Raw genomic sequence first — 72089 nt, forward strand, 5'->3', positions numbered from 1 at the left:
GAGTAGAGGGTAATATCGACAGCAGCAGAAAAAGGTATATCGGGAGTATGATTTGTTATGAATAGGAATGTAGTGCAGAGACTGTGTTACTGTGAACATTTCAGTCATAGAGTTGTTCTCGTAAGAATCAACATCAAACCAACACCAACAACGGTAGTTCAAGTATGCATGTCGAAGTCACAAGCTGAAGATAAAAAGATAGAGAAAGAATATGACATGGAACGGGTAATTCTGTACGTAAAGGGAGATGAAAATTTAACTGCTATGGGGTACTGGAATTATGTTAATAACTCATGGTTGCAAAACACTAACACTAATTCTTTACAGAAGAATGGAAAGCTTGAAGCTTGTAGAAGCCGATCTCGGAAAAGATCATTTTGGGTTCGGGGAAATGTAGAAACATGTGAGACAATGCAGACTCAATGACTTCTCTTAGGAGATAGGTTAAGGAAAGGGAAATCTGTGTTCATAGAATTTGTAGATTTGGAGAAAGCTTCCGAAAATCTTGACTCGAATACTCTCTTTCAAATTCTAATGGTAGTAGAGGTAAAATATAGGGTGCTAAACGCTATTTACAACTTGTATAGAAACAGATGGAGTCAAGGGGGATGAAAGGGAAGCAATGGTTGCGAAAGGAGTAAGGCAGTATTGTAGCCTATCCCCGATGTTATTCAGTCTATGAGCATGTAGTAAAATAAACCAACGAAAACTTTGGAGTAGAAATTAAATTTCAGAGAGAAGAAATATAAATCTTGAGTTTTGCCGATGACATGGTAATTCTGTGACAGACAGCAAAGGACTTGGATAAGTAGTTCAAGGGAATGGACAGTTTCTTGAAAGGAGGATGTAGGGTGAATATCAAAAAAAGGAAAACAAGGATAATTGAATAGAGTCGAATTATATCAGGTGATACTGAGGGGAAAAAATTGTTCAAATGGCTCTAAGCACTTAACATCTGAGGTCATCAGTTCCCTAGACTTAGAACTACTTAAACCTAACTAACCTAAGGACATCACGCACGCCCATGCCCGAGGCAGGATTCGAATCTGCGACCGTAGCAGCAGCGCGGTTCTGGACTGAAGCACCTAGAACCTCTCGGCCACAAGTGGCCGGCATACTGAGGGAGTTAAATCACGAAACGAGATAGTAAAAGTAGATAGATGCGTTTTGCTGTTTGGGCAGTAAAATACTGATGATGGGTGAAGTAGAGACGATGTAAAATGTAGACTGACAATGGGAAGAACAAAAATTTGCTGACATCATATACAGATTTAATTGTTAGGAAGCCTTTCGAAATTATTTTCTGGAATTCAGCAATTTATGAAAGTGAAATATAGACGGTAAGCAGTTCAGACTAGAAGAGAATAGAGGCATTTTTAATGTGATGCTACAGAAGAGTGCTGAAGATTAGGCGGGTAGATCGCTTAAGTAATGAGGAGGTACTGAATAAAATTAAGGAGACAAGAAATTTGTGGTACAGCTTGGATAAAAGCTCGGTTGATAAAACATATTCTGAGACATCAGCGGATCATCAGTCTAGTCTTGGAGGGAAGTTGGTGGGGGGAGGGTGAATGTGGGTTAAAGATGAATGCTGTAAGCAAATTCAGAAGGATATAGGTCGCAATAGTTAGTAGGTGATGAAGAGGCTTGCACAGGATACAGTAACATGAAGAGCTGCATTAAACCAGTCTTCGGACTGAGGACGACAACAACAACAACCACAATTATTTGCCGTGCAGCGCTAGCGCAGCCATCGGAAGTATACATCCCAATTTATTTTACTCATTTTACCCATGAGGGCCGTTTTTATGAGGAAGCAATATGGAATGTATGTGGCAAATAAACCGTGGGCTTTGCAGAATGTAATGTTTTCCTCACCTAAACAGAATTCTGTGTGGCAGAAAAGTTGAGTGTAGCGCAAAGAGGATTATTGCAAGTGACAAACGTATTTGTCTGTGGTGCTACGGTGTCAAAAATTATTATTATGTATTTATGCTGTTTTCTACGTTCTTTGGCGACGTATGTGTTTACGGATAAAATAGACGACAAATTATCTGAAGCAGTAACGAGTGCCTTCCCCGACGCGCGTTATTATTACTGATAAATGGTGGAATCATCACGAATCCGGTCACGAGGCAACAAGCAGCCGCACAGTAAATGGGAAGCAATGAACTCTTAGAGGCATTAACAGTATGTAAAACAGGTATTTTGTAGATAACGGATAAATGTGTGCATTTCATATTTTGACAACCTACAGACAATAACAAATACTTCTCATTTGAGATAGATCTAAACTTCGCCAGTAAAAATTTGAAACGTTGCGTAAAACTATTTTTGTGGTAAAATCGCAGCGCTGTCCTGTCCAGTGCTACTGTTATTAAAAACGATCTTCTCGTCCAATCTCTGCAGATCCAAAGAACGTCAACCGGCTGCCGTGTCATCCTCAGCCTTACGGTGTCATGCAGATGTGGTATGGAGGGGCGTTTTAGCGACTTCCCTTTCCGTGGAGACGCTACTTCTCCTTCTAGTAGCTCCGCGGTTGACATCACGAGGCTGAGTGCACCCCATACCAGTCCTCCTTTGCTATACCCGGAGGCTCCACATGGCAGCCATTAGACGGACGATTCATCTACGGAAGCGGACTACACTACTACTATAGCTTATCTACATACTTAAAAAATTCGTTGTATGACCTCCTGCAAGTTCCAAATCTCTTTGTAATGCAATCGATTCAACCAGACATGGGTGGGGGGGGGGGTTTCAATTAGTAATGCAACAATTTTTTTCCCCCCAAAGCAGGTTGGTTTATTGAAGATTTCAATACACCATATTATTCCCCACCACTCGTATTTTGGTTATAAAACACTATTTTTAAACATAATCTCCGTTCAATGCTACGATCTAAGGTCACCTTACTGGGAGGTTCTGTATGCCAACATGGTACCACTCTAATGGCCGACGCTGGAGCCAACAACTTGCTGCGTCAGTAATCTCGTGGAGTGCATCCTCCATGGGGCCACATGGATGGAAGTCGGAAGTGTGAGATATGGGATTTGAGATGGATGAGGAATAACAGTCTAATAAGTTTTGTGAGCTACTCTCTAGTGCACACACCTGTGTGAGGCCTTGACCTGTCATGGAGAAGGAGAAATTCGTTTGCACTTTTGTGGCCACGAATAAGTCGATATCCCTTCTTGGGTTTCCCGAGGGCACACAATCAACTTCCAAGTTTATGGTTGCTTCATGAGGGAGAACATCAAACGTAATAATCCCTTCAGAGCCCAGGAGATCGACGGCATGACTTTATCAGCTGAGGGTGCGGCTTTCAACTTTTTCTTTACGGGGGAAAGGTGTTTCATCACCTGACGGTGTTCGACAAAGAATTGTCACGATCAGCCTCCTAACGCGCAAGAAACTCCCCTCAGATGGTCCGTTGCTCTTCATGGTTCTCTGTTAGGAAACGATGAACCGAGCGGGTGCTCACCTTTGAGTACTCCAGCTGGTGGATGAGTGTGTCAGCACTACCAACAGAGACGTACATTTCAGCAGAGAGGTGTCTGATTGTGATCCGTCCATCACCTCGAATGAAATGTTCGTGCGTTGCAACACCGCAGAAGTCACAGCTGTGTGCTGAAGGCCGGCACGAGGGAGATCGGACAGCTTTGTGCAACGTTGTTGCGATATTGTTGACAGGGGCCTCGCGCAACGACTCACCGTGCTTTTTTTCAATGGCAGGTCTCCGCTAACATTCTACAAGCTCCTATGAACATCTGCGACGCTCTGGTTTGCCGTCGAAAGAAAGTCAGTGACAGCTCTCTGCTTGGAACACACCTCCGTTACAGACGCCATTTTGAAGGCTACGTATAGAGCCGCCACCTATCGGAACTCTAGGGCCTGAAGCAATTATATAATGCGTTGTTCGACAAAACATTACTTATTGAACTCTCCTAGTACATACGTCACTTACTACCCGGAAAGAAGCACTGTGGGGCTACGTACCACCTACCTCCCGCAAGGGTGCGGTTCAAAACGGGGTGGCACAGAAGCACAACTCCGAAAGATCTGGAAAAATTTCAACAAAATTTCGTCTATGAATTACTCATTACATGTAGGACAATACTTTGCTGTCCTACAGCTGGCGCGAGAAGACTAACACATAAAAATATTCGATAACAAGTGATGTTACTATCGAACCCATAGTTTCCGGTATCACTAGCCATATTGACGACCAAATTTTAACCTGCCGCTGTGGCCGAGCGGTTCTAGACGCTTCAGTCCGGAACCGTGCTGCTGCTACGGCCGCAGGTACGAGTCCTGCCTCGGGCATGGATGCGTGTGAGGTCCTTAGGTTATTACCTCAGATGTTAAGTCTCATAGTGCTTAGAGCCATTTGAACCATTTGAACAAAATTTTAGAATGAAACTTCCTGGCAGATTAAAACTGTGTGCCGGACGGAGACTCGAACTCGGAACCTTCGCCTTTCGCGGGCAAGTCCTCTAGCAACTGAGCTACCCAAGCACGACTCACGCCCCGTCCTCACAGCTTTACTTCTGCCAGTACCTCGTCTCCTACCTTTGGAAGGACAATGAATGCCATGCACCAAGAATCTATGCAGTCTAAATCTCCAGAATAAAAAGAAAAAAAAAGTTTGCCAAAATAATTACAAAAGCTTTTTTCATCCATAGTCTAAGCATTCACTTTTACTGCAGATGCTCCACAAGAATTATGTACAACCAGAAGCCATTTACCAAATGTTCTTCGACCAATTACTCAATCCTACTGCAGCAGCCACTTGCCTGTGAGATTTCCAACCTTCTTCCTTGCTGCTATAAGCTGCGGAGGATCATTTGGGGCACTGGGGTACATATTTGCACCTTTGGAAGGTAGGAGACGAGGTACTGGCAGAAGTAAAGCTGTGAGTACCGGGCGTGAGTCGTGCTTCGGTAGCTCAGTTGGTAGAGCACTTGCCCGCGAAAGGCAAAGGTCCCGAGTTCGAGTCTCGGTCCGGCACACAGTTTTAATCTGCCAGGAAGTTTCATATCAGCGCACACTCCGCTGCAGAATGAAAATCTCATTCTGGAAACATCTCCCAGGCTGTGGCTAAGCCATGTCTCCGCAATATCCTTTCTTTCAGGAGTGCTAGTTCTGCAAGGTTCGCAGGAGAGCTTCTGTTAAGTTTGGAAGGTAGGAGACGAGGTACTGGCAGAAGTAAAGCTGTGAGGACGCGGCGTGAGTCGCGCTTGGGTAGCTCAGTTGGTAGAGCACTTTCCCGCGAAAGGCAAAGGTCCCGAGTTCGAGTCTCGGTCCGGCACACAGGTTTAATCTGCCAGGAAGTTTCATATCAGCGCACACTCCGCTGCAGAGTGAAAATCTTATTCTGGAAAATTTTGGAATGCTTTCTATAAGTGGTGCACAGCGATCGGTATTAAATGCTAAAAGTAAAAAACAGATCGCGATTTCAGGTTTTTTGTTTGTTAGCAAACGATTTCGGCCCATTCCTCAGATCATCTTCAGACTTTTCACCGCCATTGTGGCTGCCGGTGGCGGCACACGGAGCAAGATCCTTAGAAGAAAGGTTGTCATAAATTTAGTTCTAAGGATTTCGTTTCGCCTGCCACCACCAGCAGCACCAATGGCGGTGAAAAGCCTGAAGATGGTCTGCGGAATGGGCCGAAGCCGGTTGCTAAGAAATAGAATATCGGCAAACGCGATCGAGACTCTTTTTATTTGATTTTTAACATTGGTGACAGTTTACATGACGCTTTGTCCCTAGGGGTGACGGGGGACAGGGAGGTGGGGGGGGGGGGGGGGGGCGGGAGGGTGCAGAGACAGTGAAGGCCGTCACATATCACTTCATCTCTGTAGCGCCGAAAACAATATCTACGAAACTTGCCACATGTATCACTTATTATCTGGAAAAGATTAAGATTATTCCGACAGCAAGACATTCCTACGATATCTATGGCCGCGGGAGCGGATAAAAGGAGTCACAGAACACCATAACTCAGGAACACATGGAACAATTTTAACCAAATTTGGTATATACACGGATGATTTTTTGAGGAAAAATACTCTGACAGTAAAATATTACTACTGCCTCTTGGGGTTTTCGTGGAGATGAGAAGGGGTGGCAAATAAAATGTGATAAAAAGATCTGTTGGTGTTTCTTTTCTGTATTTAGTTGTTTTGTAATACTTTCAAGACTTGAAGCAGATGGTGTCTCGTATTCTTATTGTTTTACGTGTTACGAGAATGACCACTGCAACGAGCCAATAATTTTGTGAGCGAGTTTCGTAGTCAAAGATCGTGCCACGCATACATTTAACGTACCGTATGGAGTCGCGTCGTGAAAAACAGTGGAAATTCATATTGTTATCAGCGACAGTCCTTTCTCTCGAACCGAAAATCAGTTACTATTGTCAGCATGCCTCAGATGAAACGGAAGTCGGTCAGATTCAATGCACATGGAAAAAAGGTGAAGATATAGAACAGATTATTAAAGCCATCGTCGATTTTATGTTATGGGGAACGTGCCACCACAATTAGGGTTGGTGAATCTGAAGACCAATTTGAACGTCACATACAAAGAAACACGTCATATACATATAAGTGAGAAACATATGTGTAAACAACATGTGATAATGCACACGCGGGCAAGAAGCTAGTTATTACTAAATGACAAGCTTGCCTTCAAATCCTGAGTTCACATGGCTGTTGCACCGCAGTTCAGAAGTCAATATCTACCTGTATGCTACTGAAGTATCGTCCAATAAATTGAACAGACTGCACTATATGCCAATTAAGAAACCCAATACGGGAGGTGTGTAAAATCAGATTGTCGGTGCTATCTTCATACATCTCATGGTGTTTTAATATTTTACTTGTGTTGCGAAGTTTCTTTTGGTCACCAGATCTCCGCATTTTCTACGTTACTTTACAACTGCTTGACTCCGTCGCCCAGAGTTTGCTTGACGATTGATTTCCGATGTAGGCGTAATTGTACGATCTTCTGAGGATGGCAGATTAATTTCTCGAAACTACTCAAGAAGTTAATAACAATTTGTTCAGCTGACGACTGTTTATTTCTATTCTTGAAACGTGCTTCGCGGCTGCTAATAGACAGCCATGAATAAAATTTTAAATTTATTCTACATTTTGAAGGCATCTTTAATACTTATTGGAAAAGATATTATGCTACGAAATAAGAGACAATGTTTCCACAGCATGATGATATATGCTCAGCCGAAAGGCATCTTTCAATTTGAACGTAATTTTAAATTTAATGTACTGCATAACTTGACTGAGCGTCGACGTCGTATAAACCATTCATGTTCACCATCCTCGTCTATCCTTTGACAACCAATATTGCCTAAATACACTTTTTTTTTGGTCATCAGTCTACTGACTCGTTTCATGCGGCCCGCCACGAATTCCGTTCCTGTGCTAACCTCTTCATCTCAGAATAGCACTTGCAACCTACGTCCTCAATTATTTGCTTGACGTATTCCAATCTCTGTCTTCCTCTACAGTTTTTGCCCTCTACAGCTCCCTCTAGTACCATGGAAGTCATTCCCTCATGTCTTAGCAGATGTCCTATCATCCTGTCCCTTCTCCTTATCAGTGTTTTCCACATATTCCTTTCCTCTCCGATTCTGCATAGAACCTCCTCATTCCTTACCTTATCAGTCCACCTAATTTTCAACATTCGTCTATAGCACCACATCTCAAATGCTTCGATTCTCTTCTGTTCCACTACCATACAATGCTGTACTCCAGACGTACATCCTCAGAAATTTCTTCCTCACATTAAGGCCGGTATTTTATATTAGTAGACTTCTCTTGGCCAGAAATGCCTTTTTTGGCATAGCGAGTCTGCTTTTGATGTCCTCCTTGCTCCGTCCGTCATTGGTTATTTTACTACCTAGGTAGCAGAATTCCTTAACTTCATTGACTTCGTGACCATCAATCCCGATGTTAAGTTTCTCGCTGTTCTCATTTCTACTACTTCTCATTACCTTCGTCTTTCTCCGATTTACTCTCAAATCATACTGTGTACTCATTAGACTGTTCATTCCGTTCAGCAGATCATTTAATTCTTCTTCACTTTCACTCAGGATAGCAATGTCATCAGCGAATCGTATCATTGATATCCTTTCACCTTGTATTTTATTTCCACTCCTGAACCTTTCTTTTGTTTCCATCATTGCTTCCTCGATGTACAGATTGAAGAGTAGGGGCGAAAGGCTACAGCCTTGTCTTACACCCTTCTTAATACGAGCACTTCGTTCTTGATCGTCCACTCTTATTATTCCCTCTTGGTTGTTGTACATATTGTATATGACCCGTCTCTCCCTATAGCTTACCCCTACTTTTTTCAGAATCTCGAACAGCTTGCACCATTTTATATTGTCGAACGCTTTTTCCAGGTCGACAAATCCTATGAAAGTGTCTTGATTTTTCTTTAGCCTTGCGTCCATTATTAGCCGTAACGTCAGAATTGCCTCTCTTCCCTTTACTTTTCCTAAAGCCAAACTGATCGTCACCTAGCGCATTCTCAATTTTCTTTTCCATTCTTCTGTATATTATTCTTGTAAGCAGCTTCGATGCATGAGCTATTAAGCTGATTGTGCGATAATTCTCGCACTTGTCAGCTCTTGCCTTCTTCGGAATTGTGTGGATGATGCTTTTCCGCAAGTCAGATGGTATGTCGTCAGACTCATATATTCTACACATCAACGTGAATAGTCGTTTTGTTGCCACTTCCCCCAATGATTTTAGAAATTCTGATGGAATGTTATCTATCCCTTCTGCCTTATTTGACCGTAAGTCCTCCAAAGATCTTTTAAATTCCGATTCTAATACTGGATCCCCTATCTCTTCTAAATCGACTCCTGTTTCTTCTTCTATCACACCAGACAAATTTTCACCCTCATAGAGGCTTTCAATGTATTCTTTACACCTATCTGCTCTCTCCTCTGCATTTAACAGTGGAATTCCCGTTGCACTCTTAATGTTACCACCGTTGCATTTAATGTCACCAAAGGTTGTTTTGACTTTCCTGTATGCTGAGTCTGTCCTTCCTACAATCATATCTTTTTCGATGTGTTCACATTTTTCCTGCAGCCATTTCGTCTTAGCTTCCCTGCACTTCCTATTTATTTCATTCCTCAGCGACTTGTATTTCTGTATTCCTGATTTTCCCGGAACCTGTTTGTACTTCCTCCTTTCATCAATCAACTGAAGTATTTCTTCTGTTACCCATGGTTTCTTCGCAGCTGCCTTCTTTGTACCTATGTTTTCCTTCCCAACTTCTGTGATGGCCCTTTTTAGAGATGTCCATTCCTCTTCAACTGTACTGCCTACTGCCCTATTCCTTATTGCTGTATCTATAGCGTTAGAGAACTTCAAATACACTACTGGACATTAAAATTGTTACACCGCGAATATGACGTGCTAGAGACGCGAAATTTAACCGACATGAGGAAGATGCTGTGATATGCAAAAGGTTAGCTTTTCAGAGCCTTCACACAAGGTTGGTGCCGGTGGCGACACCTACAACGTGCTGACATGAGGGAAGTTTCCAACCGATTCCTCATACACAAACAGGGGTTGACAGGCGTTGCCTGGTGAAACGTTGTTGTGATGCCTCGTGTAAATGCGTACCATCACGTTTCCGACTTTGATTAAGGTCGGATTGTAGCCTATCGCGATTGCGGTTTATCGTATCACGACATTGGTGCTCGCATTGGTCGAGATCCAATGACTGTTAGCAGAATATGGAATAGGTGGGTTCAGGAGGATAATACGAAACGCCGTGCTAGATTCCAACGGCCTCGCATTACTAGCAGTCGAGATGACAGGCATCTTATCGGAAAGGCTGTAACCAATAGTGCAGCCACGTCTCGATCCTTGAGTCAACAGATGGGGACGTTTGCAACACAACAACCATCTGCACCAACAGTTCCACGACGTTTGCAGCAGCATGGACTATCAGCTCGGAGACCATGGCTGCGGTTACCCTTGACGCTGCATCACAGACAGGAGCGCCTGCGATGGTGTACTCAACGACGAAGCGGGTGCACGAATGGCAAAACGGCATTTTTTCGGATGAATCCAGATTCCGTTTACAGCATCATGATGGTCGCATCCGTGTTTGGCGACATCGCGTTGAACACACATTGGAAGCGTATGTTCGTCATCACCATACTGGCAACACCCGGCTTGATGGTATGGGGTGCCATTGGTCACACGTCTCGGTCATCTCTTGTTCGCATTGACTGCACTGAACAGTGGACATCACATTTCAGATGCGTTACGACCCGTGGCTCTACCCTTCATTCGATCCCTGCGAAACCCTACATTTCAGCAGCATAATGCACGACCGCGAGTTACAGGTCCTGTCGGGCCTTTCTGGATACAGAAAATGTTCGACTGCTGCCCTGGCCGGCACATTCTCCAGATCTCTCACCAATTGAAAACGTCTAGTCAATGGTGGTCGAGCAACTGGCTCGTCACAATACGCCAGTCACTACACTTGGTGAACTGTGGTATCGTGTTGAAGCTGCACGGGCAGCTGTACCTGTACACGCCATCCAAGCTCTGTTTGACTCAATGCCCAGGCGTATCAAGGCCGTTATTACGGCCAGAGGTGGTTGTTCTGCGTACTGATTTCTCAGGATCTATGCATCCAAATTGCGTGAAAATGTAATCACATGTCAGTTCTAGTATAATATATTTGTCCAATGAATACCCGTTTATCATCTGCATTTCTTCTTGGTGTTGCAATTTTAATGGCCAGTAGTATATATGTGACAGCAAGGGCAGATAAGTGCGAGAACAATGGTGTAACTTGCTTGTAGCTCAGTAAGCGAAGCTGTTCACAAGGACAATATACAGAAAAATCGAAAGGAAAATTAAGATTAGTTTGGCTTTCGGAAAGGTAAAGGTGCTAATGACACAGTCCTCATGTTGCACTTAATAATGAAAGCACCACTGAAGAAAAATCAGGACACGTTCATAGGACTTGTCGAGCTAGAAGTGTTCTACAGTGTAAAACGTGCAGGATGTCAGAAATTCTGAGGAAGATAAGAGCTATAGAAAAAGACATATTTAACGAACCCATAGGGAACCGTAAGAATGGAAGATCAAGAGCCAAGTGCTAGGATTAGAAAAGGGTCTAAAACAGGGATAAAACATTTCGGCTCTAATGTTCAATCAATATATCGAAGAAGCAATGAGGAAAAAAATAAATATTCATGAGTGGGATTAAAATTCAGGGTGAAAGGGTATGAATGATTAGATTCGCTGCAGACTTTTTTGGGGTGCAGACTGAACAGTAGGAGGTAAAGACTGCATACCTTTCTAACAGCCTTTTTAATCCGAGCTCTCCACTAGGTCTTTCATTCTTATTGTTCCCTCTTGGGTCATATGTTATAAATGTGGGAGCGTGCAAGGGATAAGTCCCTGCAGACGCACTATCCTCTGTGCCCGCGGTGGCTCAGATGGATAGAGCGTCTGCCATGCAAGCAGGAGATCCCGGGTTCGAGTCCCGGTCGGGGCACACATATTCAACATGTCCCCAATGAAGTACATCAACGCCTGTTTGCAGCTAGGGTGTACATTTAATTATCATTTCATTTCTAGCAAAGCTGCATGGTCATCCACGGTAACTGTTCTTTCGGGAACAGATACTACCGTCATATATAACGGCATACCGACACTGGCTCGCAGTGGTGCTTCTCGGACCGCTGTTTCATCGCAGCACGGAGGCAGCCCCCGTAGGAGCGCCTTGCTCGTGTTCATTCTTCCGAGGAAAGAAGTCTTCTCACTCACCGGTGGCGCGTCGACGGTATGGGTGGCCACAGCGCTCTTCATCGTTCTCTGGTCGACCACGTTCGCTGCCAAAACGCAGATCAGCGAGTCCGAATAGACAGACTCGTAGACCACCTCGTTCTTGTTGCAGCTCGTCATTAACTCGAACAGGACTTTTTTTTTTAAATGTAAAAATCAGCCAACTGTTTGCATAGATTTTCTATATACCTTGACCAGGTTTCGTCACCTCTAAGGGTGACTTCATCAGCAGGTAAGGTAATTACCTAAAATGAATAAGTCAGATTAAATATCTTATCTAATAAAAGTTTACATTCATGTAAACGAGTGTAAAACAAATAGTACTTACATGAAGAACATATCGTCAAAGTTGACGAGATAAGACATTTAATCTGACATATTCATTTTAGGTAATTACCTTACCTTCTGATGAAGTTACCCTCAGAGGTGGCGAAACCTGGTCAAGGTATATAGAAAATCTATGCGACCAGTTGGCTGATTATTACATATTTTTCAAATTTGTGTATACGGCTGCTGCAAACGTCAGCCATGTTCAAAGTCGAACAGGACTGTCCACCCGACTCTGCATTTGACGTACAAAGGGAAGATAGGCTGCTACTCCTCTTCTCGATTCTTCTTTGCCTGGTCGGCAGACTCAGTGAGTCGTGCGATCGATGGCCCCCTCGTGGCAGCAGGCTTCTTCTACGCAGTCTTCTCTCCCATGCTGTAGTTCGGAGAACAGGACAATCTGCTTGCGTTGTGAGAACAACTCACAACACTTTGCTCCACGCCGCGGCCACAGCACAGAACTACAATGAAGCGCTAAGGAACTGTTGTAGGCATGCGTATTCAAATATGGAGATATATAAAAAGGCAGAATACGGTGCTGCGGTCGGCAACGCCTGTATAAGACAACAAGTGTCTGGCGCAGTTGTTAGATCGGCTACTGCGGCTACAATGGGAAGTTGTCAAGATTTAAGTGAGTCTGAACGTAGTGTTATAGTCGGTGACCGAGCGATGGGACACAGCATCACAGAGGTAGCAATTCAGTGGGGATTTTCTCATACGGCCATTTCACGAACGTACCAGGAATATTAGGAATCCAGTAAGACATCAAATCTTCAACATCGCCACGGCCGGAAAAAGATTCTGCAAGAACGGCACCAACGACGACTGAAGAGATCAGCGTGACAGAAGTGCCACCCTTCCGCAAATTGCTCGAGATTTCAAAGGTGGACCATCAACAGGTGTCAGCATACGAACCATTCAGCGAAACATGACCAATAGGAGCTTTCGGAGCCGAAGGCCCAATCGAGTACCTTCGATGACTGCATGACACAAAGCTTTACACATCGCCTGGGCCCGTCAGCACCGACATTGGACTATTGATGACTTTAAATATGTTGTTTGGTCGGACGAGTATCGTTTCAAATCGTGTCGACCAGATGGACGTGTACAGGTATGGAATCTCATGAATCCTGATGTCAGCTGGGGACTGTTCAAGCCGGTCGAGGTTCTGTAATGGTGTGGGGCGTGTGCAGTTGGAGTTACATGGGACCCCTGATACATCTAGATACAACTCTGACTGGTGACACGTACGTAAGTATCCTGCCTGATCAACTGCATCCATTCATGCCAATTGTGCATTCCGAGGGACTTGGGCAATTCCAGCAGGACAATGCGGCATACCACACGTGCAGAATTACTACAGAGTAGCTCCAGGAACACTCTTCCGACTTTAAAGACTTCAACTAGCCACCAAACTTCACATACATTAACATTATTGAGCTTATCTTGGATGCCTTGCAACGTGTTGTTCAAAAGAGATCGCCACCTCCTCGTACTCCTACGGATATATGGACAGCCCTGCAGGATTCACGGTGTCAGTTCCCTCCAGCTCGACAGATCAACTTCAGACATTAGTCGAGACCATGCCACGTCGCATTGAGGCCCTTCTACCTGCACGTGGGGGCCCTACACGATATTAGGCAAGTGTACCAGTTTCTTTGGCTCTTCAGTGTACTTCGCACGCTGCCTTCGGCCCAGCAAGCGTAGCGCGCAGCGGCAGCCATGCGCACGCCTCGCTGACTCGGCCGAATCTCTGTTTATTTAAAGGACTGATTGAAATTTGGGGTACCATGTACCCCATTTTGCCTTTCTCAGCGACTTTAAAAGTTTTGACATGGGAACAGATTCGCGGTTTTTTATGCTGAGAGAGAAGAACACAGTGGCAGTAGTAGATAGATAGGCAGTAGTAGATAGATAGAAAATTAATGAGTAGTGGAAAATAGTAGACGTTGGTTGTTTTTAGAAAGAGTGTAGTAGACAATGGCAGGATGAGAGAACTAGGGGTTACAGTTGCAGTGCAACATGTTTGACAGTGACAGAACAGTAGTAGAAGAAGAGTGAATGGGACAGTGCCAGGGCAGGGCTATAAACAGGACTTCTGACTGTAGCGCCTAGAACCGCTGGGCCACTCCGGAAGGCGCACCTGCACCGCAACGAAATACTATACTGGTTTATCGGCAGTGACAGACAGGCTGAGTTCACCATACAACCGTTGCCAGAAAAAGATGAAGACGGAGACCATAGGTATTGCCACCATCCTTCCCTTACAATAACCTCGCGACTGACTTTTCCCCGAGTCGCGTGGTAGGCGGCAGCGACTAACTGATCGTAGTTCGTTCTCTAACGCACCGTGTGAAAGATGTCCACAATCGCCCATCTTCCAACATCCTGCTTTCACATAGCTACGTCTCGCAAACTATCTGTGTTGTTTATACACTGATCAGCCAGAACATTATGACAACCGAGCTACTATCGATATAAACCGATCGAGGCAATAGCAACGTCACCTGGTGAGGAATGACTGTTAGTCAGACACAAACTCGGCGCATACAGTATCAGTGAGTACTGTCCATGTGAAGAATGGGAAGGGCGCGCGATCTGACTGTGTTAGACCGAGGGCAGATTGTCATGGTCCGGAGGCTCGGCACGAGCATTTCGGAAACTGTGCGACTTATCGCGTGCTCGGGGAGTACTTTACTGACTGTCTTCAACAAGTGGCGAAACCAAGTTGAAACCACGTCCTGGAGTTGGAAGGCCACCCCTCGCTACAGATGTCGGTCGTGGTAGGCTAGGCAGACTTGTAAAACAGGACAGGCGGAGAACTGTGACGGAACTAATATCAAACTCTAATGGTGGGCAGGGTGCAGGTACACCGAACACTCTTAACGATGGGCTTCGACAGCCGACCCCCCATGCATGTGCCAATGATAACACCACGACATTGGCTGTTACGACTGAAATGAGGACGTAACCATTGGCACAGGACGTCGGCTCAGTGACAGAGCGTTGATGATCGGGTGAATCCAGATACCTTCTTCATCTCGCAATGGCAGGGCGCGAAATCGTCTTCATCCACGGGAACAGCTTCTTAACATTTGTACTGAGGGACGGAGACAAGCTGATGGTGGCTCCTATATGCTCTGGGAAATATCCTCGTGGGCATCGATGGGTCCAGTAGCGGTCGTGACGGCCAAGGGTATTGTACACTGGTTGTAGACCATATACACAATTTAATTTCTATCATGTTTCGCGACTGCATTGGCATTTTTCAACAATATAATGCGCCGTGTCACAAGGCATGGAGTGTGATGGAGTTCGAGGAACACTGTGGAGAGTTCCAGTTGATGTGTTGACCCCAACACGCCAGTTCTGAAACAGACATAACACATCTCGGACGTAACTGAAAGTGGCGTCAGAGATCATCTCCCCCCCTCCCCGGAATTTACGGGAATTAGGTGACTTGTGTTCGCAGATGTGGTACGAACTCCCTCCAGCGACCCATCGAGGCCTGGTTGCTTGCATGCCACGCAGTAGTCGTTGTTATAGAAGCCAACGGTGGACATACCGGCTATTAGGTGTGTGGTCATAATGTTCTGGCTGTGTATCTGTCACACATTATTCGACTCCCATATATTTTCAGCTACTCCCCCTCCTCTGCCTGTGGTCCTTGAGGCTAGTGTGGTTTTCGCCAACACACCGTGAGGGTGTGCTTATCACACATAACTTGCCGGTTTGGAGGAAAACTAAAGCATTCTTCCTCTGTCTATTCCGTTTGAGTAGCTCTGGAGTGAAGGTGTGTGACATGGTGTGCTAACGAACGTTGTTGCATTAACATACCGAGTATACCGACAGAAAGAGGAGATGTCGTGCAGGAAAGCAGCAGAAGAGTTGTACTGAAGTGATTATCATGAGCAAGTACAGGACCTCTCTAGGTGCAATTCTGTAACACATGGTAATGTTTTTCTTTAATTACTACCTGGCGAGATATCTAGAACAGCGTGGTTGCTTAGAGGGCAGAGCGATAGCCGCAGTTGCGATAAATGCGAAGCAAGAAGAGATTCAACAAAAGTTTATACGTTCTTTTATCCAGTATGTCTTTGTATGGTTGTACTGACAGCACAATGTGAGCCACGTAACATTTAATCTCGCTGTTCTGCGCTTTTGGGCATCAAATAATCATCCTGAAATTAAGAGGAAATCTCATGTTTTTGTTATCATCTAGTTCCGTCGTCTTTTTAATCAAGTGGAGCATTAGTTTTGCGAGGTTTTAACACTGAATAGTCACCAGGCTTTATGCAGAGATAATTACGGAAATAGTGTCGCGCTTTAATTGGATCGATGTCCGCCCCCGGTAGCTGAGTGGTCAACGCGACAGAATGTCAATCCTAAGGGCCCGGGTTCTATTCCCCGCTGGGTCGGAGATTTTCTCCGCTCAGGAACTGGGTGTTGCGTTGTCCTCACCATCGTCATTGCATCCCCATCGACGCTCAAGTCACCGAAGTGGCGTCTACTAGAAAGACTTGCACCCGGCGAACGGTCTACCCGATGGGGAGCCCTAGTCACACGACATTATTTTTTATTGGATCGATAGTTCAATTTGGGGCTACTTCTGTTATGAGCAATTTATACAGATATCAAGTACTTCTTAGCAGCAATTTCGTCGTATTGTTATTATGTTCTGTGACAACGTTGCATTACGAGGTCACCATAAACAACAGTAGATTAAAATGAGGTGATAAAATTGATGGAATAGCGATATCCACATATAGAAATGGCGGTAGTATGGCGTACATACGGTATAAAAGGGCCGTGCATCGGCGGCGCTGTCATTTGCACTCAGGTGATTCAATCGAAGCCGTTTCCGACATGATTATGGTCTTACGACGGGAATTAACAGACTTTGAACGCCGAATGGCAGTAAGAGCTAGAAGCATGCGACATTCCATTTCGGAAATCTAGGAAATTCAACGTCAATAGTGTGCCGACAATATCAAATTTCAGGCATTACCTCTCACCACTGACAACGTAGTGGCCGACGGTGTTCACTTAACGATCGAGAGCACCGGCTTCTCCGAAAAGTTGTCACATTGATTTCTGAATCAATGCGAAGCGTACGACGAACGGATTCGTTAGATCAGTGCTTCGAAATTTGGCTTTAGTGGGCTATGGTAGCAGACGACCTATGCGATTGCCTTTTCTAACAGCACGACATCGCCTGCAGCGCCTCTCCTGGGCTCGTCAACATATCGGTTGGACCATATATGACTGGAAAACCGTGGCTTGATCAGGTTCGAGCGTGGCGCGGGCCCCACGGATCCGTGTACTGAAGCTGTCAACAAGGCAATATGCAGCCTGGTGGTGGGCTGTGTTTACATGGAATAGCGTGGGTCCTCTGGGCCAACTGAACCGGTCATTGACTTCAAATGGGTTATGTTCCGCTACTTGGAGTCCATTTGCAGCCATTTATGAACTTCATGTTCCCAAACAAAGATGTACTTTTTATGGATGACAATGCGCCTTTTCATGGGGCCACAATTGTTCGCGACTGATTTGAAGAACATTCTGGACAATTAGTGCGAATGATTTGGCCACCGAGATCTCTCGACATGAATCCCATTGAACATTTATGGGTCATAATCCAAAGGTCAGTTGATGCACAAAATACTGCACCGGTAACATTTTCGTAATTACGGATGGCAGCATGGAGACTCCCAACCACTGGTTGAATGCATGCCACGTCGAGTTAATGCTCTATGCGAGAAAGAGAGCGCGGACACGATATTAGGAGGTATGCCACGACTTTAATCAACTCAATGTATTCCAGTCAAGTGGCAAGAGACTTTCCATTGAGATACGTATGCGTGTCTGCGATGAATTATTCCTTACGAGAGTCGGATAGCGTATCAATATTATTTTCTGTGGGTTCTATTCATTTGTAAAAAGGGTATTGTTAATCAGAGCAATTTCAAGTTGAACTTTAATGTCCTCTGGTACTAACGACGTCATATCGAGTTTAACAGACACCATACAAGTGCTTTCTACGTTGCCTTTCTACAGGGACATGCAGAACCCTGCCACGATTGCGTTATTAGACGCCGATAAAACTGCCCCTCTTCGCCGCAATCCATTAATCAAGGAGTTCTTTGATCCGAACTGTAACTAATGTTGGTTACTATTTACTGGAGACCATGGTGATCTTCAGTAGATGCCCTATTTTTATGAGACAGTTACATGTTTGGATCCAGATTGATAATCGTCTAGTAGCATATTTGCCATCAAAATGGGATAATGTAATTCAGAACCTGCGCGAGAGACTCTCAATGGCGTCGCAGCTTGAGCAAAGCACGGACAGAGTGAACACTTAAGCCTGTCTAGTAAACCTTCCGGACAACACGTGCGCACACGAGCGAGCAGGCGTAGACGGCAGTTTGAGCGGCGCTGTTGTCACGGTACACAGGCGCCGCAGCCAATGGCGCGCCGGGTCCGGTGTCCACACGGCGGCGCTTTGACGCTGGCAGGTGTCGCTGTTTGGTCAGCCGCGGCTTTGCCGCCAAACACACGCCCGCCAGCGCTGGGGTGAGGCGTGGGCCGCCAGTCAATGCTGCCGCTGGCGCGTCTCTGGCTGGTCTCGCGTGCTCCGTACCGTGATCTCTCTGCAGTTAATCTGCTAACAGGACCTGCATACACGAAGAAACAATTTCCGAGAGTTGCTAAAATTCGTGTACACTGTGGGATATTTAAATTTTTAGCCTGGTGCATAAGTTCCTAATGCTTTTGATTTGCAAGTTGGTATACCGGCTGCTATGGTTGTGTGATGACGATCGTTTAAATGCATTACTCCACAATGATTCATATCAGTGTAGTCGAGAATTGGCAAATGTGTTAAACTGTGATCATTCTATCATCGTGCGATATCTGCATGCGATGGCGAATGTTCAAAAATCACGGGTATGGGTACAGCAAGCTTCTCATTCAGAAGTCTCATTTGAGTGTTGGACCGTTTTGTGAAGATGATGCTATGCTTCGTTTAAGAAGAACAAACTTTTACTGTAATTTACCGGAAACGACAGGAATAGGGGCAGGAGCAGGGCCTACCAAGGCTGTTGTTTATAGTTGCCGATGGCTTGGAGGATGGCGAGATTGATTGTTTTAGATTGGGGCTGCGGCCACGAAACTAGTAGCAAAGAATGAAAGATAAATTAATCACATAAAAGTATAGCTGTGGCACGCCTATTTCCGAAACAGATGTTAATGTCAAACCGATAAATTTAGGACGGCTACACTCAATGTTATGCAGAATATGAACGGCCCCCACGAGACTAGCGCCAGAGAGGACATTGTTTACCTGGTCAACGACTTGAGTCGATGCCCCGTCGAGCAGCTCTACTGCGCTGGGAAAAATGAGGTCCGACACGTTATTAGGAGGTACCCACGACTTTTGTCATTCCAGTGTGTGTAAGATGGTTGGATGGACCCTATCTCATTCAGTAAATGGTGTTGTCTGCAGTAAGAGGAGCTCCCACAAGGACAGAGCCACGAAATATATAGACAGTTATCACGGCGACTGTTGCTGCGGCTGCCCTTGATGCAGCAAAAGTGAGGTGCGCTGTGAAAGTAGTGCACCACTGAGAATAATGGATGCAGGGGTGGCACGGTATCGTCTTATTAGAAGAATACTGGTTTCACATACAGCATGCGATGGGCGTGTAGAGGTCCAAGCAGGACTAAAACTGCCAAATCATATTCGTCATAACCACACGGGCTTAGCAACTTGCGTTATGGTATCAGGTGCCTATGGATCACAAAGCCGGTAATCTGAACGGCCATCCGTTCGTCCGACATCAGTCCCATACAAAATTTATGGGACATAATCGAGAGGTCAGTTTGTGCACAAAATCCTGCACCGCCAACACTTCCTCAATTACGGACGGCTCTAGAGGCAGCAGGACTCAGTATTTCTGCAAGGGACTTCCAACGACTGGTTGAGCCCATGCTACGTCGAGTTACTCAATCTTACATCCCGTTCGCCAGATACCTCATCCAATGAAAATACCTGGTCGTCAATTTTTAAGAGACCACTAACGCGACACCCGGCAGCCACTAAGACGGATGAATTCTTGCAGCTGAAGCAGCACGGAATGGCGAGGTCGTATCTGACGTACAAGCTCAGTTCGACTGTTTTAAATCCATAGTTGCTGCCAATGGTGGCAGCCTTGTCTATTACAGTATGGTCACTTTCAATCAGATAGCGTCCATCCAACCATCTTATATACACTGGAATGGCCAAAGTCGTGGGATGCCTCCTAATATCGTGTCGGATCTCCTTTTGCCCACCGCAGTAGAGCTGCTCGGCGGGGCATCGACTCAACAAGTCGTAAGTCCCCTGCATAAATACTGATCCATGCTGCCTCTACAGGCGTCCATAATTGCGAAAATATTGCCGGTGCAGGATTTTATGCACGAACAGATCTGCCGATTATGTCCCATAAATGTTCGATGGGTTTCATGTCTGTCCATTGTTGTTGTTGTTGTGATCTTCAGTCCTGAGACTGGTTTGATGCAGCTCTCCATGCTACAGTAAAGCTGCATGTCCTCGGGAGAAATTACGGCTGTAGTTTCCCTTTGCTTTCAGCCGTTCGCAGTACCAGCACAGCAAGGCCGTTTTGGTTAATGTTACAAGGCCAGATCAGTCAATCATCCAGGCAAGGTCCATGGTTCATTGGGGGGTCTGGCCATATGGGTGGCCAAATCATTAGCTGGAATTGCCCAGAATGTTGTTTAGACCAATGGTGAACAATTGTGGCCCAGTGACGTCGTGCATTGTCGTCCATTAAAATTCCATCTTCGTTTGGGAACTTGTGGTCCATAAATGGCTGCAAATGGACTCCAAGTAGCCGAATATAACCCATTTCAAGGCAATGATCGGTTCAATTGGACCAGAGGACCCAGTCCATTTCGTGTAAACAGCCCACCACCAGGTTGCACAGTGCATTGCTGACTGACAGAGACTGTCGACAGTTGAAGAGGGTCGTAATGTGTTATAGGCAAATATCTATCCAGACCATCACACAGGAGTTCCAAACTGCATCAGGAACCACTGCAAGTACTGGGACAGTTAAGCGGGAGGAGAGAAAACTTGGATTTTATGCTCCAGCAGCTGCTCATAAGCCATACATCACGCCGGTAAATGTCAAACGACGCCTCGCTTGGTGTAAGGAGCGTAAACATTGGACAATTGAACAATGGAAAAACGTCGTGTGGCGTGACGAATCACGGTACACAATTTGGCGATCAGATGCCAGGTTGTGCGTACGGCAAATGCCCGGCGAATCTGTTAGCGTGTGTAGTGCCAACAGTAAAATTAGGAGGCGGTGGTCTTATGGTGCGGTCGTAGTTTTCATGGAGGGGCTTGCACGCCTTGTTGTTCTGCTTGGCACTATCACAGCACAGACCTACATTGATTTTTTTAAGCACCTTCTTACTTCTCACTGTTGAAGAGCAATTCGAGGATGGCGATTGAATCTTTCAACACGATCGAGCACCTGTTCGTAATGGACGGTCTGTGGAGGAGTGGCCACACTACAATAACATCCCTGTGATGGACTGGCGTGCACAGAGTCCTGACTGAATCCTACAGAACACCTTTGGGATGTTTTGGAACGCCGACTTCGTGCCAGGCCTCACCGACCGAAATCGATACCTCTCCTCAGTGCAGCACTCCGTGAAGAATGGGCTGCCATTCCCCAAGAAAACTTCCAGCACCTGCTGGAAGCTATCATCAAGGCTAAGAGTGGGCCAACACCACATTGAATTCCAGCGTTACCGATGGAGGGAGCCATGAACGTGTAAGTCATTTTCAGCCAGGATACTTTTGATCATATAGTGTAGGATCTTCGATCGTTGTCAGCTTATATCAATATATCATTGATTCTCTTTAATGACCAAATGAGACTAACTCATTAAGACCTTGTACAATATATATTCGGAAAGCAAGTTCCGATACGTCGCGAAATAGAAACCACTATGAAAATCAAAAATGTTTTATTTGCAACAACTAGCTACACCATCAACCTACTTTTCTACATAGCCGCCGCTCCGATTTAGACATTTGTCGCAGTGCTGTGCCAACTTCCCAGTACTCTGGGCGTAGAAGGCAGCCACCTGTGCTTTCCGCCAATATTCTACGCAGGTCTACGGTTCGTTGTCTGTGCCAAAATGTTGCACTCAAAGCCAGCGGCTCACGAGAGCAGAGATGAAACTCAGGGATATCCAGTTACAATCTGTATTGTGGGTGATCAAACACTTCCCATCGAAAAGGCAGCAGAAGCATTTCCATTGGCGCTGCAAATTGCGATCCAGAAGAGTTACGCGGGAGGAACCGTATGACAGTAGTGTTTTGAGGGCTGTGTGACATTAGGCGAAATCTCTCATCAGGCCCTCATACTTGAAGTGAGACGATATTTCCTAGGTATCTTTCCGTGCTCACTGTGCGTTTAGAACTGAACGGAGCGACGTGACGCAATGGACGGGCAAATTAGAAACACTGCCCAACAAATCTGTGAAGGCTTCATCGAATTTTCACAGTGGTTTCCATCTCCCGACCGTTTAATCCAACGATGTTCCAGAGCCTTAATCACATCTAGAAAATGTGTTTCCTCCAGGCCTGCAAAATAAATGTCAACTCTGACTATCAATTTTTCGTTTGAAGTGAATCGTCGTCCACCAAAAACAATTTTCAGTTTTGGGAAGAGATGGAAGTCTGACGGAGCCATATCAGGTGAATATGGCGGGTATGGCAACAATTCATACCTTAGGTCGTGTAATTCTGCCATGGCGACGGCACATGTGTGCAGGCGCACGTCAAGGAGTCGCGGCACTCATCTTGCAGATAATTTTTTCATTTCTAATTCTTCAGTTCTAATGTGCCTTTCAGATGGCATCTGGCAAGCGTGAGCAATTCCACGCACTTTCAACCGGTGATCCTCCATGACCATTTTGTGCACTTTTGCAATGATTTCTGGAGTAGTGACACATCTTGGCCGACCACTGCACGGATCATCATCTAAGCTCTCACGACCAAATTTCAGTTCATTTGTCCACTTTGCAACAGTTGCATATGAAACAGCAGAGTCCCCCAGTGTATTCTGGAAATCGGTATGAATGTTCTTTACTTTCATACCTTTCTTTACGATGTACTTAATCACTCCTCGAATCTCGATTTCTCCGTCTTCGCAAATCACTATGCGGGAGCAACAACAGGGCCTCGTCACCGCTACAGCTCTTTTCCAAGAGCACTGACATGGCAAGTGTTTACAGGCAAAAGTGCAAATAATATCATAAAACTCGTTGCGCTAGCGCTGACCTCTCGTGGTGATGCCGAGAACTTTTGTAACCATCCCCTTCATGTCAATGCCCAAATGCGGCTAATATCGTTAAATATTTTGAAAACTATCTTTCAATCATCTGACATTTTCTGGTCGTACCTGAACAAGCCCCCCCATGAACTATGCACCTTGCCGTTGGTGGGGATGCTTGCGTGCCTCAACGATACAGATAGCCGCACCGTAGGTGCAACCACAACGGAGGGGTATCTGTTGAGAGGCCAGACAAACGTGTCGTTCCTGAAGAGGGGCAGCAGCCTTTTCAGTAGTTGCAGGGGCAACAGTCTGGATGATTGACTGATCTGGCCTTGTAACACTAATCAAAACAGCCTTGCTGTTGTGGTACTGCGAACGGCTGAAAGCAAGGGGAAACTAAAGCCGTAATTTTTCCCGAGGGCATGCAGCTCTACTGATTAAATGATGATGGTATCCTCTTGGGTAAAATATTCCGGAGGTAAAATAGTCCCCCATACGGATCTCCGGGCGGGGACTACTCAGAAGGACGTCGTTATCAAGAAAAAGAAAACTGGCATTCTACGGATCGGAGTGTGGAATGTCAGATCCCTTAATCGGGCAGGCAGGTTAGAAAATTTAAAAAGGGAAATGGATAGGTTAAAGTTAGATATAGTGGGAATTAGTGAAGTTCGGTGGCAGGAGGAACAAGACTTCTGGTCAGGTGACTACAGGGTTATAAACACAAAATCAAGTAGGGGTAATGCAGGAGTAGGTTTAATAATGAATAAAAAAATAGGAGTGCGGGTAAGCCACTACAAACAGCATAGTGAACGCATTATTGTGGCCAAGGTAGACACGAAGCCCACGCCTACTACAGTAGTACAAGTTTATATGCCAACTAGCTCTGCAGATGATGAAGAAATTGATGAAATGTATGATGAGATAAAAGAAATAATTCAAGTAGTGAAGGGAGACGAAAATTTAATAGTCATGGGTGACTGGAATTCGACAGTAGGTGAATATGGATTGGGGCTAAGAAATGAAAGAGGAAGCCGCCTGGTAGAATTTTGCACAGAGCGTAACTTAATCATAGCTAACACTTGGTTCAAGAATCATGATAGAAGGTTGTATACATGGAAGAACCCTGGAGATACTAAAAGGTTTCAGATAGATTATATAATGGTAAGACAGAGATTTAGGAATCAGATTTTCAATTGTAAGACATTTCCAGGGGCAGATGTGGACTCTGACCACAATCTATTGGCTATGAACTGTAGATTAAAATTGAAGAAACTGCAAAAAGTTGGGAATTTAAGGAGATGGGACCTGGATAAACTAAAAGAACCAGAGGTTGTACAGAGTTTCAGGGAGAGCATAAGGGAACAATTGATAGGGATGGGGGAAAGAAGTACAGTAGAAGAAGAGTGGGTAGCTTTGAGGAATGAAATAGTGAAGGCAGCAGAGGATCAAGTAGGTAAAAAGACGAGGGCTAGTAGAAATCCTTGGGTAACAGAAGAGATACTGAATTTAATTGATGAAAGGAGAAAATATAAAGATGCAGTAAATGAAACAGGCAAAAAGGAATACAAACGTCTCAAAAATGAGATCGACAGGAAGTGCAAAATGGCTAAGCAGGGATGGCTAGAGGACAAATGTAAGGATGTAGAGGCTTATCTCACTAGGGGTAAGATAGATACTGCCTACAGGAAAATTAAAGAGACCTTTGGAGAAAAGAGAACCACTTGCATGAATATCAAGAGCTCAGATGGAAACCCAGTTCTAAGTAAAGAAGGGAAAGCAGAAAGGTGGAAGGAGTATATAGAGGGTCTATACAGGGGCGATGTTCTTGAGGACAATATTATGGAAATGGAAGAGGAGGTAGATGAAGATGAAATGGGAGATATTATACTGTGTGAAGAGTTTGACAGAGCACTGAAATATCTGAGTCGAAACAAGGCCCCGGGAGTAGGCAACATTCCATTAGAACTACTGACAGCCTTGGGAGAGCCAGGCCTAACAAAACTCTACCATCTTGTGAGCAAGATGTAGGAGACAGGTGAAATTCCCTCAGACTTCAAGAAGAATATAATAATTCCAATCCCAAAGAAAGCAGGTGTTGACAGATGTGAAAATTACCGAACTATCAGTTCTACAAGTCACAGCTGCAAAATACTAACGCGAATTCTTTACAGACGAATGGAAAAACTGGTAGAAACAGACTTCGGGGGAAGATGAGTTTGCATTCCGTAGAAATGTAGGAACACGTGAGGCAATACTGACCCTACGACTTATCCTAGAAAAAAGATTAAGGAAAGGCAAACCTACGTTTCTAGCATTTGTAGACTTAGAGAAAGCTTTTGACAATGTTGACTGGAAAACTCTCTTTCAAATTCTGAAGGTGCCAGGGGTAAAATACAGGGAGCGAAAGGCTATTTACAATTTGTACAGAAACCAGATGGCAGTTATAAGAGTCGATGGACATGAAAGGAAAGCAGTGGTTGGGAAGCGAGTGAGACAGGGTTGTAGCCTCTCCCCGATGCTATTCAATCTGTATATTGAGCAAGCAGTAAACGAAACAAAAGAAAAGTTCGGAGTAGGTATTAAAATCCATGGAGAAGAAATAAAAGCTTTGAGGTTTGCCGATGACGTAATTCTGTCAGAGACAGCAAAGGACTTGGAAGAGCAGTTGAACGGAGTGGACAGTGTCTTGAAAGGAGGATATAAGATGAACATCAACAAAAGCAAATCGAGGATAATGGAATGTAGTCGAATTAAGTCGGGTGATGCTGAGGGAATTAGATTAAGAAATGAGACACTTAAAGTAGTAAAGGAGTTTTGCTATTTGGGGAGCAAAATAACTGATGATGGTCGAAGTAGAGAGGATATAAAATGTAGACGGGCAATGGCAAGGAAAGCGTTTCTGAAGAAGAGAAATTTGTTAACATCGAGTATTGATTTAAGTGTCATGAAGTCGTTTCCGAAAGTATTTATATGGAGTGTAGCCATGTATGGAAGTGAAATATGGACGATAAATAGTTTGGACAAGAAGAGAATAGAAGCTTTCGAAATGTGGTGCTACAGACGAATGCTGAAGATTAGATGGGTAGATCACATAACTAATGAGGAGGTATTGAACAGAATTGGGGAGAAAAGGTGTTTGTGGCACAGCTTGACCAGAAGAAGGATCTGTTGGTAGGACATGTTCTGAGGCATCAAGGGATCACCAATTTAGCATTGGAGGGCAGCGTGGAGGGTACAAATCGTAGAGGGAGACCAAGAGATGAACACACTAAGCAGATTCTGAAGGATGTAGGCTGCAGTAGGTACTGGGAGATGAAGAACCTTGCACAGAATAGAGTAGCATGGAGAGCTGCATCAAATCAGTCTCAGGACTGAAGACCACAACAACAACAACAATCTGAACAAGACACAGCCAATTTCATAAAATTATATCTTCGAAATCAGTGGAAACCTAAATTTGGCAATAAATTTAACTTGTGCGTAGGATTACAAAAGATTTTTATTTTCTAAAGAACCATCCGATTTTACAAGGGCACACAGGTGAATAAAACTTGACGATACGTTCGTGATCAAATCTTTCACATCCTTCAGACAAATTTACAATGCGCCCTTACCGCAGACGCTCGACAAACAACCAGACGAGAGCCAAACTCGTCCCCTACTTTTTTCAGCATGTCTGGAGTTGCTGCATTCTCTGTTGTTAGTATACGGCGTCGCAGTTCAGCCAAAGCTGCTGGAAGTGGAGGCACGTGAGGAAAGTTTTTTCACAACACCACACAAAAAGATCTGAAATCGTGATATGAGACGACGTTAGAGGCCAGTGGCACAGCCCGCATCTCGTGGTCGTGCTGTAGCGTTCTCGCTTCCCGCGCCCGGGTTCCTGGGTTCGATTCCCGGCGGGGTCAGGGATTTTCTCTGCCTCGTGATGGCTGGGTGTTGTGTGATGTCCTTAGGTTAGTTAGGTTTAAGTAGTTCTAAGTTATATGTACCATAGTGCTCAGAGCCAGCCAGTGGCACAATGCAAGACCCACAAGACGCTTGCGGTCCTTTCGTCGCTATGGCTGCACCTGGTAGACTCCTAACGGCAGCACGAGCCGTCAGCTTATAACTTACAACTTGCAGCGCCCCACCCTGGTGTGTCGTTCAAATTCCGGGCAGTTTATCGTAAATGGTTTGCCAAGGAGTTCTCATCCTGGCTCTGTCTCTTGGCGATCAAGTTCGCAAACTACCTGGAATTTAATAGAGACGTAAGTCCAGACCGTGGAAGACAACCATTACCGTTGCAACTTGCAGAGGTCACCAGTTACTTCAATTACTTACGCAACCAAAGAGACTTCCAGGAGAAATAATAGAAGAAAAGTTGATGGTATGATATAGGCTAGGCAATAGGAATGAGAGACAATAATCGTGTTTCAGATGGTAATAGCAATAGTCTGTTCAGCAGTCACATGAGGAGGGATGCGCTTGGTTAAACACCAGGAGACACGGGAAGATTCCAGTTGTAATACACCATGATGAAACAGAGATTGCGAAATCAGACACTGAATTGTAAAGCTTACCCATGTGCAGATAAAGACTCAGACTCCAATTTAATAATAATGGAAAGTAAATTGAAGCTTAAGAGAATCGTACAAAAAAGTCAGTATGGAAGAAAGTGAGACACTAATGCAAGGACGTGTTATAATAGGTGTTTGACGTTCGCTAAAGATTTGGCTACTGAAATAAGAAATACCACGTTAGACAATTCCTTGGTTAACAGAGGAACTTTGCAACTGATCGGCTAAAGGAGGAAGTATGAAAATGTTCAATAAAAGAGAGGAATACAGCAATATAAATCTCTTAGGAATTAAAAGTAGGAAGTTCAGTGGAGCCAAGGCGAAATTGCTGCAGCAAACGTGTATGAATTTGGAAAAAGAAAGGGGATGCCGTATTAGATCCAGAATTGAAAAGAGGTCTGTAAGACTTGAGACAAAATAAGCAGAAGGGGATGGAAACATTTCATTGGAGTTTCTGACAGCATTGGAAGAAATGGCGACCAAACAACTATTCAAGTTGGTATCTGGAATCTATGACACTGGCGATGTACCATCAGATTTTCGGAAAATATCATCCACACAGTTCCGAAGATAACTATGGCAGGTAAGTGCTAAATCTATCACACAGTGACCTTAATAGCTCATGCACCCAAACTGCAGGCAAAAATAATACACAGAAGAATGGAAAAGAAAACTGTGGATCTGCTAGTTGACGATCATTTGGGCTTTAGGGAAGATAGACGCACCAGAAAAGCGATTCTGACGCGATTGATACTGGAAGCGAGACAAGAAAAATCAAGGTACGTTCATAGGATTTGTCGACCCGGAAAAAGCTTTCGATGATGTAAAAATGGTGCGATGTACTGGGAATTATGAGATAAATGAGAGTGAGCTATAAGGAAAGATGGGTAATATGCAGTACGTTCAAGAACCAAAAGGTACTATGAGATTGGAAGACCAAGAATGAAGCATCCAGATTAAAAAGGATGTAAGAGGAAGATGCACCCTTTCGCCTCTACTGTTCAGTCCACACCTGGAAGAGTGGAATTCAAGATGAAAGGATGCTAATAATAAAATTGACTGATGATACTGTTATCCGCAGTGTAAGCGAGGAAGAATTAAAAAATCTGTTAAATGAAATTAAAAGATTTATTATTCTAATAAAAGATACTTGTTCATGTAAAAGATATACGTATCGGTTGCCATTAAGAAGATAGTTATTGTTGTCTAGTTCTGATTTGCTTAATAACTGACCTTTTAACTTGGTGTTATTAAAAGTAATGGGCTAAATTGAGGCAGTGCTGCAGTTACTTAATAAACTGTGTGAGATAAGTCAATATACCTCCAACAGCACGTGACTCTCTAAGTTCAGCAATAAAAAAAACACAATGAGCAGAGGATAAGCCTCTGCCAGAAAATAATGGTGCTCACTCAAAATAAACGGGTCTCTTGGGTGTATGGAAGACTCAAAGTAGATGACTTACACTTTAAGCATTAATTAATCAGCTAAACACTCTGCTCGTAGATTCTAACATTTTTGAAAAAAGAATGAATATTTAGCCTACCTAAAAAGAAAAGTAATGGCTGAACCTGTATATATTTACGCAAAGGAAAATGTTGTTTGACGTACCTTAGCAAAACTAGATTGGCATGCGTGGGATAGATTACAAGCAACAAATGTGAAATTCTGTTAAAATAGGATCGAACATTTACTGTATCCAGAAATTTAGGCAGAAAAAACGTTTACACTGGTAGGCCTACATAGTCAGTTGCTGGTGCTGAGCAATGAACACGGAAATTAGCTACCTCCCTGCTTCACGGGCAAATGAACCGTTGGTAATTCGTGAAATACTCATAGTTTGATGGACAGTTAGCATGCACGCACTTCAGATCCATATTAGCACCACACAGAGAAAAGAAACGAAAAGATGTGTGTTACAACATGCACCACAAACGCATATAGACGGCAAAAGGGTATGTTCCAAACAGCCTAACGCATTAATAATAACACAAAAAATTCATGTGATAGAAGGTAATAAAATTATGGCATTAAATATAGTTTAGATTATAAATAGTGACTCAATAATGAACATTAGTAAGAATTCGTCCAAACTGACCTAAGATAATCTCGTGGCCGAACGAGTTATCATACCCAATAAATAGTTACAATTCCACAATTTTCTAAGTAACAAACGACAATAAGTCACGAGCGTAGAGGAAGCGCTGCAATACAGAAAAAATCATAGCTTCAAATATAGGCTAGCCACATTCGATGGCAGAATCACACAAAGCACCCATACAAAGATAAGAATAACGAACTACGAACAGCCAGAAATGCCTGTTGGAAGTAACATATATGCGAATGGTGTTTAATTTATAGTGTACCGATAAAGATGCGAGCTGAAAAACGAGGAGCTGAATTCTCACCTGGGCCCAGTTTCAGAAAGCAAGACTAACAGAAAACATGAAAATTCTGAAACATCGATTATTGCGGAGAGAGAATTTTCCCACATAAGAAAACTACCACAAAGTAATTACAAGATGAAAATGCAATGAAACGCAAGTACATGCACATTCATACTTAGGAAACAAGACTACTAACAGAAATCAAGCATAGCTCGCCAACCACACTTCCTCTTCCATTAGTTCTGGATGAACAAAATACATACGTATAAACATCGAGGAAGTGCAGAAATGCTATCATTCTACAAACTGTATAAGGATTGACACGACAAGGAAATACATTAATACTTCAGCTAGTCTGAAACTTACACAATCTTAAACACCATACTACAGATACTGCAGACTAGCTCCGACGAGCAACCTCACTCACCAGTCCCTGGAGTGTGTAAAGAGCACGCTAGCAAAATCGGGTCTTCACAACTACCAGATGCGGGCAGAGGAAACCCTTTCTGCACCGTGCCAACTTAGCAGAATAGCGCTTCGACTAGAGGGGACCAAACGTCTTTGCCTCATTCCAAATCCGTAAGCAGCGGTAGATGGAAAGTATACCCACAACAAAACACAATAAAAACCCATTACACAGTTAGAATCATTCATTTTGTCTTACAAAGAGGGGAGGAATAGGAACGAAACATAGGAACAAACGCGCAAAATATGAACACAACTATCAAACTCCAGAAAAGAATCATAGTAATAACCAAAAATACTAGTCGAGCTCATTGTAAAGATCTGTTCAGAACACTGGGGATTTTAACTGCTCCATGTGAATACATTTACCAGTCAGTTGTACACATCAAAAATAACATTGGTAATTACTGCACAAACAGCTCTGTCCACGACCATGCAACAAGAGATAGACTCAACTTACATTTACCAAGAAAAAATAAACACAAAACTCAAAACAGCATTTTCTACCAATGAAAAAAACAGTAGAACAAATTACCAAAAGAGATTAAAGAAATTGCAAAAATACACTTATTTAAAAAGGCAGCTTAAAAGTACCTGTTGTGCAATACGTTTTATACATTGAATGATTACTTAGCTAAAACAGAGTAGGGGCTTGATAAAAAATGTTATACAAATAAATAATAATAATAATAATCATTATAAAACATCCAATATTCCACATAACACCTTCATTTTATGTTTTTATTTCTTTTTTTCCTTTCTAGAAATTATTACCCGCAAGCTATTCATAGCACAATACTAACACCTCTTCCTCTTTCTGAGCTCAACATCTCACTTATTATGCGTGGATGCTGACTCAGTTTTTCAGTATAGCAAATGGGAAGTTGCGGTACTGAAAATGGCCCAGAGATCACCAGTGTGAGTGTGTGTATGTGTGTCTGTGTGTGTGTGTGTGTGTGTGTGTGTGTGTGTGTGTGTGTAGTGAGGGAAGTGTTATGAAACAATGTGTATATAGTGTGTGCAATGACTGATAGTGAGATATGAATAAACAATGTGGCATTACATTATTTCATAAGTTATTTGTAAAAAAAGTCTTGTATACCAGGAGTAAATCTAATGATTGTCTCTAACTAGAAGTCTGTAAATATACGTGTATACGAATTAGCTTATTTTAAATTGATCTAAATTTGTAATTACTTTGACATGTCCTATATCCTTGTAAAAAGAGATCTACAGATGAATAAAGCTACTGCTATAAAACATCAATGCTGCTAATCTGTTTTCTTACGCAGACTCTCCACTCGTCGGAACATAACCGACATATCCTCCCCGTAGAGGCGTCTAATCATAACTTGTAGGCTATCACTTCCGGCGTCTTCATTAATTAAAACTTCCGGGCTAAAACACAAGTACTTAACGAATCTACTTATATGTATACGTATAATCCAGATACAAAGCAGAAATGAGTTTAGAAAATGTGTGAAACTGTGGCTGATAACGACACACTCAGCTGCTCACCTTTGATCGCGGAGTCATCTCCTAAATGCACCGAAATTTTGGGGTGCCAAAGATAAAGAAAGTAAAGTTAACGTGGGTAAAACACTATGAAATTGTTAATATAGAGAACTTTCAGAATGAAGAGTGTAATGAGTACAGAATATGTATTAAGGATGAACTGGAAAAAGACAAACGTAATGAGAAGTAGCAGCAATCAGAATAGCGAGAAACTTAATATCAAAATTGGTGATCACGCAACAGACAAAGGTATTCTCCTCCTTTGGAAGCAAAGTAAACCGTGATGGACGAGGCAAGGAGGACAGAAAAAGCAGATTAGCACTGGCAAAAAGGGCTTTCCGGGCCAAGAAAAATCTAGTGGTAACAAAAAAAGTTCTTAATTTGAGGAATAAATATCTGAGCATGTATATTTGTAGCACAGCACTGTATGGTAGTGAAATATGTACTATGGGAAAACCGGAACTGAAGAGAATCAAAGCGTTTGAAAAGTGGTGGTACAGAAGAATTCTGAAAATTAGATGGACTGATAAGGTAAGGTGTGAGGAGGTTCTATGCAGAATTGACGAAGAAAAGACTATATAAAAATCACTGACAAGAAGGGGCAGGATGAAAGAACATGTAGTAAGACATCAGGGAGTAACTTCCATTGTTCTTGAGGAGGATGAGGAGGGTAACAGCTGCAAAGAAACATCCAACAAATAGTTGAGGACGTAGGCTGAAAGTGGCATTCTGAGATAAGGACGCTGGCACAGGTGAGGAATTCGTGGCGGAGCGCATCAAACCAGTCAGAAGACTCAAAAACAAAAGAGTGAAGGAGACCGGAGAAGTGATACAATCTTTTTTAAAACAAATTAAATTTTGACAATGGGAAACATTCTGCTAGAATTTAGGAACATATAGCCAGCTTTCACTGATAATATATAGACAGAGGTAATAATCGATGAAAGAAGGAATCAGCATTCATAATTATCAGACCTTTAATGGCCCGTGGATTTTTAAGTGCTGGACAAAACTATGTTACCATATTACAGAGACAGATGAATCTGTGAGGCAGCGATAGAGGTGACAAAAAAGGCTAAGTTTGATAACAGCTTGCACATAGTGAAGAGTGTCGCCTCACTGGAGAAGCGTGACGTAGTAGCGCTCTTTTTTTTAGGCCGAAGTTGAGTGCCAAGTTATCTGGTCGCGTATAACAGGACTACAGAAAACCAAGTTAAGTCTACAATCAAGCCTACAACCAAGAAAGCTGTGAAAACTACACGCCTTACCGGACAGCACCGGCAAGGCGAGGAAACAGATACTGCCGTTACATACACTAACCCCCAGGGCAAGTAACCGGGGCGTTAGCGGCCACCAGGCAGGAAAAATCCCGCTTGTTGAACTTAACAAATTGTAACAAGCTGAATACAGTAAATAGTAACAAGAAGTCGAGGAAAGCTAATCCGATCCGTTTTCTCCAATCACTCCATTCGCTGCTCTTCGCCTCGGTGACACTACGAGCAGCAACACGAACCCAAGTCACTGGAGAATCACAATGGTGGAGGTTTCTCTACTTGAATTGAAATGCACCCATCTTAAAGCCTGCAGGATCTGGCTTATGACGAGGTCGTGCGACCTCGTGACCACAGCGCGTCCATCCGGCAGTACATGCGCGCTGCCAGCGGTTCTGCCGTGTTCACTCACTGCACAGACCTGGCTCCTCCTGAGTCCCCAACAGAACTGTCGCACTCACACAACACGCAAAAACAACGACGTCGTCCCAAAAGTAGGACAACAGTTACTAAATATCGATAACCGCCGCTGCTGCCACTAGCGGACAGGCAACGCTTGCGAAACGAGTGGCGCCAGTCAAGACGAGAAGAAGACAAACAACCGCAACCATGCCAACTAAAAGATACGGTCTGGCCTCCAACAGAGGGCGGAAACCCACAAACAGCACCAACTCGAGCCGCAGCGCGGCTCAAACGCAGTTCCCCTTACGACGTAAACCCAACTTAGCACTTTCCCTCTCCCAAGCTTCGCTACGCTCAATGAACCACTTTTCCGCATCATAAATATGACGTTTCGTAATAACTGTACTTGTTCTGCGGTTAGTTAAAGATATCGAAAAGCGATTGCATCAAATGAAAGTAAGTAAGGGCACAGATTTTTTGCCGTCGGAATTTATTTTTACTAATGGGACGATATGCTTGAGATTCGTCTGAAAATACGAACTTCTATAGCCAGTTACATTTACTATACATTAGTGTGACCACGCGTCAAGAGCCTGAATAATCAGCTTTTGCAGTGCAGACGTGCTGGACGAGAATCCGTGAGGTTCTGGAACGCACCGACAGGGGTGTGGAGCCATCTCGACTCCACTGCCTTGCTAGGTTTTCCGGTTGAGCTCCCATGGCGTGAATAGGTGGTGCCACAGATTCTCGAAGGGCTTTAAATCCAGGTAGTCTGGTGGTCAGGGGAGGTCGATGAACTCATCGTGGTGCTCTTCCAATCATGCACGTACACTCTGAGCTATTTGGAACGTTACACAGTCCGGGTGATAGATTCCATTGTACGGAGGAAAAACAGGTTGGATGTAATGATGCTTGGTCCCAAACGATAAATGCATGATTGTGTTGATCCTTCGAGAATGACGAGATCACCCAGAGAATGCCACGAAAACATTCCACAGACCACAAGGCTCCCTCCTCTAGCCTGGACCCTTCCAACGTGTGCTACAGGGCCGTGCATGCCAATGGCCATCTGGACGGTGGAGTATGGAACGTGATTAATGTGAAAAGGTCAAAAGGTCACCTGTCGCCACTCACTGGACGTCTAGTTGCGGTACTGCACAGCAGTCAGCGTCGGTCCGTGAACGGGGCGCCTGCTGCGGCTGCCCATATGCGGCAACTTTCACTGGACGGGTGTTGTGGAGACACGGTCGGTAGCCCCTTGTTTCACCTGGACGGTCAGTTACTCAACAGTTGCACGCCTATTAGCCTGTACACAACCGTCATTCATCCCTACCAGCTATGACACGCAGTGCACCACAGCTGCCGGTTTGGGATAGCGCCGCCTTGCCGTTCGTAGTTTATTTTCATCATGGCAGCTTGTAAACAGTTTACAGACTTATCCGTTTCGGGAATGCTTCCATTCTTGTCCCGAAAGCAATGAATATACTATTTTGGATCTCGGATAAAATGTTCAGTTTCCGTAAGAAAACAATGACTGCACTATTTTTCGCATCTCCACGACACGTTTTATATGCCCTCCACTGCTATTGCTGCCACCTGATATGTGTGAGTGGTCACTGGACACTGACGCCGAACGTATGCTGTGGTCACAGTGTACGTAAGCTGTTTAGGTTTTTATGTTGGTAACGCCATATATATATATATATCTTATCTTAATAGTGTGCAAAAGTCATTATAATGACTTTTGCACACTATTAAGATAAATACATTGTTTGCTCTCCATCAAAATCTTTCATCTGCTAACTATGCCTATCAGTAGTTAGTGCCCTCAGTAGTTAGAATCTTTTATTCAGCTGGCAGTATTGACGCTCGCTGTATTGTAGTCGTTCGAGTAACGAAGATCTTTGTGAGGTAAGTGATTCGTGAAAGATATACGTTATTGTTAGTCAGGGCCATTCTTTTGTAGGGATTGTTGAAAGTCAGATTGCGTTGCGTTAAAAATATTGTGTGTCAGTTTAGTGATGACCAGAATAAGTAAAGAGAGAAATGTCTGAGTACGTTCAGTTTTGCTCGGTTGTTTGAAAATCAAATTACGTAGATGTTTACCAGCACTGTCATTTATAATTTTTTCTAATGGGACGTTTCAACAATAATGTGCTGGATATTGTATTACACTTTCTACAAAGGGCTTCGGTGGATAATTTTTATTTCTATTAATGAGGCATAAGCTATTTATAACGAACGATCCTTTGCGTGCCACCTGCGGCTCTGTATTTTTTTTCCACAGTTAAAGGCGTTTTGAACATAGAAGAAGAACATCCCAACGTTCACAGTGCAAGAACACCAGAGGTATTTGTTACAGGATCTGCTTTAATCCTCTTGGGCAACCGTTACAGAGTGTAACTGTGCTTTGATGACACATTACAGATTCACACTTGCACATAAATCGTCTGTTCCTGCAGAACATATCAATGAGAATTTGTTGAAAATGTCGCTACCCTATGAAACAGTCGGCGTCAAATGGGAATGATACCCAAATTTCAAACTATATCTCTTTTTCAATTTATAATAGCAGGAGATTCGGCTTCTAATAGATGACCAGAACTACCGCCAAACTTTCGAAAAGTACACGAACAACCTTAAGCGCATAGTCACTTTATGTTACCAGCACAGCTTAGAGTGGATATGAATCCAAAGTGTGCTACATGGCTGGACGCTATCGATCCTACGTAGCTGTCTACAAACATCTGTGGACGCATTAATGGAACATCGACTCCCTCGACCTATCGGAGGCGACGGTTGACTGCGCATCACAGATGATCGACTGCGATATCGGCAGCGTATAGAGCGGAAGGGTGAAAATTCCAAACGTGTGATAGGAAGCGGAAAACACGAAGCCGGTTATCAGACGACGTTGCTAGCCTTAACTGAAAATCTCGAGTATTTTAGCCAAATTCCTTTCACCCAGTACAACAAAAAAGAATCTGCATGCACTAAGATATTAATAAACGATTCCTTTGCTGGCACGCAACCATAACGAAGAATTTGGTGTTCACGTAGCCACTGCTTGTTCTGTAACCAAGCACCATTTTTTCGCAATACCATTTCTGACTAAAAGTCCCCAATGTGTCATTTTAACACTATAGTCAAATTAATGGGATGTGTCAAAGGAAAGAGCTGTAACACTGTTTTTATGTCATTATTATCGGCACTGCTTTTGCATTTTCGGAATTTCAAACAAATTTTGTGAAAATCCTTCGATTGTTGGAAACATTTTTTGTAGCAGAAGACACTCCTTCTTCTAACGCTGATTTACGTTGTAACTGTACTCTATCCTTTTGACTAAAACCAAACGAGTGACATTCTTGTAGGCTTCGACTTAAATCTTTATTTCCTATTATACCAGTATCAGATACGACCGTGATCTTAAGGGGAATTATGCTGCAGATGTGTGTCACTTAGTCGAATTATTTCAATCATCGAGCTATTTTAAATATAAAGAAGAATTTTCTGAGAAATCTGACGATGCTGCTAATGATTCATCTTTGTTGGCAGTAGCAGCTGACATTTTGTTCAAAAGACATTAAGTTACGAGCCGCATAAACCAAGTTGCCTTCGCTATGTGGATGAACAATTCGTTATATGAGACCACGCAGTAAACAAGAGGTCCATAAATTCCACAATTTCTTAAATGACATTCATGTCAAAATAAACATCCCTTTGGAGGTAGGGACCATAGAAGATACGACAGTACCCTAACACACATAACTCTCCCTTCGTGTGCCTTCTCTATCACTGGCAATAACAGCTTGGAATCGGAGTTCAATTCGTTAAAGTACAAGATTACAGACAACGGCAATGATTGTTTGATAGGGCTTGCATACGAATTATTTGAAGTGGCAGGGAGCATGGATCTGGATCTTCCTTTCCCATCGGCGATATTAAATTACGTAAACAGTAATAAACGATTAAGTTGCAGAAAATTGTAACAATTCACCTGACACACAGCTACTTAGTCACAATTCAGTTTTTGGCCGGTTCTTAAATTTCATAATCATTTAAAAGTTTACCCCAGAGGTATTCAGATAACTGTTAAATGTAAAAGAAGCGTTAGAATAATCACAATTTCTATGACACTTCAAATATTTAAGGGGAAATTTAGGATTCCGAAAAATTTTGATTCAGACACTCTTTTACTTTCAGATGGAAATGAATGTTTCTGTCGTTCAAAGGTTTCACAGCAAAAAATCACAACAGGGAAGAAACCAGATTCATTTGATTCACAGATTCAAAGCAGCAGTCAGCGAGCTAAAGGTGAATTCATTAGCCAACAAAACATTACCGACTGGTACTCAGCCCACGCTTCACACAGTTGCTTGATTCAGCACACACACTAAAACATGCACTGGATACACATTAAACCCATCGAACAAGAATAAAATACAGATAGCACACGGGTCGTTGACCTCGGTAAAGTGAACTTCAAGAAAGAGAAACTGTATGACCGTCTAGCTCACGAGTGCTTTCAAGATAACAGACAGCTGCAGGTGACAGAAGTGTTTTATAACAGTTTCAACATGTAAGAATCAATATTTATGCTTAATCATGTAAAAATGTAACTAGAACTGGGTACAATATGTGTCATTTACAGATGTCTTAGAAATAACTAGGGCATATCCCGATTACCAGTAGTCCTGATCTACAATAAGGACACAGGCCAGAGTTGTGGCACTAGCGAATGCTACCCAAAGCTATGGGCGAGAGCCAGAAACTCCAGTGACAAGCGCACAGTGAAGGAGGAGGAGATTAGTGTTTAACGTCCCGTCGACATCGAGGTCATGAGAGACAGAGCACAAGCTCAGATTAGGGAAGAATGGGGAAGGAAATCGGCCGTGCCCTTTCGAAAGAACCATCCCAGCATTTGCCTGAAGTGATCTAGGGAAATCACGGAAAACCTAAATCAGGATGGCCGGACGTGGGATTGAACCGTCGTCCTCCCGAATCGCACAGTGAAACAAGAGGGGTTTTCGTGAATCGCATCCAGCACGTAGACACGCGTAAAACTAGGTGCAGGCCATTTATTACCTAAGCTGGACTTTGGTGAAATAAGGAATGCTGGCAGGACGACATCCATCAATCAAGACAGCAGGAGTTGGAACTGTGCTGCCTCAGAAGACGCAAACCCCGATCACAGAGGCAGAGGGAAACAGTGACTCAAAATGATGTAGGCACCCTCTTCAAGGTAAACGATCACCGATCGCAACACGGCGACCAGACCGTCCTCAGTGAAGCGGCCACTGTTCGCATCTGGAACAGCCAGCGAGATTAGACACCGCAGGGATCCAAACGTTTTAAAGGCAAGGTTGTTGATAAAATGGAACCACTTTTTCTGGGATTGATAGTGTAAAATAACAAGCGCCGATTTAAAATTACGACTGAGTCGCTCAGCAAATGATAAGTGTTGGTAATAAGGTGCCACACTGACACGAGCAGCAGCGAAGACAGACATCGCAGAGAACCGTGCTTGCCATTACATCCCTTCCAAGAGCCACAAGGCTGTCTTCTCGCGGAATGGCAGGCCTGGGACGGCAGGGAAGCTGTCGCAAAGAAATGAGGAACTATTTAGGGAAAACGTGATATTGGTTTTTGTATACTAAATAAGAAAACTAAAATCATAGCTCGTCATGGGAAATGATTATTACATGGACAATGATACAGAAAACGAGGTTAAAAAGTCGGTTAATTAATAAACAGCGAAAGAGAACATAATTAAAATTTTCTAAAACGAGAGCTACACTTGTAATACCATGTAGATGTGACTCGTGACTCCTAAACAACGTGTAAAAGTAAACTACAAACAGTAAAAATGAGATTTTTCAGGAAAGTCTGAGGAGTTACCAGGTAAGACCACGTAAGACATGAGAATATTAGGAATCATCTAGATATTTACGAAATTGATGAAAAGAGTCAAGGGAATAAAACATTACAGAAACATCACATACAAACAAAGAGAGAAATCCACACCAGGTCGTGCTTTATCAACCGAGTGGCAGAAGAGACGCAGAGACCCACACAGAGGCTGCATCATGGCGGCGTTGCAAATTGTAATAAGTTATGTTGAGTAATAATTATTTAAAGTAGTATCTAACAGAAACACTGAGTGAGGTCGACGTTCGGTACAGGATATGCCAAAGAACTGACTGAAGTAAATGCCAAATCAGAATCTAGCAACAGCAGATTGGAAGAAAAATTAACTGCAGAGAACTGTTCATCTGGATGAGGTATAACCATACAGAACTACACATAACGTGAAGAAATAAAGTCTCATAAAAATAAATTAAGAAACAGGCGTGGCCGTCAGTGTGGCGGTTCCTTTATTATATGAATGATTAAATTTGTTTCAAAGTTATCAGTTCCCTAGCATGTCGTAAAAAATTATGGTTTATCTTCGATAAGAAAGCATCATAAGAGATTGAAATACAAAAGCCACCTAGATTTTTCAAATTACCGGTATAAAAGTCGAACTTGGACCCTACTTTTAGAACGTGCCTACGTAATGTTTCGCTCCCTATGAATATGCAAAGAATACTCCATCGCAAAACAAAGAGAACATAGCTGTCGTTCTTCATTGCTTCATTTACCGGCATACTTCAAAAGGCATACTCATAAATTGAACACAAAATGAACATACTTCCACGCATAATAAATAAACAAAAGAAAGACGATCTGCTAAAGACAACTAAAATACGCTCTAAGACAAAAAACCATTCACTATGAAGAAATTATCCGAACAGGACAGAAATCGGTAGATGTGTTGTACATGTACAGACAATCAAATGATCACAATTTCAGAAAAAAACTGGATTATTTATTCAGGAGAAAGTGCTTCACAAAATTAGTAAGTCAAAAACCCTTTGGTCCACCTCTTCCTCGAATGCAAGTAGTTATTCGGTTTGGCATTGATTGAGTCCTTGGATGTTCTCTTGAGGGATATCGTACCAAATTCTGTCCCACTGGTACGTTGTATCGTCAAAACCCTAGCTGGTTGGACGGCCCTTCCCGTAACGCTCCAAATGTCCTCAATTGCGGAGAGATTCGGCGACCTCGCTTGCTAGGGTGGGTTTGGCAAGCACGAAGACAATCAGTAGAAACTCTCGCCATGTGCAGGCAGACAGTGTCTTGATGAAATGTAAGCCCAGGATGGCTTGGCACGAGAGGCAACAAAACGGGGCGTAGAATATCGCCGATATACCGATGTGCTGTAAATGTGTCACAGATGGATAACCAAAAGGGTCCTGCAGTGAAATGATATGGCGCCCCAGCCTATAACTCTTGGTTGGCCGGCCCTAAGGTAGACGACTGTCAGACTGGTATCCCACCACTGTCGGGAGCGTCTCCAGACACGGCTTCGGCCTGGATGTTATTGACTGGAGTAGAATTGTCTTCAGTGATGGGCCCCTCTTCGAGCTGAGCCCTGATGACATGTCGGCAGACGCCCTAAACAGCGATGAGATATCAATCTGACTGTTGCCCATCATACAGTCCGTCAGCAGCTTGTAGTCTAGTGGCTGGCGTTGCTGCCTCCGCGTCACAGGGTCCTGGGTTCGATTCACCTGCCAGGTTGGGGATTCTTTTTGCCTGAACACTGTGCGTTTGTGTTGTCCTCATCATTTCGTCTTCATCATCACCATTCGTGACAGTGGCTAGACTGGACTGTGTAAAAATTGTACTGTGTAAAACTTGAGACTTTTTGCGGGAGCTGATGACCGCGCAGTAGAGCACCCCACAAACCGAACATCATCATTATCATACAGCCCGACACGTGGAGCGATGGTCTACGAAGCTATTTCATTTCATAGCAGGAACTTTTTGTTTGTCTTTCTCGCGAATCTTATAGCACAGGAATATGTCGACGTTATTCTACATGCAGTTTGGTTGCTCTTCATGGCAAGCCATCGGGGTTTACATTTCATCAAGATGATGCCAGTCCGCAAACGGTGAGAGTTTCTACTAATTGTCTTCATGCTCGCCAAACCCTATCTTGGCCAGCAAGATCGCCGCATCTCTCCCCAACTGAGAACGTTTGGAGCATTAAAGGGAAGCGCTCCATCCAGCTCGGGATTTGGACGAACTAACGCGCCAAAGGGAGAGAACTTGACACGATATCCAACAGGAGGACATATCTGCCTGGATAAGGGCCAGAGGTGGATCAACTTGTTATTGACTTGCTCATTTTTGTGAAGCACTTTCTCTTCATTAAATCATTCAGTTCTTTCAGGAATTGCAGTGGTTCAAAAATGGTTCAAATGGCTCTGAGCACTATGGGACTTAACATCTGAGGTCATCAGTCCCCTAGAACTTAGAACTACTTAAACCTAACTAACCTAAGGACATCACACACATCCACGCCCGAGGCAGGATTTGAACCTGCGACCGTAGCAGTCGCGCGGTTCCGGACTGAAGCGCCTAGAACCGCTCGGCCACCACAGAAATTGTAGTCAATTGTTTGTCTGTACATGTACATCATGTGTACTGATTTCCGTCCCGTTCGTATTATTCCTTCGTGGTGCGTCTATCTTCAGTGTATATCGTGATAAAAGTATTACAGGGCATGGGCCTCATATTTTAAAAAAGATCCAACCTCACTTTAAACCTTTTAATGTATTTGAAAGAGCATGACGGAATGATAACTGGTGAGACGAGAATGAATACAAAACAACGACTGCCTCTATAAAATCAACGTTTTGTCTTCCTTTTACAAAAAACAATGGCTTGTAGTGGACGTCCTATCTCTTATTCCGTGACCATTGTTACGCTCCATGACTGCGTCGGCAACTGTCTTCCCCGTATCCCATCCCCCCCCCCCACCCCCGATATACAATGAAGCGTCAAAGAAACTGGTATAGCCATGCGTATGCAAATACAGAGATATGTAAACAGGCAGAATGCGGCACTGAGGTCGGCAACGACTATATAAGACAACAAGTGTCTGGCGTAATTGTTAGATCGGTTGCTGCTGCTACAATGGTAGGTTATCAAGAGTTAAGTGAGTTTGAACGTGGTGTTACGGTCACGTGCATTAGCGATGGGACACAGCATCCCCGAAGTGGGGATTTTCCGGTACGACCATTTCACGAGGGTACCGTGAATATCAGGAATCCGGTTAAACATCAAATCCCCGAAGTCACTACGGCCGGAAAAAAGATCGTGGAAGAACGGGACCAACGACGACTGAAGAGAATCGTTCAACTTGACAGAACTGCAACCCTTCCGCAAATTGCTGTAGATTTCAATGCTGGGCCATCAACAAGTGTCAAGGTGCAAACCACTCAATGAAACATCATCGATATGGGCTTTCGGAGCCGAACGCCCACTAGTGTACCCTTGATGACTGCACAACACAAAGCTTTAGGCCTCACCTGGACCCTTCAACACAGGCACTGGACTATTAATGACTGGAAACGTGTTGCTTGGTCAGACGAGTCTAGTTTCAAACTGTGTAGGGGTATGGAGCCAATCTCATGAATCCATACACCCTGCGTGTCAGCAAGGGACTGTTCAACCTGGTGGAGGCTCGGTAATGGTGTAGGACGTATGCAGTTGGAATGTTATGAGACCCAAAATATGTGCGTAAGCATTCTGTCTGATCACCTGCATCCATTCATGTCCATTGGGCATTCCGACGGACTAGGACAATTCTGACAAGACAATGCGACACCCCACACGTCCAGAATTGTTACAGAGTTGCTCCAGGAACACTCTTCTGAGTTTAAACACTTCCGCTGGCCCGCAAACTCCCCAGACATGAACATGATTGAGCATATCGCCGGCCGGGGTGGCCATGCGGTTCTGGGCGCTACAGACTGGAGACGCGTGACCGCTACGGTCGCAGGTTCGAATCCTGCCTCGGGCATGGACGTGTGTGATGTCCTTAGGTTAGTTGGGTTTAAGTAGTTCTAAGGGACTGATGACCTTAGAAGTTAAGTCCTATAGTGCTCAGAGCCATTTGAAACATTTGAGCGTATCTGGATGCCTTGCAACGTGCTGTTCAGAAGAAATGTCCACCCCGTCGTACTATTGCGGATTTATGGACATCCCTGCAGGGTTCGTGGAGTCAGTTCCCTCCAGCACTATATCAGACATATTCGAGTCCATTCCACGTCGTGCTGTGGCACTCCTGCGCGCTCGCTGGAGCCCTGCCCGATATTAGGTAGGTGTACCAGTTTCTTTGGCTCTTCATTGTATGATGCTGCGTGGCGGACATTGCAACATATTGTCACAAATCATTAATAAAAACATTTGCTTCCCTCTTCCCGTTGTCCCCCGTAGTGATAGCAAAAAGAAAGGTGACGACAGTGCAATAGGTAGTGTAAACATAAGAAAAAGTAAAGGTGAAAGAAGAAGAGCCGCAGGTAGCAGCTCATCAGCCTCACCACCATTGAAAACGGAACAAGACACCACACCGGTGACATCTGCACTTCGAGATAAATATAGCGGAATCATCCCATATGTAGAAAAAGAGCAGAAGGGAAAAGTCGGCCAAACACCATGGCATGCTGACTACAACAATGTAGAACTAAACTTAAGACTAAGTAGGCTAGAATATAAGGATACTTTCATCACAGCACAAAGACTGCTAACCAGACTACTTCACCCACTAGGCAGCTATGTATGCTTCCCGACCACTGAACAATCTGACAGAATGACTTTAAAGACCGCAAACATACCTACAGACCCAGCAGAGCTAGAAAAATTAGTCATACTAGCGTGTAGTCGGAGGGGGGAAACATATAACCCACACCAAGTGTACAAGGACCAAGTGAGGGCACATGGCAGAACTGACTTTGACTACTCGCAAACAGGACACAAATTCTACCTTCATGTGAAACACCCATGAAAATAATACAACTTAATGCTAATAGAAGCACACTCGTTAGTGCAGAACTGCCGCGAGTAGCTCTGGACTTGTAGGCGGATATTCTCTGCCTGCAAGAACCTTATGTGACAACCCAGGGAAACTTAAATAACCTACCCTGGGACGCTGTCACAATCTCAGACAGACGAAACTACAAGGCTGCCATAGTTGTCCTCAACAAAACTTTAAATATCACTAAGATTACGCAGCTATGTAACAGTCATCTGGCCACGGCAGAAATAACTAACGGTCGAGACACATGGGTGGTCTCATCACTATACGCACAGTACAGTGACGACATAGAGCCATACCTACATATGGTACAAGACATTGCTGAGTACTCTAGAAATAAGAACCTAATTATATGTGCAGATATCAACGCTAAATCCACACTATGGCACTCGGACAGAACGGACGACAGAGGACGGAAAGTCAACGACGTCATACAGGAGACACAACTACATATTATAAATGAAGACGGACCTACACCTACATACAGAGGTGCAGGCGGATCTGCCACCAAAATCGATATTACTCTGGCGAATGACAGAACATTAGGACGACTGCAAAGATGGACCATACATAACTCTCTGACCACAAGTGATCACAACATAATAGAAATAAGTCTCACAACAAACAATTATCGCACCACACACAATACAACACACTTCAACTTTAAAAGAGCGAATTGGGACAGACTACAACAAATTGTTCAAAATGAGAATATATATAACATACAGGGAAGCGTGGACTACAGAGCACACAAACTGACACAAATCATCCAAACAGCACAAGAAACAGCAATACCTACGCACACACACAGCAAACAACGGGAAACACCATGGTCAGACGAATTAACCAGACTCAAACGTGACATGACAAGGAAACGAAAACTATACCAGAGGACATGGATACAAAGAGACAAACTACTAAGACTAGCAGCATATAGGGAAGCCAAAGAACTCTTCAAAAAGACATTATTTCAGACCAGGAAACAACATTGGGAGAGCTACTTGACCACACACACACAACAGAATATCTGGGGGGAACAATACAAGATCCTGACAGAAAAAATAAAGACCCCATTGGCATTAAGCACGCTACGGCAGGATGACGGCACAATGACAGTGGGATGGAGAAACACAGCACAATATCTGCTGAACAAACTCCTCCCGGAAGATGCCACAGACTCAGACACACAGGAACAGATCACACTCAGACAAGAACTTCATGAACAGTATAACACCGACGCCGTCACCTGTCCCTTTGCGCACGAGGAAGTTGCGGTAGCGATAAGAGAGCTAAAGAATAAAAAAGCACCTGGACCCGACAGGATCCATGCAGAAGTGCTTAAGAGGCTAGCACCACAGATCACCCCATACTTAACAGAACTACTAAACGACGCCTTAAGGCTAGGCCGTGTACCGACAGTCTGGAAAACCTCAAATGCAGTCATCATACGAAAATCATCAGACAGAGACCACTCAGATCCGAAATCCTACAGACCAATATGCCTCATAAACACCATGGCAAAAATCCAAGAGAGGCTACTGTGTGACCGCTTGCAGGCTCACAGAACCCTGCTTGGAATGAATCCCCACCAGTTTGGATTTCGGAAAGGGAAAAGCATCGATGATGCAATAAACAGAGCTTTAGAAATTACACAAAACACAGATAAAACATACTCTTTGGCAATCATGATAGACATCGCAGGAGCATTTGACAACCTGTGGTGGCCAGCACTGTTTCTGAGGTTACGCCAGATGGAAGTACCCGCAGCCCTATACAACAGTCTTTTAGACTACTGCAGAGACAGAATAGTGGAATGGCGCGTGGGCAACCGGAAGGTAATAAGGAAAATTACCAAGGGATGTCCGCAGGGATCGATCTGTGGACCCATCTTCTGGGACATAATTTTTGAACCTCTCCTGCAACTGCTGGAGGAGGATATGAGGACAGACGGTGCTGTCGCCTATGCAGATGACTTACTGGTGGTTATCTCAGCAAATACCAGAGCCCAGCTAGAGGAGAAGGCGAGTGGCACACTGCAAACAATAACACAATGGTGCAACACAAACAAGCTCAGGATAGCGGGCAACAAAACAACATACACACTGCTCAAAGGGCAACTCAGACGCAATCCATCTATTAAAATAGAGAACAACAACATAAAGAGAATGACGGTAACCCGCTACTTGGGCGTATACATAGATGAGAAGCTGAACTTCCATGAACATATCAGAATAACAACAAACAAGGCAGAAAAATTACTATATAAACTGGCAAGGATTAATTCAGGACAATACAGACTTCCTCTGTCAGTCACACGAACTTACCACTGCGCACTCTTCGAATCAGTGCTAAGCTTTGCGGCCAGTACATGGGCGCACAGACTCAACCTCGCCACAAACAGAACAGCGGTTAGGCGAGGGCAGAGAAGCGTCCTTCTGCGACTATCGGGAGCCTTCGGCACTACATCAGTTGAAGCACTGTGTGTCGTGCTAGGAATCTTCCCGATAGATATCACAATCAAATATCGGGCCGCTCTGTACTGGTTAAAGATGGGTAGACTAGACCAGGTCAACATATTGACTGGTTCCCCGCTGAACAATAAGCGGGACCTCAAAAAATGGAAAATCGACACATGGCAACAGGAATGGGGCACAAGTGATAAGGGACGGAGAGTCTATACATTTTTTCCGAACATAACGGAAAGATTAAGAATGAAACATGCCGATCCTAGCCGCGGCATGGTGCATTTCTTGACTGGCCACGGACCTTATCCCACGCATTTAAATCGCGTGAGTCTTAGAGACACATCAACGTGTACATGTGGAGGTATGGGAACCCCCGAACACACAATCCTATTCTGCGGGAAATACAGACAGCACAGGAACACACCTGGGATACAACACTTACAGACAGAGGAACACATATACGATGCGATCAGAACACCTGAACTTTGGGACATACTGAACGCACTAACAGACAAAATTTCTGACGAATGCCACAAAGAGTACAGGAACAGAAGACCACACAGACAATAAACCTATATGCAGCACCCAGACAGACACCATAGTGTGGAAGAACTAAACTAAGTCTCAATATAAAACAACTGACATGCAATAGACTTACATAAGTAGACCTAAAACTGACAATAGGTCAATGTATAAAATTAGACATAAACAGTGTCGGCGCACCGTCGCAATTGCCGTCAGCTACCACGGCACTCTAAACCTGTATACAAGTAACCAGATAGAACATAAATAGAGATATCAAACGCCATAAATAGAATAGAATATAACTTCCTAGGCTAAGGTTAGGGGACTGAGGATCAGAGGCTTGAAGATAAATCCCAAGGCGCTCATCCTCAGTCCCCTACGGTGGTGGGACTATCATCTCTTCCTTTCCTATCGTCTTTTCTCCTCTTCAGACTAAACTATTCCTTGTATTTCCTTCTTCCAATTCAAATTTAATTTTTGTAAAAATTTTGTTAAATCGGTTTTGGGAAAGCTGCCAAAGTAAAGAAAGAAATAAGAAAAAAAAAAAAGCACAGACCCGCCTCCACGTGGCGGGACACGGGCAACGGTGCGACCGGATGCGGGAACTGGTGTGAGTTCCATCAACTACATCCTTAAGCACTTAGGTGGTGGGTCGTAAAATCAGGGCGGCAAGTGAAAAAAAAAAAAAAGTGTCCCCTCTTCCCCCTCCACAGCGACCTCTTGAGACTCGTTGTCCTATCCTAACATTTGGAATTAATATCTAGAAGGGAATAATGAAAACAGATGTTACTGAACCGTTACTGGCATCTAATTAACAATGTTTGGTTAATTTAATTTAATTTCCACAAAATTCTGAGTCGAAAAGTTATATGGAAGACCAGCCCGTTACCAAAGTCATTGCATAAGCCTAGGCGTAGTATATTGACCATCTAAATAGTGAGCAGGCCAGACCCCAATCTCTGGAGCAACAACTGGCTCTTCTAAAGATTATGCCGCCTCTTCTGCAGTACGGATTTTGAACCAGGTTCTCAGCACAGACACCTGTGGAGTGGCTGTTTTCACTGTATGGATAAAATAACATGGTAGACGCTTTTTAAACAAAAATTACAACTTCGCCGTGTAAATTATTTGATATAGGAACAAAGATCATAAGAGTGACAATTTGCGAAGTATTTATACGTCGGCCGGCCGGAGTGGCCGAGCGGTTAAAGGCGCTACAGTCTGGAATCGCGCGACCGCTACTGTCGCAGGTTCGAATCCTGCCTCGGGCATGGATGTGTGTGATGTCCTAAGGTTAGTTAGGTTTAAGTAGTTCTAAGTTCTAGAGGACTGATGACCACAGCAGTTAAGTCCCATAGTGCTCAGAGCCATTTGAACCAGCCATTTATACGTCAACTTCAGTATAGAATACAAAGCCTTTCCTTCTAAATGAGTTTATGTAATCGCCTCCTAAAAGGATCTGGTATTCAGTAGCATATACTTCATACAACGCAACCATTCCAAAGCATTTGAAGCTGCTCTACATGAAACAAAGGTCAACTCACTTTTTCCTAGAGATGGATTTCCTTTGATGAGTAGTGTTGTAAATCAACAGCTCTACAACGTCTCACTTTTTTTCCCATATACTTTGTGATTTCCAAGGAAATTTGAGTACTATATACCAAGACTATTGCGATAACTCTTACGCAGTATATTTCTTAGAATCGGGTAGCTAGAAATCCATTCAGAAATATCCTTTCTCTCGCATCTGGTTCTATATATCGAAGGTCTAAACGCCGTTTTACGTTCTATAATCATCTAAGGTATTACATATTTGAAACACATTCTATTGGCCGATAACATAATAAACCTGATTCTGACATTCTGAAGTTACCGCTCATTTTGAGCAAGCTTTAATAAATTATGTTACTGTTGTCGTTTTCAGTCGGAAGAATGCCTTGTTGCAGCTCTCCAAACTTGACTATCGTAAGCAAGGCCCCTAACCTCCGAGTGACTTCCGCAAATTCCATTGATTAGCATGATTACTGTAATAAAATCTCGGTCTCCCCATCTACAATTTTTGCACTGCCTACTTCCCTTCACTACCAAACTGACAATTCCTTCGTGTCTGAGGATTTGTACAATCAGCCGGCCCCTATTTTAGTGAAGTTTTGCCATTTATTTGATTCACTATCTCTTCATAAATTACCTGCGCCACGCATCTAACGTTCAGTTTTCTTCTGTATGACCAAATTTGAAAACTGCCTGTTCCCTCCTTGTCTAGTTTGTCCATCGTCTTCGTTTAACTTATGAACAAGGTTTTGCTTAAGAAATACCTTTAAAACAGGCGTCCTGACACTTTAATGTAAGTTAGATGTTATCAAATCTCCCTTTTTTAGAAACGCTTTTGTTGCTGTTGCAGTCGTCTCTGTTTTGGCCATCTTAAATTATCAGACAGCTTAACAGGTCTACTATTTTGATGACTCTTTGCGTAAACTAATTCGCTCAGCGTCGTCTTGTATGGCTATCGTGAATTATACCTGTTTTACTTTTGTTGGATTTCATCTTTTCAAGACGCTGTCCATTTCGTTTAACTGATCTTTCAAGTCCTATGCTGTTCCTGAAAAAAAATACAGTGCCATCGGTCAAAGTAATTTTTTATTTTGTTCTCTCTGGCCTTTAATTCTCTTTTCAAATTTATCTTCGGTTTCCCTTGCTGCTTGCTCAATTTACGGAATGAATAACATGGAGGACAGGTTACAAACTTGTCTCACACACTTCTCTATTACAGCCTCCTTTTCATGTCCTTTGACTCCTACAAAAGCAATCTGGTTTCTCCCTAATAAAACAATGCATACGTAAATAGAGCTGACGCTAGTAACTAATACAGATAACGTTAATTTAATTTTCTGCCAATGCTTGACAAATATGACAATGACTGAGAGGTGAAACACTTTCCTGATGATCTGCTAAATATTGTTTGCCGTCTGAAAAATATCCGCCTGTCGTGGACTTAATTGGTTTTCAATTTTATTTCTTTTCGGAGAATATTGCAGATCACTTGTGAACATCATAAAAATGAACGTTCATAAATCGTAAAAATTTTAGTGTGCTCGAAATTACTCTTGATTGCCCAAAAATACTCTTAAATATTATTAAATCCAGTTAAGTACTCAAGAATACCCTAATAGGGGAAAAAATATTCTATCTCTTATTGATTTAGTTGTATAACACTGAGAACATTCCAGAACAGCAGAGAATATTCCAAAACATGCAAAAACATTCTAGAACTTTAAAGAAAACTCTGGAAGTTTCTAGAACACACTAGAAAATTCTAAATTATTCCAGAACACTCTACGTTCAAGAATATTGGTAAAAGCTCAAGAAAAGTATAGAAAAATCTTTATTACTTTCCCCTGACATATACGCTGATGCGAAAGAAACGGAAGTTGATCTGGTGACCACCACGATGTGATAGCGTGCGCATCTAACACATTTCCACAGCTCCAACAGCTACCACCACGCAACCAGTACAGTGCAGAACAGAGGAATCGAGGGTAGCAGCAGACACAAAGATAACAGCTACCATTGCACAATCACTATGGTGCACAATGGAGAAATCAAAGTTAGCTCAAGACACAAGACTCAGCGACTGGCCGCAGGTGGGCTTTTTATTTGTATGTTCTTGGAGTTATTGTCTCTTTGGTCAAACAAAGCCAGTAAACTAGAATTACTTTTGAATTTAAAAAAATGAAACTTGAAATACAAAAATTATAAAGCGCCACTACATCAGCATACCCTTAATATAAGCAGTTTAAATTTAATAAAATAAGAATCTGCTCCATTTTCACGTTGTTTCGTATTTCATTAATTTATTCTATTACAATACTTCCTTTTGAACTATACTTCTCATATTATTTGGTGAGCAGATATACAAATTCTTTGGGTTTCTCATTATAGACATGATTTTTTAAAATTAATACCACAATATAATACATTTGTCCATGTACTTAATTTACAGTCGTATCAAATGCAAATCTTACTGGAGATTGCAGTCTTATTAACAGAAACGGCAGTTTGGTACATATGAAAGGAAGCCTCAGAATAAATTATGTTTTCCATTATATTTTCTAAAGGTTCTTTTACTTCAGTTGCTTGTGTACCGCTTGTTAACTGCTGCACTGTCATTCTCGTTCCATAACCTCAACTTAGTGAATAAAATTTCCAAACAAAACAATCGTATTTTAATTTAAAGCAATTTAGAGGCATAGCTGTTAATTGCGACATATTAAAAAATTCGGTGATAAAATTAACATTTTCATTTCCATCAACCACTGAATCACTTGATTTATATATTCCCGCCTTTTCAGGAATCATGTTTATAACTTTTAAATTAATATCGCCAGCTACTTCTCTTGTTATTGCTAAAATGGCTCTTCCAAATAAACAATCTGATTTTGTGTAATTTTAACAATGATCAGATAAACTTTATGTATTAATTCATCTGCACTGTTGACAATGTACCATAAGTTGTTAGTAAGTTCAATTTGGCCAGGTACACACCAACTGGGTGAGTACTTTCACCAGTCTATAAGAGATTTACTCAAAATATCTTGCTTCTTGATCACTGGTTAGCTGAACTTTCGCATTTGTTCTTAAGTTTACTTCTTTCATTGGAGGTCAGATAAATTTCTTCAACCGTGCACTGATTTCATCAGCTAGAGGTGATTTTGGAATAATTGGAAGCGTTTGCCGAAACTCTCCAGAAAGTATAAATAATGCGCTCTCCATTAACTCTGATTTCCCTCAGAGAGTTTCTAGTATTCTATCTAATGCTTCGGCTTCGAATGACCTTTTCATGCGCCATTATCTCAAATTATTCCTTTACACCATTTTAAAAGCTAATCTTGTCCAAATGCTCTTAATACGCTTGAGACTGGAAATTCGCGTTCTGTAACATTGAATAATAGTTTGGAACCAAAATAAACAGTTCGTCCTCCTTCTATTAACGTTGCCTCAATTCCACACGATGCCAGTGCAAGAGCAATATCCTTTTTGATGCATGTTTCAGCTAGTACGCCATGTACACTCATCCCAGTGCAGCATTTCTGAAGATTCCTTCGACATCTTCGATTGGAGTTCCCTGCTTTATTTATTAGAACATTCGTCTTTTTTGAAGTTCATGTACTCGCATAATATGACGCTGCGTCAGCATAGAGCAACGTTGTTACAAATGGATCACTTTGACAAAGCTCGATAAATGCAGTTACACATGGTCACATGTGGTTTACTCCCTATTCTTTCTGCAGTTTCTCTTGTAAAATATACTAGCTGACCATTTTCTAAATGCACTGCAAAATGAACACCTGCTGGTTCTCGATCACCTATTAGGAAATCCGGTATTCGCCAAATCCTTCATTATAATTTCTATATCTACCCATTTGGCAATGATGTGTTTCATCTTTCGAATGTTGCTCTCATTTTTCTCTGGTTATTGCGAATACAGCGATATTACTGTGTTTGTTAGCATATTTGGATACATATTTAATTCGTCTCATTGAGCTCAAGTACTGAATTGGCGTTGAAATATTTTCGAGAGAATCGGATGTTATAGCGTCACCCACTGATTTTCCACTTCTCTCTTTTGGTTACCTCACTTTCGAATCTTAGCAGTGAAACCAACATTTTCCGGAGCTCGTCTTCTATGCTTAGGATACACAACTTCTACTCTTTGCGTCTCATGTAAATATGACCTTGGATGTGTTTTTGTACTTACCTTCTTTCATGAATGGTGGATTTTTGTTCAGTATTCAGCATGGATAATGAATCATGTCTTTCACTGTATTGTATCACTTTGGAACTTCTTCCTGATTTCGAAATCCAGCACGAATTACTCCACCATTTTGATTCAAACGTATTTTTTCATGTAACCAAGATAAATCGTTTCACTGACGTAATCCTCATTTCTGCCACTTGACTGTGCACAGCAACCATCTAACCGTTTAAAAAATATGATATTTTTTATGCCATGAATGAATCACATTTTTTCCTGTCAAAAACTCCAGCAATTATGTCGTGGGGGTTGATGGAAGCTTGTCCATAAACCATATCTTCTAAGCTCCCGGGGCCATGACGAATGGTAAGTAAATGTTAGGAATAAAAGAGGGCAAGAAGTTTTCTTAGATAGCTCATGGCATCTTGTGCGCAGTAGTGCATGTGTGTGGGCTTCATACATAAACTGATGGTAAAATCAGCAGGTTTCAAATGTTGTCAGCATGGCGGTCATTCGTAACTGCGTCTCTCAAACGGACCTAATCTTCTGTACACAATTTCCTTTGGTCCCGCCTTTTGAATTTTATTCGTTCCGCTTGTACAACTAAAAGCTGTGGAAATAAATGACGGGTATTGGTAATTTGATTGTATCCCAAGTTGACTTTGATAAATATGCAACATGCATCAAATTTCTTTAAAGTTTCTTTTCTGTTTGTTTGTACGTCTGTGTTTAAGATTATTTATTTGAAATTGAAAAGTTAACCGTCTTTTAATCTTATAAAGATGGACGGATACTGAAGTGCACTGTAAGAATGATGTGTTTCTGTGATACGTTATTACCCTTTTTCTTTTCGTTTAATAATTATGTTCGATTTGTGTACTCATTGTCGACAATTGCAATGGAAATTTCATTGACTTCGGCGTTCGTAATATACACCGGGCCGTTTGTCGGATCCAAACACAACTTTACACTGAGCGGTTACCGTTTGATCGACTGCTGATTTGAACACACGAAAAAATTAATTGTACCCATATAAAATCCTATCCACGTCATCAGTGATTTCCCTAATCAGTCCACTTATATCTGCACAAAGTTGATCGATTTCATTTTGTTCGTCGACAGTGAAATAGATTTGCGAAATTTAGAAAATTCATTTGGCAATGGTAACAGTGATCATAGGTGAGGGGTACCCGTTCAGAGGCCAGATAGTGTGGTCCCTGAAGAGGGGCAACAGCCTTTTCAGTACTGAGAGCAGCTGAAAGCAAGGCGCTACTACAGCCGTAATTTTTCCCGTGGGCATGCATCTCTACTATATGCTTAAATGATGACGGCATCTCTTGGGCAAAATATTCCGGAGGTAAAATAGCCCCTCATTTGGATCTCCGGGTGGGAAATACACAGGAGGATGTTATCAGCAGAAACGAAACTGGCATTTTACTAGTCGCAGTATGGAATGTAAGATCCCTTAACCACGCAGGTAGGTTAAGAATTTAAGAAGGGAAATTATTAGGCTGAATTAGATATAGTGGGTGTGAAGTTCCGTGACAGGAGGAACAGGACTTCTGGTCAGGTGAAAACAGAGTTATAAATACAATATCAAATAGGGATAATGATGGAGTAGGTTTAATAATAAATAAAAAATGTGGATGTGTGTAAGCTACTATGAACAGAATTGTGAATGCATTATCGTAGCCAAGATAGCATCTAAGACCACACCCACCACAGTAGTACACGTTCAATGCCAAATATCTCCGCAGATGCAGAAGAGATTGAAGAAATGTGTGATGAAGTTTAAAAGAACTTATTGAGACCGTTAATGGAGACGAAAATTTAATTACGGTGGGTGATTAGAATTCGAAAATACTAAAAAATAGAGCAGGGGAAATAGTTCGTGCCTACGGACTGGGGAAAAGGAATGAAAATGGAAGTCGCCTGGTATAATATTGCTCAGAGCCCAATTTAATCAGCGCTAACACTTGGTTTAAGAAGCATGAAAAAAGATTTTACACGTGAAAGAGACCAGAGACACCGGAATGTCTGAGACTGATGGTGTAATGGTAAGACAAGAGTTAGGAAACAGATTTTGAGTTGTAAGACTTCTCCACGGGCAGATGTGGACTCTCACCACAGTTTACTGCTTATGAACGATACATCAAAACTGAAGAAATTGCAAGAAGGTAAGAAATTAAGGAGGCGTGACATGGAGACATGGAAGTTGAAAGGACGTGTTGAGGGTTTCAGAGGGAGCATTAGGCAAAACGACTGACTACAATATACAATAGAGGAAAGGAATACAGTAGAAAACAATTGGGTATCCTTGAGGGATGAGATAGTGAAGGCAGCAGAGGATGAAATATGTAAAAGGACGAGACCTAATAGAAATCCGCAAGTATCACAGGAGATACTGAATGTAATCGATGAAAGGAGGAAATACATTCAGCAAATTAAACAGACAAAGCGAAAATAAATATGTAAAACATGGGATTGACAGGAAGTGCAAAACGCCTAATCAGGAATGCCTGGAGGACAAATGCAACGACTCGGAAGAGTACTTAACTAAGGAAAAGGTAGTTAAAGAGGCCTTTGGCGGAAAGAGAAGCATCTATATGAGTATCAAGAGCTCAGATGAGAAAACAATATGAAGCAAAGAAGGTAAAACTGGAAGGTGGAAGGAATATATAGAAGGTCTTTCTAAGGAGATGAACTTGAAAGTAATATAATAGAAAGGGAAGAGGCGAAACAAGGCCTCTGGAGTAGACACCATTCTTTCAGAACTACTGATAGCCTTGAGAGAGTCATCCATTACAGAACTATTTCAGCTGGTTTGCGAAATGTACGATAATGGCGAAATACCCTCAGACTTCAAGAAGAATGTAATAGTTCCAATTCCAAAGAAATCAAGTGTGAAAATTGCCGAACTATCAGTTTAACAAATCATGGCTGCAAAATACTAACCGAATTCCGTTCAGAAGAATGGAAAAACTGGTAGAACGGAACTCGGGGAAGATCAGTGTTGGTTCTGTAGAATTGTAGGAACACGCGACACGTGAGGCAATACTAACTCTACGGAACCTCTTAGAAGACAGGTTAAGGACAGGGAAACTTACATTTCTAGCATTTGTAGACTTAGAGAAATCTTTTGACAATGATGACTGGAATACTTTCTTTGAAACTGTAAAGGTAGCATGTCAAAATGACATGGAGCGAAACTCTATTTACAACTTGTACAGAAACTAGATGGCAGTTACAAGAGTCGACTGGCATGAAAGGGAAGCACTGTCTGAGAAGGAAAACAGACGGGGTTGTAGCCTATCTCAGATATTATTCAATCTGTACACTGGGCAAGCAGTAAAGAAAACGAAAGGAAATTTTGGAGTGACATTATAATTCAGGAAGAAGAAATAAAAACTTTGAGATATGAAGACAACATTTTCATTCTATCAGAGAAAGCAAACGACCTCGTGGAACAGCTGAATGGAATTGACACTATCTTGAAGGAGTTTAGAAGATAACCATCCACAAAAGCAAAATAAGGATAATGGAATGTAGTCGCTGAGAGAATTGGAATAGAAAACAAAACACTTAAAGTTGTAGATAAGTTTTGTTATTTGGGCAGCAATGTGACTGATGGTTGTTGAAGTATAAAATGTAGACTGGCAATGGTAAGAAAAGCATTTCTGTAGAGAGAAAGCTGTTAACATCGAACATAGATTTAAGTGTTATGCATCCTTTCCTAAAGGTGTAGCCATGGATGGAAGTGAAACATGGACGATAAACAGTTTCGAAAAGAAGAGAATAAAAGCTTTTGAACTGTGGTGCTGGAGAAGAAAGCTGAAGATTAGACGGATATATCACGTAACTAATGAAGAGGTACTCAGTAGAACTGTACAGACAAGAAATTTTTGGCACAATTCGACTAAAAGAACGGATCAGTTGATAGGACACCTTCTGCGACACGAAGGGATCACCAACTTAGTCCTCGAGGGAAGTGTGGGATGCAAAAATCATACAGACAGACCAAGAGATGAATACAGTAAGGAGATTCAGAAGGCTGTAAGTTGCAGTAGTTATTCGCAGATGAAGAGGCTTCCACAGGATAGGGTAGCATGGAGAGCTATATCAACCCAGTTAGGGCTGACTAACACAACAACAACAACAACAACAATCATCCCACTCTGTGATAGGTTTGTGTTTCACTCAAAAACACAGCAGTGAATTAACAATTTACACAACTCACGAAAGTACCAGCAAATGATGTCATTTAAAAACAAGCATTGTACGCTCTCATAGTTTGTAGAAAATGTTTTGATTCCATAGTTTTTAGAGTCAGGAACTGCAATAAAATTTCGTGTAGACAATTTGAATAGTGACAATTGGGTTTTTCCACTCATCCAACATATTCCTGGTGTTTCTGTACTGAATTTGTTGACACCGCATTTTTCCAGGGTTAGTGAGTTTGTTCTACACTATAGTGGAATCAAAATGAAATGCTTCAACTGCCAAAGGTTAACCTCTGCTGCTTCTGCTTCTCCCTTCTCGTGTACTCTTGTTATCATTGTCCTTCACGAACCTCACTCATTGTAACTCTACTTAGTTCATTTGGTAATCTTCTTTCTTCAGCAGTTTGCTTATGCTGCTTGCTGACAGTCCCACTCGATTCTCTTCTCTAACTAAATCTTGTTTTTTATTTCAGTCCATTTATGCTGTTTTTCGTTGTGAAGCTAAATGTGCTTTTCACTCATTATCTGTTTCATTTCTCCGTAGTGCTTTCCATTTCCATATTCTGAGTTTACACTTGAGAGATCTTTTGCTCCTTTACGTTTCGGCTTATTCGTATTACTTAACAGACCGACATTCTACTTAATATTCTGTTTACAACCTTAAGGAGTTCATTTCACGCAAATTTGTTTGACTCTCTGTCACTTTCACTGTTCTTTTATCCACTCTATGTATACAGATGTTTGTGTCTCAACATTTCCTATATACACCCTTTTGAGATGGAACGTTTCCGCACAACAACAGGATAACGGAACATCCGAGAACGTTCTCGAACATTCTCTGGAACGTCCTAGAATGTTCTCGTACCTTATGGAATATTGTAGGACATCCCCGAACATTCTTACCAGTCTCGGCACTTTAGCACTAAATTTGCAGCTGCTACAACTGTTTGCTATAAGGGGTCCATTGTCTCTCCTATCTTCAAACCCAACCCCTCCATTTGCAAGCCGAAACCTTCTTCATGGATAGGGGATGGATGGCTACCTTACCATATAACACCCATGAGGTTGTGGATTTGAGTTGCACAGTTACAAGGACACACACGGATAAATCACGCTTACATTATGTATTGATTTGATCACAAACGATCTCTCAGCTTCTTAGGCCGTCATCAGTAAAACTGAATGTCGCAACTACAAATAAAATCGCATGCGACTTACGCAGATTTTGAGCATGCAGATGCACAATGTATATGAAATAATAAAATACAGGGTAAATTGAAGGTAAGTGTTTCTTCTTTTATGCTGACCGATACGGTTTCATAAAGAAGATGGAAAAATCATGCTTTAATGTTATGTGAAAATCTTTACATTTAACGAAAGGTGTAAATAACACAGAGTTTATTATTGCAATATAACATGTGCGTAATTGAAACATGATTAACCAGAGGTGAAAAAGAAAGTAGTGTTTATAAACTTTTCTTGAATATGACAGTTTCTAGATAACGTGAATAACTCTGTTTTTCGTTGTTGTTCATTGCAATGATTTCTGCTTAGACCTAGAATGCATATAGAGGGCCTACAAAGCCCTTCTATGACTTCATTTTTAAAAAATTATGTAATTTTTTGTTTGATTTCAAACTGCTTTCCAGTACTCTTTCACTAACATTGTGACATTCCTCCTATCAAGTCTGAACGAGATACCTTTTTAAGTTTTTTGTATAATTCAATACGTTTACCGATACACCGTGAATGCATAAGCAGGGCTTCAGAAGCCCTCACACATTTATAAATGTTCTTTGACCTATATTGTCTTCAACATTTGTTTGGGAGCAGTTATTAATTCAACAATAACTGTAGTGGTATTTCCAGCAACAGAAGTGCCAACAGCAGCAGTAGCTGTAGTAGTAATAGTATAACTAAAAAATTATACACACTACTTTCACATGTTGGCAATGTCGGTGTATTATTGATCTTTTTGTTATCAAATGTTTTATTATTGCATAGTATTGTTATCCTGTGCTGCTCTTGTCAGCCTCATTGTTACTGTTGTTAGTTTGTTGCTGCAAGGCCCATATTGTTACGAGTGTGACTCATTTAGTGCTGCACAAGCTGCTGTTAGAGAGACACGCCTTTTACTATGGCTTCGACACGCAAAGCAAGAGAGTCAGTTCATGCAAATGCAGCTAATTTTGAAAGTGTTGTGGCTCAGTGGTTTGAAGAAGATGATTCTTGCGAGGAAGGAAATATTTTTGAAGATGCAAGTAGTGAAGAATCAGTCAATGAACCCGCAGATGTGAATATTGAGGCAGATGACAGTCCTTCTGATAATATTACTTCATCAGAGTCTGAAAATGAAGAACCACCACAAGAAGGTATAGAAGACCACACATACATTAGTCGGAATGGAACGATTTGGAAATTAGATCCTCCTGCAGTTTTTCGTACGCCTGTCCATAATATCGTAAAGAAGGCACCTGGTCCAGCCCATGGTTTGAAAACCTGTAAACCTAAGGATGCCTGGGACTATTTGATCTCCAAGCAAATACTAGAGGAAATCGTCAACTGCACAAATATTGAAGGCAGAAGAGTGGCTGCTTTACGTGGTAAAACATGTAAAAACGTTTCGCTTGCTGAAATGGAGGGATTTCTTGGTCTTTTACTGCTTTCTGAGTTGAGATGTTGGGATGTCCCTGTTAGAGAATTATTCTTGGATGAAAAGGCAAATCCTACATATAAGGCCACCATGTCAGTAAATAGATTCGAGGATATAAGGAGAATAATTAGATTTGATGACAGGCGTACTTGTGAAGCTCTATCTGCAGATGAGAAACTGGCAACTGTTCGCTATGTATGGGAACTATTTTTTGACAAGTTTAGAAATAGAATGATTCCCAATGATTCGCTCACAGTTGACGAACAGCTGGTCCTATTCCGTGGAAGATGCAGCTTCACCCAGTATATGCCCTCTAATCCAGCCAAGTATGGCATAAAAATATTTTGGTTATGTGATGGTACATCTGCATATGCTTTAGAGGGAATTGTTTACACAGGAAGGAAGCCCCATGAACCTATTCAGAAAAATCTTGGGTTGAATGTGGTGAAAGATCTTGATAACTTCTTTACTAGTGTGCAGCTGGCAGAAGAGATGCTTCAGAAGCAAATTACAGTGGTGGGAACAATCAAACAAAATAAACCAGAAATTCCTAGTGAGATGAAACCATCTGCCTCAAAAGCGATTCATTCCTCTTTGTTTGCATTGAGAGGTGACATTACAATTGTGAGTTATGTTCCCAAAAAGAAAAAGTCTGTAGTTCTCATTAGCACAATGCATCACGACAGAAACATTGATGAAACTCATGCAAAAAAGAAACCAGATATGATAAAGTTCTATAACCCGACGAAGGGTGGAGTAGATCAAATGGAACAGAAAATTCGTTATTACACTTGCAAGAGACAAACAAGAAGATGGCCATTTGCATTATGGATGAATATGATGGACGTCGCAGCAATGAACAGTGAAATTTTATTTTCCGCCCAACATCTGACATACCATAGTGGAAGAAGTGATAAAAGGCGTTTGTTCCTAAGGGATTTAGCAGAGGAAATTATAAGACCACTAATGGAACTTCGTATTCAGATCCATAATCTTCCAAAGAAAATCGTTGATGCCATGCAAAGATGTGGTGTTCAAAAAGATGTCATATTGCTGAACCAACTGCCTGTTTCAGGAAAAAGAAGATGCAATTACTGTCCATATAATAAACACAGGAAAAGTGCTATGACATGCATTAAGTGTAAAACCAACATTTGTAAGGAACATAGTGGCGTTCTTTGTGCTTCTTGTTTGTCACGTGTTGAAAACTAAGAAACATGCAATTTTATGTGAACAATGAATAATAACTTTTTGTCAAAATATTGCCTATATACATAATATTGTGAATAATGAGTATGTTTTAATTGCAGAAATTGGTTGTAATAAATGTTATAAAATGTAAACTGCAACTCATAAGTGAATTAATAACATTATTTGTACATGTTGTATGTAAATGGATGTAACTAATAAAAATTCACTCTCAGAGTTTTTTTAATTAATGAAATGTTAATGAGGCCTACCAGATCCTGTTACTGTATCTTAGGAATCTTTCAATATGACAATAAATTTGACAGAAATAAATTTAAATCCAAAGAATGATTACAAGAAAAGAGGAACATTTTAAATTAGGGCCGGCCGAAGTGGCCGTGCGGTTAAAGGCGCTGCAGTCTGGAACTGCAAGACCGCTACGGTCGCAGGTTCGAATCCTGCCTCGGGCATGGATGTTTGTGATGTCCTTAGGTTAGTTAGGTTTAACTAGTTCTAAGTTCTAGGGGACTAATGACCTCAGCAGTTGAGTCCCATAGTGCTCAGAGCCATTTGAACCATTTTTTTAAATTAGGGCAGGGCCTTGGAGGTCCTGCATATGCATCCATGTGTGTTTTCGGCCCCATGCATCCTAGGGTTAACATAAGAGCATTAACACTTATATTGCAAATGTTCTGTATTTCATTATTTTATAAACGTTTGTATCTGTTTCAGTAATAGCTGTGAATGTGACGTATTATTATATCTGTGATTTTATCTGTGATCGCTGTTTTCTGCTGCCAGCTGACGATGGTATGGTAAGTTAAAAGCCGGTTCAGAATTAAATAAGTAATGTATTACAGAACATCACGAAAGTATACACAAAACGGGTTAGAACACTGTTGCAGAAATAACAAAACAAACATGTCAAATTTAAACAGACGCAAAATCCCCAAGATTGGCGACCTTTTACAAAAGCTCGAAATTTAGCGCGGACTTCAATGCGAGATGTTTATAACAGTTTCCACATGAAACTTTGTCTCGAAACCTGGCAGAAAATCCAAAGAGATTCTGGTCGTATGTGAATTATGTTAGTGGCAAGAAACAATCAATGCCTTCTCTGCGCGATAGCAATAGAGACTGTGCTGAAAAATCAGACTTACTAAACACAGCCTTCCGAAAAGAGGACGAAGTAAATATCAAAATTTGAATCGAGAACAGCTGCCAACATGAGTAACGTAGAAGTAAATATCCTCGGAGTAGTGAAGCAACTTAAATCACTTAATAAAAGCAAGTCTTGTGGTCCAGACTGTACACCAGTTAGGTTCCATTCGGAGTATGCTGATGCATTAGCTCCATACTTGACAATCATATACAACCGCTCACTCGACGAAAGATCCGTACCCAAAGACTGCAAAGTTGCACAGGTCACACCAATATTCAAGAGAGGTAGTAGGATGAATCCACTAAAATACAGGCCCATGTCGTTAACGGCGATATGCAGCAAGATTTTTGAACATATATTGTGTTCAAACATTATGAATTACCTCGAAGAAAACTGTCTATTGACACACTGTCAACATGGGTTTAGAAAACATCGTTCCTGTGAAACCCAATTAGCTCTTCATTCACAAGTGCTATTGACAAGGAATTTCAGATCTATTCCGTATTTCTGGATTTCCGGAAGGCTTTCGACACTGTACCACACAAGGGGCTTGTAGTGGAATTGCGTGCTTATGGAATATCGTCTCAGTTGTGTGACTGGATTTGTATTTCCTGTCAGAGAGGTCACAGTTCGTAGTAATTGACGGAAACTCATCGAGTAAAACAGAGGTGATTTCTGGCGTTCCCCAAGGTAGTGTTATGGGCCCTTTGCTGATCCTTATCTATATAAACAGTCCGCCCCCGGTAGCTGAGTGGTCAGCGTGACAGACTGTCAATCCTAAGGGCCCGGGTTCGATTCCCGGCTGGGTCGGAGATTTTCTCCGCTCAGGAACTGGGTGTTGTGTTGTCCTAATCATCATCATTTCATCCCCATCGACGCGCAGGTCGCCGAAGTGGCGTCAAATCGAAAGACCTGCACCAGGCGAACGGTCTACCCGACGGGAGGCCCTAGCCACACGACATTTCATTTCATCTATATAAACGATTTGGGAGACAATCTGAGCAGCCGTCTAGGTTCTTTGCAGACGACAGTGTCGTTTATTGTCTAATAAAGTCATCAGAAGATCAAAACAAATTGCGAAACGATTTAGAAAAGATGTCTGAATGGTGCGATAGTTGGCAGTTGACCCTAAATAACGAAAAGTGTGAGACCATCCACATGACTGCTAAAAGGAATTCGTTAAACTTCGGTTAGACGATAAAACAGTCTAATGTAAAAGCCGTAAATTCAACTAAATACCTAGGTATTACAATTACGAACAATTTAAATTGGAAGGAACACATAGAAAATGTTGTGGGGAAGGCTAACCAAAGACTGGAAACTGCCTACACTACGCTTGTCCGTTCTCTTTTAGAATACTGTTGCGCGGTGTGGGATCCTTACCAGATAGGACCGAGTACATCGAAAAAGTTCATAGAAGGGCAGCACCTTTTGTATTATCGCGAAATATGGAAGAGAGTGTCACAGAAATGATACAGGATTTGGACTGGACAATGTGAAAATATTTTATTGACACCGACCTACAGAGGAAGAAACGATCATCTCGATAAAACAAGGGAAATCAGAGCTCGTACGGAAAGATATAGGTGTTCGTTCTTTCCGCGCGCTATACGAGATCGGAATGATAGGGATTGTGAAGGTGGTTCGATGAACCCTCTGCCAGGCACTTAAAAGCGATTTGCAGAGTATCCATGTAGATGTAGATGTAGAACATAAGAATCTACGTACAGCAGAGAACACTGCACCACACTGCTTGATGAGTAATTACCTGTACTGCAATCGTAGCGTTCTACTGGGAAAAGCGAATCCCTCCACCACAGTTTACAGAGAAAAGAGGTGAACCTGGACCTTTTTAGGGCGGGAGAGATCCGATCGCGGGGGTTCGGCTAGCCATTTGGCGTCTCCTGAGCGAGAGCTGCCCACTGCCGCGAGTTTAACATCTCGTAGAACTGCGAGCGAACTGCCGTTAGGCTGGATTAGCCATGTTTAAAAAGTTGAGCACTCCGGCGAGAGCCCTCTGAACAAGACCCCGTCGAGTACCTCTCCTCTCCAACTGGGCTGCCTTCCCTCCCCTCCCCTCCTCCCCCCCCCCCCCCTGCGACCTCTCGCAGCCAACTTGGGAACGGTGGCGGCTGCCGAGTGATAGCCCCCCCCCCCCTCCTCCCGCCCAAATCCAGCCGGCTGCATTAACTGAGGCAGTACGGCCTCCGAGGAAGCGGACCGGCCTTAATAATTCACGGCTGCAAATCGAACAGATATAAGAGGGGAGGCCGCCCCCGCCCCTCCGCTGCTGGCGAGCTCCCAGGGGACGCCGGCGCCGACAGCTTACGTCCGACCGCCTTTTCTGTTTTGCTCCTCCGAAGACGACACGCAGTTCCATTTTATGGCACTGTCGGAGGCTTCTCGAGACGGTAGTGCCTTTGGAGCCGGATGTCGGATATTATATTCAGCGTACCTCAGTGACGTAAGTGCTGCGGTTCAATAGCCGCCGGTCGAGAGCTGCGCTGTCAGAATATACAACATTTTACCTATAACCTTCCTTTACAGGAATCGCAGGTCACGGCTCTGGAGAATTCCTTCCGAGCTCCATTTCCAGAGACGGAACAAAAAAGTGCAACAGACAACACATTTCCTTCAGTGGCAGCTGTTTCCTGCACCGACGTACAAGAACAAGTTATGGTCCTCGTTACAGTATGTCGCGTTGCAATGCGTTTGGAACAGTTTTTGAAGAGAAGCATGCGGCCTCAAGTTCCTATGCCTCCAGTTTCGACCTATTAAAATACGTAGCTTTCTTCAATTCGAATGTTAGTATAAACACCGCAGTTTTCACTAGATGTGTAATACGCCCTCGCCATCTGCCGACGTACTCACTGAATTAGGCAACCAATTTTAGGAGCTCTTACGGTTTAATGAGAAGTCTAAACACTGATGCAATGTGTCATTTTTCGCATTCGCTTATGATTACGACATGTGAAAGAAGTAACTTAACCAGATACTGAATCTGAAATCTTCATTGATATCATCTTCTACCAAAACGTGAATACCATTTCACTTCCACAACTCCTGATTATTCAGACCTTAAGATAATTTTTAAGAGATAGACATTACTAATCATTTGTGACCATTAGTAGCTGAGATTGTTAGAAGACATATGTTTAATTGGGTTAATAGGGTAACATCCACATTTTATTTTCACACCGTGAGTGTCCTTAACAAGTTAACGTAACTGTGCTATTGCAGTTTCTGCAACTCACCATTTGCTATGTTTGGAGTCAATCACTTAAAGCTTAGAAATGGCCACATTGAAACAATATGTGAGACAACACAATGGTCATTATGAGACAGTGACAACAATATTGACTATCCGCTGCTTTGGTCTGCTCGTTTTACATTCAACATACTGTAAATATTCTGATGCGTCTCACCTACCGTTTTATCACAGTGTAATGGCACAGGAACTCGAAACAGCGGACGGAAGAAATGTAGTATCTCTGACAATGTGGCTACGCCATCTTCTAGTGTATTCAAGCTGTCAGTTTTCTTGAACATTAGATGTATTATTTAACGAAAATTCGTTCCAGGGTAACTGAAATTTTCGTTTTCTGATTTGTATTGATTTAAGACACCAGGGACATACCTATCATTTATGTGTTTCTCTTAGTCCTACTTATCGCACTCCGAAGATCAACAAATTTCGATATACTGTCTTATCAGCGACTACAGAGGGTGTTGCAGGGGCAATGGTAAATATTCAAGGATATGACAGGAACGATCATTCCAAGTAAAGAAAAGTAGTAACATGGGCTCTAAAACACATACATCAAGAGCTATGGGCACGTGTTCAGTAGAAGCAGAGATGAGCCAGAACTCATGTTTCTTAAGGTATGCACTTCAGAGTACGTGTGTACTAGAATTTCTTGCTTCGAATGCTCGTTTCCGTCATGTCACTGAATACTGCCGATTCCTCTTGGGACTCACTGTATAACAAAGAATGGTATAACTTAAAAGTGTTTTGTAATCTACAGCATGTAGCAATTACGTTTGAAAGAGTCTGCTATTATTTTGGGGCGCTATGTATGATTCTAATTGAAGAGCTGAGTGAGTTGTATCAACTTGGAGTTTGTTCCTGTTTAGAGAATTTCTATTCGGTCCCAAAAGCTGAGTTAGTTGAATCAATATTGAGTTCAATCTGTTGCTTTTGTCACTTAGAGGGTCAACAATGAAGTTGGTTCCTGTTGGCGCATTTGACAAATGCGGTTTTAAGAGTCATAACCTTCACCTCGATAGGAAACGGATGAGCAAACTCGTTGATTTCGTTGCAGAATCATTCAGCGAGGAAACTGTCATTCATGGCGTTCACTGATGCGAAGCATGCACTTTTTCGGGCAAAGTCAGACTATCGGTATTAAAACACGTAAGTCAATGTGAAAATTCCAAGTCTGAAGACAAAACAGATTAAAGTATACATATTGCTCCAAAATGTTAAACAATTAAGAAATAAAATCTATGAAATGCTAATTTTTTTAATGAAATACAGCCAACAAATCGTATATGTATGATACGTATTTGTGAACATCATTTGGTTGGTGAATTAGGAAGACGAATATTAATGGATTAGCTAGAATACAAGTATGAAAAAAGAAGTTGTCGCTCACATTAAGAAGGGAAGAAAATGTAAAATTTTTTATGTCCCTAGTTTTTCCAGTGATTAGCATTTTGAAGCTAGTGTTAGACTCGTAGAGAGTAGCGGTAAGTAGACAACAGTAGCAACTATGCAATGTGTTCACTGTGCTCACCGCTGAATGAATCATCCTTCATATGGGGCTTCTACAGTGGCGGGTGATCCTCATGAGAAAAATGACAAACATTCACTACTGATAGTATTGGTTAAAAACAGTCTTGTTTGCAATTTTAGTTTTTTATTTTTCAACGACGCGTTTCGCCTTATTTAGGCATCTTCAGATTATCTTTTCTAGATGGACGCGAGTGACACCAAGATCTGCAGAACGCGTTCCTGTTCACAGGAGCGAGTAACAGAATAAGATGAGGCCTCCGGTACTAACCAAGACTGTTTTTAACCAATACCGTTAAGTACTGGTTTGCTGGATGCCTCATATGGATTGGAAGAAATTCGCTACTGAAACTCAATGGTACTAATACAGCATCAAATACTAGAAATATAAAATATCAATACTCCAGTCTTGCTCTTGAAAGTGTTTGCATTTTATTTTCCACTGGCTGAGGTGAGTGGCGAAAGACAACGGTATGCTTCATCAGCCGCGACTGCTCTGCTGTCATTTCAAGTTTTGCGAGACTAAATCTCGTAGTGCGAGGCGGAACCCATGACGTCACTAATGCATAATGGCCACTAGCCCCTAACATAGGGACAGGTGGAGAGAGGAGGTGTCGAGAGGGTGAGCGGCTGCACAGGGACTCCACGCATGCACCGTCAGAGCAGACAGGCAAGGAGGAAGAAACCCTGCAGTAACTTGCTAATGTGCTCGCAACACGCTCTCACTGAGAGGACAGATGCCGCTGCTCTGTAATGCACGATGTTACGTCCATCCTTTCAGCTATATGTAGTGTTCTCTTTCAGTACAGGGTTCAAACGACCGCACGTCCAGATACCAAATATGTAATGTTAGCTCATTGTACCACATAGAAAGTTACCTTGGCTGTTCCTACGCTGGCGCTTGTTCTAGAGTCCTGCATGACCGAGTAAGCGAGCACAAAATACGGGATGGGGCGATCACATCCTAACTCGATAGGCTGCCCGCACGAGTCCTAGTGACTGAGCATGGATGCCGTGACCAAATACGCAGCACGTAACATCAAACACATTATCCGTGTGAGACTGCAGCCAGTACGGGCGTCTCATTTGTGGTGTGTCTCTCTCTGTAATCATGCAGCGTGAGGAAGCCAGTGCAGTAATACGTAAGACTGAAACCAATGTTTACACATTGAAGAAACTGGAAGGTCTAAAAATCCAAGGACATTTCTGTTGGTTGTAGACGAAAACAGTCCGTCTACTGGGTACGTATCGTGCATAAACTGCTCCACATTATTGTGTTTCCAGTCGGGAACCACTCATTTAAAGAAACATAATTGCAAGAAATCTCACAAAGATACAGCTCCTTCAGGGATACCGGCAGTAATAAAAAATAGTATTACAGCAAAGTGTGTTGCAATGTGTGCTAAAGATATGAGACCTTTTAATGCTGTTTCCGGTGAAGGTTTCAGAGAACTAGGCCAAGAATTAGTACATCTAGGTGCGCATTACGGAGAAGTTAACGTGGCAGATATTGTGCCGCATCCCTCTACTATAAGCAGACATGTCAAAGTACAAGCTGATGCAATACGAAACAGCATAATGCCTTCTGTTATTGCGGAAGTTATTAATAAAACATGTGCTGCCACAGTTGATATGTGGACTGATTCGCACAATCAGGTGCAATATTTGACGCTTACAACACTTTACACTAACACAGATTGGTCTCATGTGAACAACGTTTTATTTACAACAAAATTCCCGGACGTTAAGAAGACTGGAGTAAATATTATGAAAGAAATTGAAGAGAGGATGGCTGATTGGGACATTTCGCCGGTAATAAAGGCTTTGGAAAATCACGAAAGTATTCCTTGTGCTGATCATTGTATAAACTCAGCACTTTGCCATACTTTCGATGAAGATAACGTCTTGTTAAATCATGCCCCGAACACCACATGAACTATAAATACTGCAAAATGCATTGTAAGGTACATTAAGAAAACTGGCCTTTGCTCGTCTTTGAAATCATCGTTGAAACAAGAGGTCTGCACACGCTGGAACAGCTTGTACACTATGCTGGAATCCTTACACACTCAGTATAACCAAGTTGCTGCTTTGCTGACGGAAAAGGACTCGGCTTACAGATCGCGAGGATATGATAATGAGCTTGTAGGAAAAATTGCGCATTTTCTGAGACCATTTAAAGAGGCCACAGATGAATTACAAGGCGAGAAAGAACCGACAGTCCAGTTAGTTCTTCTTTGGTTTCACAAACTGCTACAAATTTGCAGCGTCAATGACACTGACTGTCAGGGGATTAATTACTGCAGTTAAAAGCATTGTTTTATTATGATACGCGATAAATTTATAATTAAGTAGCTTAATTGATGTGTACTAACAGATATGTATTTTATAACAGGAGGTACAAAGGATTAAAAATCGAGTCCTGACTTTCATTTGTGAGAAGATTGTGACCACTTCCAGACATAAAATTGCTATGTTTCTTCGTTCGTCTTTCCGTGATCTTAATACTCTTGAAATAAATGAAAAGCAGGAAATTCTTAGCAATGTGCGACAAATGTGTGCTACGTACGCAGGTACAACATGCAATCATTAACATAATCATATTTGCATAGTTAGTGGATAGTGTATTATAGAGAAACGGGAATGTTATAATTCGCATAATATTTCATTAACGTAAAACACCTCGTTTTTAGCCGGCCGCGGTGGTCTAGCGGTTCTGGCGCTGCAGTCCGGAACCGCGGGACCGCTACGGTCGCAGGTTAGAATCCTGCCTCGGGCATGGGTGTGTGTCATGTCCTTAGGTTAGTTAGGTTTAAGTAGTTCTAAGTTCTAGGGGACTTATGACCTACGATGTTGAGTCCCATAGTGCTCAGAGCCATTTTGAACCTCGCTTTTACGGGGATGTTTCGATGATTTCCACATCAGTTCTATATTACTTGTCTCTTTTGTTTATTATCATAGATCCTTCAAGTACTGTGTCATCGACACCCAGAAAGAGAGATCGTTTCAAGGAATGGAGGAACAACAGATCATCCGCACCAGATGAAGTAGATCTCTACATTTTAATGCACCCCAGAGATGATGATGACATCTTAAAGTGGTGAAGCAGACATAAACAGATCTGCCAGGCCTGGCTGCAGTTGCAAGACATATTTTATGAAACCCAGCAACAAGCGCACCTAGTGAAAGATGCTTTAGTAAAGCCAGCATGTTACTAACAAATCGCCACAGCCAATTAAATCCGGAACACGTTAGTGATTTACTGCTGATCAACAATAACTATAATTTTGTTTCTGTTGCAAACAAGTGAAAAGTATGACAGGTTACGTCTGAAAATGTTTAATGTTCTTTGTATGCATTCTTTATGAAGATGGTTGTCTTCTAGATTACAGGGACAGCACTTATTTAATGGTTCCTATTAATGAAAGGAAAAATATATCTTCTGTATGTAAATGAGACTCGTCCTTTATCCGCGATTGTATTGAAATATCATTTTACTTTCCAAGTGCTTTATGAATTTACCTGTGTCACGTACCCGTTCTTGGAAACGTTACTTTTGTATTAAGAGAGAGAGAGACAGACAGAGATAAATACATTGTGTGTGTGTGTGTGTGTGTGTGTGTGAGAGAGAGAGAGAGAGAGAGAGAGAGAGAGAGAGAGAGAGAGAGAGATTGAGTGAGAGAGAGAGAAAGAGAGAGAGGCGTTGTATTTGTACAGTGCAGTGCAGTGAGCCGGGGCGAGGCGAGGTGAGACGTCAGCGGTGACCGGTCATGCTCGGTTATCCGCGTGTCCGGAATCCGGACAACAGACATGGGGTGAATACGTGACCGAGCCGAGTCGTGTGGGGCCGGACACGAGAGGGTCAGTCCCCCGTCATCTGACGAGCCGTGACCGGTCAGACATTGAGCGTTGCAGCACTCTAGCTTGTTCATCATTTGGTAGAACATAAAACGTTTCCCTCACTGAACCAAAACAATGAGTGAAAATCTATATAACCCTCCCAGAAAAGAACTGATAGCACAGTGGAAGTGTGTCTGCTAGGGCATAAAATAAAAGTACACTATGGAAGGATCTTTTAGGAAAGGGTTATGAGGATGGGATCACCAGTTTATCTCACAGCGATTTTTCAGGAACGTTGTCGACCTGTTTCAGGTTTCCCTATCTCCTGACAGTTGAAAATGGTTCAAATGGCTCTGAGCACTATGGGACTTAACTTCTGAGCCCATCAGTACCCTAGAACTTAGAAGTACTTAAACCTAACTAACCTAAGGACATCA

General features: G+C 42.5%; 1 non-coding gene across 1 annotated transcript; it reads left to right on the forward strand.

The window, feature by feature from the left end:
* The first annotated feature begins 11485 nt into the window (after positions 1-11485).
* Trnaa-ugc lies at positions 11486-11560 on the forward strand. The gene has a single exon. It is a non-coding gene; the product is annotated as a tRNA-Ala (tRNA).
* Positions 11561-72089: the final 60529 nt, after the last annotated feature.

Source organism: Schistocerca americana, chromosome 5 (assembly GCF_021461395.2).
Source record: "Schistocerca americana isolate TAMUIC-IGC-003095 chromosome 5, iqSchAmer2.1, whole genome shotgun sequence".
In the NCBI taxonomy this organism is placed as follows: domain Eukaryota; kingdom Metazoa; phylum Arthropoda; class Insecta; order Orthoptera; family Acrididae; genus Schistocerca; species Schistocerca americana.